At 48.5% G+C, this 70,358-nt stretch overlaps 4 protein-coding genes across 7 annotated transcripts; 1 reads left to right on the top strand and 3 right to left on the bottom strand.

The window, feature by feature from the left end:
• Positions 1 to 1,658: 1,658 nt before the first annotated feature.
• On the bottom strand, positions 1,659 to 10,268 carry LOC122374672. The gene is made up of 3 exons (XM_043353559.1): positions 10,107 to 10,268; positions 3,332 to 3,464; positions 1,659 to 2,930 (listed from the first exon to the last, which is right to left on the bottom strand). The coding sequence occupies exons 1-3, from the start codon at positions 10,177 to 10,179 to the stop codon at positions 2,102 to 2,104; spliced, it is 1,035 nt and encodes a 344-aa protein (XP_043209494.1). The 5' UTR covers positions 10,180 to 10,268; the 3' UTR covers positions 1,659 to 2,101.
• A 3,044-nt stretch (positions 10,269 to 13,312) lies between these two features.
• On the bottom strand, positions 13,313 to 23,414 carry LOC122374671 (annexin A3-like). The gene is made up of 10 exons (XM_043353558.1): positions 23,136 to 23,414; positions 22,187 to 22,610; positions 21,633 to 21,779; positions 20,160 to 20,227; positions 16,862 to 16,976; positions 16,242 to 16,452; positions 15,389 to 15,544; positions 14,785 to 14,958; positions 14,271 to 14,461; positions 13,313 to 13,651 (listed from the first exon to the last, which is right to left on the bottom strand). Exons 1-10 carry the CDS (start codon positions 23,297 to 23,299, stop codon positions 13,595 to 13,597), a joined length of 1,707 nt encoding a protein of 568 aa, XP_043209493.1. The 5' UTR covers positions 23,300 to 23,414; the 3' UTR covers positions 13,313 to 13,594.
• Positions 23,415 to 25,322: 1,908 nt separating this feature from the next.
• Positions 25,323 to 46,219, bottom strand: LOC122374670. Its single transcript, XM_043353556.1, has 7 exons — positions 45,931 to 46,219; positions 34,385 to 39,602; positions 31,500 to 33,910; positions 30,830 to 31,036; positions 29,608 to 29,945; positions 26,632 to 29,250; positions 25,323 to 26,052 (listed from the first exon to the last, which is right to left on the bottom strand). The coding sequence occupies exons 2-7, from the start codon at positions 39,563 to 39,565 to the stop codon at positions 25,973 to 25,975; spliced, it is 10,836 nt and encodes a 3,611-aa protein (XP_043209491.1). The 5' UTR covers positions 39,566 to 39,602; positions 45,931 to 46,219; the 3' UTR covers positions 25,323 to 25,972.
• A 294-nt stretch (positions 46,220 to 46,513) lies between these two features.
• Positions 46,514 to 67,987, top strand: LOC122374673 (protein FAM170B-like). Of its 4 annotated transcripts, none has more exons than XM_043353563.1 (3): positions 46,514 to 46,826; positions 63,442 to 63,604; positions 65,778 to 67,987. In XM_043353563.1, the coding sequence occupies exons 1-3, from the start codon at positions 46,742 to 46,744 to the stop codon at positions 66,001 to 66,003; spliced, it is 474 nt and encodes a 157-aa protein (XP_043209498.1). In that variant the 5' UTR covers positions 46,514 to 46,741; the 3' UTR covers positions 66,004 to 67,987. The 4 variants fall into 4 exon arrangements, with proteins under 4 accessions (XP_043209498.1, XP_043209496.1, XP_043209495.1 ...); XM_043353562.1 differs by lacking the exon at positions 46,514 to 46,826 and adding an exon at positions 54,965 to 55,079 and having other exon boundaries at positions 65,778 to 67,978; XM_043353561.1 differs by lacking the exons at positions 63,442 to 63,604; positions 65,778 to 67,987 and adding an exon at positions 52,926 to 54,005 and having other exon boundaries at positions 46,527 to 46,826.
• Positions 67,988 to 70,358: the final 2,371 nt, after the last annotated feature.

Raw genomic sequence — 70,358 nt, 5'->3', positions numbered from 1 at the left:
CTCCGACTCTGGCCTCCCCAGAACAGTGCACCATCGTGCTGCCACCTACCGAAGCTCCGTTCACTTTCACCGCCTAGCATCCATCAGAGGGCAAGGATGGGCGCTAGCATCGCTGGGGCCTGGGGAGGAACACTGCCTTCGTCTGGATATAGTGGCTGGGTGGTCGGCAGTGAAATGACGTTTTCCCTGTGAAACGTGATGTATCTCACAGGATTTCAAAATGATCTGTTATTTAACCCGCGCGGGGCTGGGGGGGGGGGGTAAATTTTACCCCCCCTCGCGAATTTTTGCGATATCTCAAAAACGGCGGCGCGCAGCGCCGCCAAACTTTCAGTACCTTTTCTTACATCAATTTGACACCTTCCCTGAAAATTTAAGCGAAATCCGTCGGTAAATTTTTGAGAAATTGACGTTTTAGTGACGTCATGTTCGCCATTTTCGCCTCAAAAACGGCAAAAGTTCAAACGCCGCTAACATCTTCATTTTTAAAGGAATCAAGACGTAACAAAAAAGGTTATACGTAATTTTACTTTGTCTATGAAATGGCTATCTCGGTTTTTTGAAAATTTTGGATTTTGGCCTAAATTTTTTCAAAAAACTGATTTTTTTGGGAAAATCATTATAAAATCCAAAATTTTGAGTCTATCAAAAAAACCGGAATATATGTCAGAGAAGTGGTCTATATGCACCTACATACCAAATTTTAGAAGAATCGGTTCAAACATGTGGGAGTTATTCAAAATTTTATCACGTCACGACACACAAAATTTTTGAAAAATGACTTTTTTGGAAGTTCTAGACCTCGTACGGAAACAAAAATAGCACCATTCGATTCGCCGTGAAAAACTGCATCAGATAGACACCTTTTTAGGCCTTAACAACCAACTTCAAAATTTGACCTCACTTGACCTGACCTTGACCTGACCTCGACCTGAAATTCATCCAGAGGTGGTCCATATCACTTATTGAGTGTGCCTATTGAATTCTATGAGTAAAATGACCCATAAAACATGTGTCGCACATGCCCTTTTCTATATTTTGTTTTTTGGTGACCTGACCTGACCTGACCTGACCTTGACCTTGACCTCTGAATGATATTGTATGCAACGAATATTGTCTTGGTAGCCTAAGAACACGTTTTGGGCGATCAGTCTCAGTCCATGACTCCATTCTTCGGCAACTACGGTGCAAGGCCGATACTGTAGGAACTTGCAATTTGTACCCTTGACCTGACCTTGACCTTGACCTCAAACTTAAAATTAAGTACATGTTTTTAGTAGTTCGTGATGAGAGCTTTCGATTGGCGTTTGAATTTTCCAAATCGGACCATTAGTTTGGGAGATAACAGGGGGGGTAAAATTTACCCCCCCCCCCCAGCCCCGCGCGTTCGGCTGGAGACCCCAGCCCCGCGCGGGTTAACAACCAGCAGGTCACAAGGCAGGTATATGACCCATACATAGTTACTTTCCTGCAGTCTAGCCAATAGTACATAAAAAGAGAAGCTAATTTCCTGGATAATTCCTCCAGCTTTCAAAGAAAATTGCAGAATGCAGATGTCTTCAACCAATTCATTTACCTACAGCTGGTTGTGTTTCAATGTTTAAGCAAAAATAATCACTTTTGCGCTTCACGAAAAGGCTCAGAAGAAAACAAGAACATAAAGAGGCCTCTTATTTCCGTACACTACAGTCAATAGAAACACCACGAAACACCTGTTAGAAGCTTTTCACAATATCACAGCTGACAGCACCCAAAAATACTATCAGAAAAGTTACAACCAGTGTAGGCTGTATCGGGAGTAACAAGAACGCGTCCAATGATACCAGGATGTAACGATGAAGATCAACATCAAAGGATCTTATCGTCCACTCGGCCTTCACGGTATTGAACCCAAAAGGGGCAGTAATACTTTCAAATACTGATAAGCAGAAAATGTTCAGAAAACCAAACCACTGCAGTGGTTCGGTAACTTGTCTTGTACTTGTCAGTGCATTGACAAGTTACTTCGCCTGGTTAGAATCATTGCCAGATGCCATTCGACATCTCTGCATACTTTCTCCTCATGTCGTTCACAAATACTGTTCAACGATGACATTTACATTCAAAAAATGCTGCCGAGCAGACTGGCGATGAAGCCTGCAGTGGCTGGGGCGACCGTCGTCGTGATGATTGAGGCTCCGTTCGGCGTCTGACGACCAAGAGCGATATCATACGACTTGAGGACAGCACAGGCGAAAGGCTTCTCCCTATTGAAACAGGCGTAGTACTCGGCAATGCTGCCAGGATTTCCTTCCCGGCAGAAGTCGACAAAGGCCCTGTCGACGACTTTGAATCGTTCCGGACCGATGGCGTTTCGGGTTGCCTCGTTGATCAGATCATAGTTGATCTCTCCGTTGGGTTGGACCTCTCCTGTAGCTTCGGCGTAGCAGAGGGACGTTTCGTTCAGCCTATCCAGCTGCTCCATGGTCTTCCTGTTGTTCTCCAGGGTGACATCGGGGATCTCCTGGCCTTGACTGAAGAGCATGTAATAGTGCGCTGCGCCCTGTAGGAAAGACATGTCCAGTTTCTTGTCTCTCGCACATACTTCCCATTTCATCCCCAATTCGTCGGCATACTTGAGACCAACGTTAAAGCAGGGCCCTTCAGCCAAATCGGCGACGGCTTCCACAAGTTCTTTGGCATTCTCTGGGTCAACGACCTCCACATAGGTCGTCATGTTCTTCCGGTTACATTCAGAAAGAAGCAGCTGGTGCCAGCAGGCCAGCACGAAGGCCCCTTCCTTGTCCGCCGGCACCTGGTCCAGAACCATCGAGTAGCACCTGGTCAGACTGCCCTTCTGTCTCGTCGTCCATTCTTTATCCTTGCTCAGCTTGTCAACGTAGGTCTCGCCAGCAGCTTGGTCGTAGCCTTGATCACTGGATATTTCGTAACTGGAACAAAACATTTCACATTAGCGGGCGTTGGTGGATAGAAAATATCAATCACGTATTTCATAAACTAGCTAATATTACCTTAGATCGTTGTAGGTAGTTTGAACAGCGGTAAAAGGCGAAAGCAGATCCTCCCCTCTACATCATTTCCACTCAACCACAAAAAAAAAACTAAAGATGAGTCCGTGCGTACCCGACTATAAATCTGATGATCGATATCTTCGGGGCCCTCTGGAGACTGGAAAGCTGGTTATTGATATACATGCATGATAACTATTAAAGTGGAGTATCGTTATGAGTAACGTTAAGCGGTGAGAACGGATAACCCCTAGACATTTGAGCTGTCCCTCCTCCCACCTTTCACAATCATTCCCGACTAGCAGATCCCGACCCGGCCTCACCTTGAGGCGATACAGAGGAGTTCGGCAGTGTGATCATTATGATCGTGACAGTCGAGGCTGGTGAGAGAGACGATATCAGACGGTACACATCTGCCTCCCAGGAGACGCGAGAACTGGTCCTCCACAACAGAACCTGTGGGCGAAATCAAAACTCAGTAAATCATCTAGGAAATAGTCACAGACAGAACTCAGAGAATCGAGGAAATGTAACGTTCACGAATTTGGATGCGATGTCATAGCTACACATTACTCCATTTTTCCATTACCATTTTTCATATGCCACCAACCCTGTTTTTGGTAGAACCGACGGTTGCCTGTGGCAGCTGCTGTAGTGGTGACTCATGCAGGGTTCGATCGAACAATACAGAGATAAGATAGGTCCATGACTGGCAATCTCTTTTGTCTGGCAGCCGTCCAACAGGGGAGTGACGTGCATGGGCGTAGGAAGGGCAGGAGCCAGGGATGGATGGAAGCACTGCAGAACATTTATCTTCTAATAGCTAAAGCTAACAGTAAACGGAGCTAGCGATGAAGAAACAGTTGCTACACATGCTTATTACGGAGCGAGCGAAGCGAGCGTAGTCTTTCCTTAGATTAACGGAAATTTCTGAGTATGAGCGGCCGGCCGTGCGGACGCTTTTGCGAGGCTTATATCTCAGCAACCACTTGGCCGATTTACATGCGGTAATTTTTGTAGGGTAGCTTCATTCCTTCTACCAAGTATTGGACTATTCCCGATGCATGTGGGTGACCCCTTATGCACGTGCCACGTGCAAAACGAAGAAGTGTTCGTTTTGTAATTGTTGCAATATCTCGGTAACTACTTGGCCGATTCAGTGGCGGCGCCACGAATTTTCGCCAGTGGGGGCAAGCATGAGGTGACCCGATTGTTGTCTGATACGCCGATCTGCAAAATCCATGAGCACCTTGCCCCTAGATGTTGCCATTCAAAACTATTATGGATTCAGGTTTCATGCATACGTATTGAGCTTAAAGGTAGTGTGCCAGCTTTCCTGGACCGTAGGAGTTAATGGCCCAGATAAGGAGAACCGGATTTTTAGAACTTATCCATACCTTCAAAACTCATGGAAACGTCTAAAATTCTTCAAATTTTGAGTACCCCAGTGCGAAATTCGCCCCGACGGGTTGTCGGTCGTACCCCAACCACATTTCACACCACTATGAAAAATAAATGCACACACTGAAATCGCTATTACCGATATGCTCATCCAATCAAGTTTCGATAAACCCGTTCATCATCATCTCCTGCGGTTTAGAACACGCCTGTTAGGTGGTGCGGTAGACCGCGCCCAAAGCCAGGGCCCCGGTAACGTGAGGTAGCCGAGTCGGGGCAGCGTGCGCTGACCCAAGCCGGGGCCGCGCGTCCTCCCGGTGTCATGTGATAGCCCGGGGCTGCCCGCGGGGATGCGGTAGACCGCGCCCAAAGCTGCGGCCCCGGCTTGGGTCAGCGCACGCTGCCCCGACTCGGCTACCTCACGTTACCGGGGCCCTGGCTTTGGGCGCGGCTTCTGCTCATACTTTGTGGTGCGGTGGTGGTGCGTCGGGCCGCGCGCTCTGACTTCGGCCAAGAAAAATGCGTCAGCTGATCATTGTCATTTCTGCCACTTGCGTGTGGTGAAATGGGGTCATAACAAGAGACGGCTTTTTCATATCAATTATTTTACATAAAATCATATTTCAAACCATAAATAATGTTCGACAGCCAAATAAAAGAAACAATACCAATACAGGCTTACAGTTTAAGGCTCGACATTGTGTTGTCTACGATAAGACAGCTGATAACTCATTCCCGTACGTCGTAACTCTATAATGACCTTTGCTTATTGTCACATGTGCGCCGCATTCGCGATTGTTGCCGACGTCTGTTTGCAGGTCAGCCCACTACAGTTGTTATACATATCGAAAAACCGATAAACTTTTAGGCGAAAAGGCACTATTCCAGGCCCATTTTTGATTTTTTTTGCGATATTAGGTAAAAACAGAAACTTCTTATCCTAGGAAAAATAAAATGGGAAATCTTTCAAAGGTGGCACACTACCTTTAACCCTCGCGGGCCCGGAAGGGGAGGGGGCGTTTTTCGCCTCCCCTGGCGAATGACTGTGTTCGCAGTTATTTGCGATACCTCACGAACGCTTAGGGATAGAAAGACGAAACTTGCTGCACCTTATCCCCCATTAATTTGACATCTTTTGAAGCAAAAAATTTGGACCCAGCCTGCTTGATAACGTCTAAGGGCCGATTTTTCTAGACTCCTGCACGGCAAACTTCGGGGCCACAGACGTGAACTTCAACCAGCTGCCAAAAATAGAGTTTTAGAGATAGAGACAAATTACGAGCACGGTTGGGTAGCATTTGACATAGAAAAAAATACTTAAGTAACTTTGGTGACCTGAGGTCAGAGGTCAGGTCAACGACCGCGAGCAGGGGCTTAGTTTTTTTCGCAAATAACTTCAACAAAAAAGGTCCTACAGCTACGGCAGTGGTACTTGCGCATTTGTCTCGTCAAGACACGTCGAATGGCTTACATATTGTTTGGAAAAAGTCAAGTTTTATGTTGACCTCATGTGACCTCGAATGACCTTTGGTTGACTTTGACACATTAAATGCCGTTTGTGATTATTTCGTAGCCGCTGATCACGATTCTGGCATCCATTTTGTTCTAAGCATTCATTTAGAGCCTCAGGATGGCAAAACATGTCTATGCCTGACTTGAATAAGTGAAATAGCCTCTAGCAAGGATACTCTCTTGTGACTTTGACCTTGTAGCAGCCTTGTATCGTAAGCTAAAGCACAAATAGGGGTCCGCTAAGCTTCAAAACATTTCAAAACATCTTGGAATTTAGTATATAAGATATAAGAAAAAGTGCAAATTTGTGGTCAATTTTGAGCATGACCGTTACCTTGAATTTGAATGTTACCTATGGGCTATGCACATCATCGGAATAGCCAGAATCTCTTCTTTCGTTTGCTAACATCCATTTTAACCGGTTTTATGCACCCTGCCGTCCTCTGGAACATGTACTTTGAGACCACTACAAAAGTGCCGGTTTTTACCTTTGACCTTGAAAATTGACCTGAGGTCAAAGAATTTAGGTGCTTTAGAATCTTCTCGTAGATACCTTTCGTTTGGTACCATTTTTGTTTCCGTAGCTGTCTTATTTACCGAGTTAGACAGGTGGGTGGGGGGCTACCCCCGGGCTGCGGTGGTTGGAATTACCTCCCGGGACCGGCCGGGTTAAAGTCGCGAGCAAATAAAACTATAAAATTAGATTATGAGACACAAACCTGTGAAAACGTTATGTTGTTCGTTGAGATGTAAAATGATGTATTCCTCAAAAGAATAGTCAGTACCTAGTTCTCTGTTTTTCCCGTAGTACTTATATTTGCGATTCTCTCACACACGATTGGTAGGGGAAGTTGGGGGAACGCCGAATACTTTTTTTCTGACGCCCGTAGCACGCAAGGTAGACAACATAAGCTATTCTTGTTGGCGTCATTCGAGAGGCCAGTCTTTTGCCTTTCAAACATACCAGGCGCATTTGATGAATTCGCATACCGTTAAGCGCACAAACTAAAAATATCAAAGAAGTGACTTTTTCGGCGTTGCCCCGGACTGCGGGGAAAGCCGAAAATGGGAGAAATGATCTACGGGAATGCCGAAATTGATGTTTTGCTATTTTATCTCAAATTTTATCCAGAATTCGTCAAAGCTGACACGCGTTTTAAGAGCTTGAGGACGCTTGGTGCACACTGGAAGTTATAATTGTGTGATATAATAAGAAAAGGCCAGGTAAATCATTCCTTATCGTAACAGGCCGTTGTGTCGGTTAAAAGTGTAATTTGTGTGACTAAAAATACGCGTTGCTATTCTACAGCGGTAAAGTTCACGTAGCATGCTTTAACGCGCCGCGTAATTGCACGTTTTCGGCATTACCCCAGCCACCCACACTATCATTTGCCGGCCCATAACTTTTCAACGTGCTGTATAAATTTCAAATAGGCAGCACACTTATGCAAAGACGTGCTGAAGATTACTTGACCGAATTGGCCAGACAAACGGTAGCATAATGAGTAGGAAATGCAGCTTCGAAGACGCATGTAGTACAAAGGAAACGTACCTTGAAAACGCTCTTGGCGCCCTCACAGCCGAAGTAACTATTCCGAATGACGACTGGTAACAAACATGCGATAATTGGTAGTCAGTTAAGCTTCAGATCATCACTGACAGGTGGCATCCATGTCGTACGGTTTTCGAAATATCTCGAATTTCGGCTTTGCCCCAATCCCGGCATTGCCCCAACTTCCCCTATACCAGAAAAAGCTCCATTAGGGCGACCCACATACATTTCCAGATAACTCGGATATACATATTTATCACATTGTTGCATACCTCCCTGAGCTCAGTCTCAGTCTAAGGGTTCCCAAAAGAAGGTGATCTCTTCTCTGGCCGACTTTTGATAAACTGCCTCTCAACGCTCTCAACCTCCTCGAGGTCAAGCCAGTGGCGCGGGAACTTCTTGCAGACTGGGGGGGGGGGGGGCTAAACCATAATGGAAATCAACCTAGGGTACCCCCAAATCTAGTTTTCTCACCGGTTTTAGGCCAATTATTTTTCAGACCTTGGCCTTTTCAACAACAACAACAAAAAAATACGTAAATATTTTCAAAAAGTGAGGTATTCCGTCTCAGCTGAGTGAAGAAATTACCGTTTTGGCAACCTGGAGTAAAGGTTTTAATCTGCCAAATGAGTTGCCGAGCCAGTGAAATAGGTGGATTTTTCACTTACATGCTTTCTTCCTTTGCGACCCACAACCCCTAATTTGGGGAGGACAAGCTGCCCAACGGTTCCTGGCCTCATGAAACGTTGTGGGGCACCGCCCCCACGGCCGCAGAGTTGTGGAGGCAAGCTTCCCCCACTGCCCCCTCCCCCAGTTCCCGCGCCTATGTATGAATCTATGAAATTATGTTGGTAGATTTCCGATTTCGATTCCTCCAGCTGGGGGGGCTCAAATACATTACGAGCCCCCCCCCCCCCAGCCGAAAAGCTGGGGGGCTCAGCCCCCGCTAGCCCCCCCGGTTCCCGCGCCACTGGGTCAAGCTCGCGCGAGGGCAGCCTTCTGGTGAATGAAAATGAGTAGGAGAATGAGTGGGAGTAGGCGATATGCGACAGACGGTCTGAAAACGAACGTTCTGCTGATGCATTTGATACGGGGACCGTCAAAAACAGGCGTACTTTTATAACCGCCTATCATGAATGTTGCACCGGTCTTCTGTTCCCTTTTCAACATCAGCCTAATTTTGTGGGGGCAAAAACATAGTCTTGCCCCCACGGCCTCCTGCCAGTGGGGGCAGTCTGCCCCCACTGCCCCCACGGTGGCGCCGCCCTTGGGCCGATTGCGCTGAAAGTTGGCATGTAGGTAGGCACCCACTAGGCACTGCATATCCATGTGCCAGAGTTGGGGTGCTGCTGCACGTGCGCACGTGCAGGGGTCGTTTCCAGATCTCGAGAACGGCTGATCCGATTGCGCTCAAATTTGGTACACGGTTACGGACCAGTTAGTAGGGTGCCGTGCACAAGTCAGTTGGGACCCATTTTGCACGTGCGCACGTGCAGGGTGTCGCTCCCAGATCTCGAGAACGGCTGGGCCGATTGTGCTCAAATTTGGCACATCGCTAGAGACCGGTTAGTAGGGTGCCGTGCACAAGTCAGCTGGAGGTACCCCCTCGAAATTTCGCACGTGCAAGGCTCACCCTCTCGCTCGCTCCGTTACTCGCCCCAAAAGGCGTTATACTGGTGGGTAGAGGTGAACACTGTACAGTCCTCAGCAGTCTGCGTGGTAGGTATTCTTTTTTCGACAAAACCAGTAATAACTCAAAGACTAATGTTGTCAGTCGGTCGGAACTCACTGAAAACAGAGGCGCCATGCTCTACTCCTTCGATTGGGTATATCACTAAGCAAAGTATATGCCTTGTGTGGGAACAAAATGCAAAAGTTTGTTTTTGGGGCAAATATAAACTTTTGGGTTTTGTTGCCAAACTGGGTGGCAAATGAATGCGATGGTAATGCCAATCTAAGGTGCGGAGTCTCGCGCATCTTGCTGTTATGATTTCCGAGCGACCGATAGCATAGTATCCGCGTTATTCTCGGTTTTGTCGAAGAAAGAATACCTACCACGCAGTTTGCAGAGGGCCTGTACATATAGAGCTAATTAATTATTCACCCTGAGTATCACTGCCCTCCAAAAAACAAATTGTCTATTTCGATTCGCTCTGTTTAGTGCTTGAGTTCGAGTTGTACTTCTACCTGTTGATGGCCCAGCTCTGTTTAGTCTGTACCCCGGCGACTATTTCTGTCCTGTGCTGAGGAGCCCGAGCCGACTGTCCCGGGAAGTCGGAAAAGGACGTCGAGATAAAGGACGTCGGAAAGGACGCCCAACTCAGCCGCAAACGGCGGGTCTCAACTCTCGTAGCATACCTATGACTTGGAGCGAAGGACGCTTCCACTTAGACACGAGATAAGGGACAAGAGATGGCGATTATATGAAGCGAACATTTACCGTAAATATGTTGCTATACGATGAGAACTGATTTTATTTTCAGGACATTGAAACGATGAGAGGCATTCCATGGAATAATTATGAGCGCGTATGAATATATTTAGGTACTTTGGCCTCACACTGCTACATTTACATACTAAACAACGACCTAAACCAACCCCCCAAATTCTCAGCACAGCTCAGAAAACCAGCTCACCTGTTCCAATTTGAACCACAGCTGCAACCACCACTGCAACGAGCAGAAAGCCCAATCCGCCGCCTCTGTTCATAGCTTCGTCTGTTAGCACGACCGGTGAGTAGCCTACCTACAACCGACGAGACTGGCGACCGACTGTGACCCCTCCAGCGAGCCGCCCCGTTGCCTACGTCATCCTCCCATCTGCAGCGGTGTGGAGGCGGGGAGGGGCGGGGCTGACCTTGGGCGACCTGGAAAACACATCGGCAATGGCGATGCCAGCGCACAGGGGAAGGGAGGTCGCTTCCGTATGTTGAATACCGGTGAGGTGGCTACGTTCATTATGAAAAGACTTGCTAGGATTTAGCCGGATAACTGCAGAGTGAAACTTAGGCGTGGTTTACATTGGTAATGATATTTAACTCAAGAAGGGAGAAATCATTAAAGGGACCCTCCCACCTTAACATTAGATTTGAGTTGAGATAGCCAAAATGGGGTCCCTGGCTCACAATTACCGGTTTCGGCACTCACAACATCGAGAAATGCCTTAAATCGGAAATATTGAATTTCAAAATTGCAGCATTTTGATTCAGAGGGGCTAATGCTTAGGAATACCCCTCTGAATGTGTGACGTCAGCGCAAATATCTAACGATTTTTAAATGTTTGACTAAAACGTTTTGTAGCACGCGGTGGTATATGCTATTTGCGCGCAACATCTGCCGCAAACGCCGCACTTCTAAAATAAAGTCGCTAGAAACAGCGGAGATCCCAAAAATGTAAACAAAAGTAAAAGTCTAATATCTTGAAAACCGGTGAATATTTTTCGGTGAAATTTGGTAGATATTTGTTTTCGCTCTTTCTGAACCGAGCGACATCACTTTCATGCCAATTCATAAACTTTTTTGAAGGTGGGAGGGTCCCTTTAAGCATCTCCTACTTGTTCCTCGTGATGCCTTTGTCGTGAAAACGTGACCTCCAAACAATGAGCATGTGCTTATTGTGCAAGACATTCGATGTGTTTGTAGAACGTAAAACGTCTGTATGGAACAAGCATTGCACATGGTCATTGGTCGGCTTGCAATGCCACACTTCTATTAAATATTAAATAAGCATATCCCAGGAATGCACCCAATTCTCATTACTTCCGGGTCCAGCATGAGAAAGGAATGGAAATTGAGGCGATATAGGCATAACCCAAATAATAAACGGTTCGACGCTCAGCTACCAAAGTTTATTTTTCAATTGTAAAGACAGCTTCCATTTCGTCACCTCACGATGTTCAAAAGAAGTTCCCAGACACTAGTTAAACGAAAGTTACTTCCTCTTAAACAATTCATGCGTATCTAATTGTAAGCCAACTTTTTATCCATAAGATAACAATACTTTTTATCCAACCGACTACCTACACCGAAAACTGCAACAATAGACCTTGCCGTAAACTGATTTAATTTACACCTCGTTTGCGACTTCAATCACACTCTTCCCAGAACTGCTGTCTTTTTCAGTACACTCACGCTCCCCATGTTATGCTTAGAACAGTGATTTAGCATTTGTTTTACAAGGAAGAGTGACGAAGTTCTATCTCCATCGAAATCAGCCAGTCACGATGCGGCCATCTACCATAATGACGAGGCTGAATGGGTCGAACTCCTCGCATGAATAATTCAAGGTACCTATCACGTTGTGGCTTGTGACGTTAGCGATTTCAGACGCAGCTATACTGAGTTCAGCCTTCATTATTAATTCATAAATGAGCGCGAACGCGAAACAGCTTGGAGATATGGTGTTTTATCACTCAATATATGCGGCTGAGACTTCGTGCCAAGCTCTTGATGTTGAGTATCTCGCTTTGGAATTGCTTTAGTATATCAGAACTTATCTTCTTTCCATTGCCCAATTATACCTTTTTGCTGGCCTCGTGGCTGCATTCGATTTACCGGAGCTATTAAAGTAAAATCATATGTAAACTATGTGATATTTACCACATGCCAGGCCAGTAGCTACATATTTGATAATTGATACGATGACATTGTGGACGCTTTAAAGGTAGTGTGCCAGCTTTCCTGGACCGTATGGAGTTAATGGCCCAGATAAGGAGAACCGGATTTTTAGAACTTATCCATACCTTCAAAACTCATGGAAACGTCTTAAATTCTTCAAATTTTGAGTACCCCAGTGCGAAATTCGCCCCGACGGGTTGTCGGTCGTACCCCAACCACATTTCACAACACTATGAACAATAAATGCACACACTGAAATCGCTATTACCGATATACTCATCCAATCAAGTTTCGATAAACCCGTTCATCATCATCTCCTGCGGTTTCGAACACGCCTGTTAGGTGGTGCGGCAGACCGCGCCCAAAGCCAGGGCCCCGGTAACGTGAGGTAGCCGAGTCGGGGCAGCGTGCGCTGACCCAAGCCGGGGCCGCGCGTCCTCCCGGTGTCATGTGATAGCCCGGGGCTGCCCGCGGGGATGCGGTAGACCGCGCCCAAAGCTGCGGCCCCGGCTTGGGTCAGCGCACGCTGCCCCGACTCGGCTACCTCACGTTACCGGGGCCCTGGCTTTGGGCGCGGCTTCTGCTCATACTTTGTGGTGCGGTGGTGGTGCGTCGGGCCGCGCGCTCTGACTTCGGCCAAGAAAAATGCGTCAGCTGATCATTGTCATTTCTGCCACTTGCGTGTGGTGAAATGGGGTCATAACTTAAGAGACGGCTTTTTCATATCAATTATTTTACATAAAATCATATTTCAAACCATGAATAATGTTCGACAGCCAAATAAAAGAAACAATACCAATACAGGCTTACAGTTTAAGGCTCGACATTGTGTTGTCTACGATTAGACAGCTGATAACTCATTCCCGTACGTCGTAACTCTATAATGACCTTTGCTTATTGTCACATGTGCGCCGCATTCGCGATTGTTGCCGACGCCTGTTTGCAGCTCAGCCCACTACAGTTGTTATACTTATCGAAAAACCGATAAACTTTTAGGCGAAAAAGGCACTATTCCAGGCCCATTTTTTATTTTCTTTGCGATATTAGGTAAAAACAGAAGCTTCTTATCCTAGGAAAAATAAAATGGGAAATCTTTCAAAGGTGGCACACTACCTTTAAATTGTTTGTTACAGCATAACTCCAGACCAATTGCGCGTCAAGCAAGAGACTTCCTATCAAGTCGTCGGCGATCTCTAAAGATATCACCAGAGAATTGATACGAACCATAATGTGAAACTTTTTTATTTCAACTTTCTGTCGTTGTACATAACATCCATTTCACACACAAAAAGGACATTTGTAATGCCAACAGTATGGGCGCGCGAGAAAACTGGCCATTCTCATCCGCCAATTGCAGACACTAATCATTGCAGTACACTACCAAAACATGCTGTCACTTTCAACACGCAGCACCGCAAAGGCCGACCGAGCTTGGCCACGGGTCCAAGTACTGAGCCTTGAGCGACCCTCGGCGAAAAGATGTGGTGTTTAGGTGTGCGTCGACTCTCTCAATTTCCGCCCAGGAGACGGGACAGCGCTGTGTCATAGTCACCAGTGGATTTCAGCTGAAAATGAGAGAAGGGTTATTAATTTATCAACTTAGCTTTGCGGCTAGTGAGGATGGGTACGTACATATAGAAAAAGCGTAGTGTTGTTCCATTCTCCTATCATACGTAATAAAGCGAGAGTTACATACATAACAGAAATGGGCGCAGGGGACAGACTATTAGCTTAGGTGTTCAGTGAACAACAGTGAACACTGTTCACTGTTCGTGTGAGATATGAAAATGTCCTCTCAATGACTTCATCATTATTATCAAACCATGGCAACATTACGGCTATGTGTCTAATGTCTTGACTATCTCGAATCTTGATCCATAGGAATCGTGGATTATTCTCATCCCACTGCATATCCAGCGAACAAAGACCCTCTATTTGTCCACCCCTCCTTCTCTCTCCGTCCCTCTCATCTTCCCGGCTGTCACCATCTCTCTTTCTCCATCACTTTCACTCTCCCCTTTCTTATTCCTTATTTCTCTCTTTCCCGCTCGGCGGCCCTCTCCATTCTGTCCACCTCTATCCTGCCCATTCTCTCTCTCTCCCTCCCTCTCTCTCTCTCTCTCTCTCTTCCTCTTTCCCTGTCCACTCCCTTTCCTTCTCCTCTCCCTCTCCCTCTAGCCTCACCTGAACATCGTCGATCAACTTCCTGCCGTACAGAGTGAAGTACTCTTCGGAAATAGTTCCCAGATCGATTTCAGCACGAGACACAATCAGACGGATGAGCGAGGAGTCGTCCTTGGAGAGCGGTCCGCGGCCCCAGAGAGCATCGTGCAGACGTAGAGCCAGGAACCGCGGCAGGTTGCGGGTCACCTCGACTGGAAAAAACGGGTTGGGTAAGGAGGTTAGAGTTAGGGTAGTACATATCTTAGAAAACTAGGCACAAGTGCGCATGCTTAGCAGCACATGAGTACAACACGAAGCGACATGATTATGCTCACATGAGCTTGGTCATTTATGATCAAGGCAGACTAAGCTCCTGAGTCCTTACTTAGCTTCGATGAGTCCAGCCCCAGGGTCTTACTTCAGTGCAATCTCACTTACGCTCTGACGATTGTGCATGGTGTTTTACCAATGACCCAAAGATGGCCTCTCGCTGCAAGAGACCAGTCTTCTCACGAAACCCATAGTGTCTTCTCACCAATGGCCAGCGTAGCGTCCTCCACATGTCGGCTGAACTCATCCTCCAGCGCCTCGGCGAAGGACTCGCGGGCCAGCTGCTCGTACTCGGAGAAAATCAGGGCCAGCTGGGCATAGTTCTCGTGTGTCAGGTAATACTTGAACGTCTCCTCCTCGGTGCCGAGACGACCCTCGCCTGCGGTGACAGAAACACGCTGCTGGTTAACCAGTTAGGTCTCCCGGCCTAGGAGCCGAACCATGCTATAACATAGTAACATACATATAAAAACATACATAGTAACATACATATATTATAGTAACAACTTACAGTTTTGATTAAAAGCTGCAGTTAGTTGCACACTTCTTAAGGACTAGATCGAGGTCAGCGCTTCTAAACATCTTAAAATTATGTAAGCATGACGTCCTAACTTTACCAGCCATGAAACCAGCCTGGTAGAACAACCGCCTAACCATTTGGTATGAGCGCCAACATCAACCAGACATGTTAAGTTATCGACCTCTCCACTAGCCCGCTTGGTACAAATACGACCCCTACACTAACCATCTTGGTACTTATGTGACCCCTATACTAGCCAGCCTGGTATAATTACCACCCCTATACTAACCGGCCTGGTAGAGGGCAGCAGCCTGCTCGGCGGCCAGAGTCTTGCTGACGCGGAAGCTGTTGTCGCGGGATCCGTTCACCAGAGCCACGAGGATGTCCTCAAGGTCCCCGCTGAAGTCGTCCTTGATGTCAGCGATCAGGTCCGGGTTTCCAGACACTGGCGGGGAGAAAATTCACGTTACACCCAGTTCTGGTAAAGAGAAACAGGCGTGGAATTGTAATGCCTGGCAAAATGCGACTAGCCGGTATCGAAGTTAAGAAATAACGCCATATATTGGACACTGCATTGGTTGTTATTCAGTTCGTTATCTGTAATCGCCTTCCTAGTTTTTTTTCTTTACATCTGTCTCTGTCTGTGTTTTTTATCTTTGTTTCTGCTTTTTCTCTCGCTCTCTGCCTTTTTCTCTCAACCTCACTCTCCTCTTCTTTCCTTCCCTTTTCTCTCCTCTCCTCTCCTCTCCTCTCCTCTCCTCTCCTCTCCTCTCCTCTCCTCTCCTCCCACCCCCGCCAATCTCCTCCCCAGTCCATGTAAACTGAGCTCGTCTTCATGAGATGATGTTTTTCGTACTCCAGCGTAGATGGGTAGCCATACGGCTTCCACGATTGACAGTGATGACATCCGTCATCTTTTGCAAACTCGTTAAAGATTTTGGGCTGTACGGGGACTCGAACCCCGGGCCTTTGGATTAGCGCTCCAATGCTCTACCTCTGAGCTATACAGACCAAGTACTTTAACGAGCTTTCTGCCAAGTTTTATGCGGATCATTCTTGGAGTACGAAAAACATCATCTCACGCTCTCAGTCCCAGCGGATAAAAATTACACCTAAGAGCTCGTCTTCACGTGCATACTCACGTCTGCTGTAGTGTCGGCGGATGATCTGAATCTCCTCGCTGGTGCTGCTGATCAGAGTCTCCAGCACGGTGTCCTCGTCCGTTCCCGCGCGGTGCATGGCGTCACGCAGCTCCTCGGCGAGGTACTCGTAGTAGCCGGCGTTACGTACCAACGCTACCATCAGGTCGTCAAAGTGGCCGCGAGTTGTCGACGAGATGGCATCGGCCAGGTTCTGAAACGGGCGTGATAAGTCAGTCTGGGGTCAGGCGGGATGTTTGAGTGATGTATTACGAAGTGAAAACATATGTAACAGCTGTTTGTGCTTTGTACTGGATGCTAATGATCTCTATTTAAACTTACTCTGAACATCGACTGTATGCCGATGCAAAGGAAAGATATTATGCCCTATTCTCTCTAGAGAAAACATGCGATCAGGAAATCGAGATCACACCATTTGCTTCCTCTGATTTTGGGTAGAAGACAAGAAAGATGGGAAGTTATACTATTATGCATTTTACCGCTAAACCGGTTCAAAAATAACCAAAGAAAGATGCTATTTCGTAATCAAAGCGCAGGATCTAGGACACTTCTTCGATTCTCGTCCTAGGCGTCTACCGCGAGTTAGAAGACCATTTTCTCACCCGGCCGGACTTCCGGTAGTAGGCCTGCGCGATGAGGTAGCGCTGCTCGAAGGTGCGTCGGGTCAGAATGTCGATCAGGACCGAATCGGTGGCGTCCCAGCGGCCGATCGCCTTGCTGAAACGGAAATGAGATGTTAGCTTACTACTGAAAACTTGGTATTTGGGTAGGTCGTTTGATGCAATTACCTGTTTTTACTTGATGCTACTACCGGATATTCTCGTATATTCATTTTTCATTATCTTATTTACACGCAAAACAAAATAATAAATGCATTTCGAAGTAGCAGCGTTCACGTTTATACTATCGTCTATCTTCACGTCTGTTTTCTGTCCCATATCACCAGTAAAACAGGCACTGGGCGTCCCGCTGGAATTTGTACTCGGTTTGTAAAAGGTCCTCGCGTTTACCATTTGACAATCTACTGCGTCGGACACACTCATATATACCGGGTGGCCCAGAAAAAACGTTCCCAATTTTAAATCAATATTTCTCAGAAAGTGATAAAGATACAAGATTGAAACTTCCAATAGTCAATGCGGCATATATTTTCAGTAAATGGTATGATATTTATGTTATTCGGTTAATTACTTTTTAACCGGTTTGTGTTTCTAGCATGCCATGTAAAAATCACTTTTTTGTTCAGATGTTTACTAAAAATGCCAGTGAACGGGCCACTTCCATCTCGGCACCACGGCCTGTAGCCATGACTGCTACTGGCACTAGTCTCATTGATGGTTCAGGCCTCAGGGTGACACATTCCCTCTAGCTTTTTTCCTTATTCGGTCGATTTACTATTTGATCTTGAAAGGAGGGCGATCAGCTGTAACCCATGCACCGTGCCACTCCTTTTGCTCGAAACAGAACTTGTTTTGAAACGAATGGCATCCATTAACACAATTTTGGCTTAGTATTTGGATATTTGGTACATAAGTGGGACAGAAATATTAACCCTATTCCTGGCGGGGGGGGGGGGCCTCAGGAGCCCCCCCCCTGAGGTTTTTTGGTTATATCTCCCAAACGCGTTGAGCTAGGAAGCTCAAATTTTCTGACTTTTCCTAAAAGGCTTCTACGCAACATGTCTGAAAATTTTGAGTTGATCTGACCTCAGGTCAGGTCACCAGAGGCGGTTTGGTGACGCTACCTCAGAAAAGTTTGCAATCACGCCAGAGCTAGAGTTTTTGACCGATCAATTTCTTCTCTTCAGGGTTTAGTTAGGGTACCAGTATGTGCAATTTGTATATCTCGGAATTTTGATATCGGTGACCTAAGGTCAGGTCAATTTCGCGACCTCCCCATTATAAGTCAATGGGGGAAAAATCAACTCCCTGTTTTTACCACTAAAACGGGTCGGAATGGCCCCATATAGCATACATGACTTCATATACGATCAACCTTCACTACCTTGAGGTCTGTTTTGCTGTTGGGCAGCTGTGAGGTCATGTGACGTCATCAAAGGTCACCAAAGGTTTTTGGCCAATAACTCCGTACAGGAACAAGATACAGACGCGTGGATGGTCTCATTGTGTTCAGCTCGTCAAGACGCATCGAATGATATACATGATGACCTCGAGGTCACGTGACCTGAGGTCAACCTTTGACCTTGACCTTTCGAGGTCAACATATATATCATTCGATGCGGATTGACGAGAGGATCACGATGATGCCCTTAGTTTGTTCCTATCTTGACTAATTCGAAAGTTATTCGAGAAAAACTCTCTCCATATCTAGTGCCGCCATTTTGACTTTTTCGACCCCTGTGACGTCATCTTTGACCTGACCTGAAAATGACCTTTGTAAAAATTGTAGATCTTGGCCGTGCGTATCCGATGCCGTTTACCGCTTGTCGCTATCTTGCTTCGTTCTCGAGATCTCAGGGGGGGGCCGAATCGGCCCCCCCCCCGCCAGTTTCTTGTCCCGGCGGAGCCCGCCAGGAATAGGGTTAAAAATAACAACACACGTGCTGGTATCATTCCCGTGTTCTATTTTTTCTATTTTTTCTAACATGGTACGTCTAAGCCAATCATTACTACCGTTCAACAACGGCAAAAAAAGCAAAAATGTCTTACTTAATTCAACATAAGATTGCTGGCTTGAAAATGATGGTACAGTGTTATAATTTGGCATACCAATGCGCAAAGAAGTGACGCAAACTTGATGAAAATTTTGGCTCGTTATTCGCACTAGAATTTGAGATATAGGCCTCCAAAGTTCGGAACGTTTTTTTTGGGCCACCCGGTACTTGTATACGCAAAGCCCGACCGAGAGGGGGATCAGGACAGATGGCGGGGGGTGATGGCGAGAAGATAGAGAACATAAGGCAGAGAGCAAATAATGGAGGACAGAAGGTGGGTGACAAAAGAGAGTGGAAGATAATGATGGAGGACGTAAAGCGGAGGGCACAGGTCGGTTTGGAGGGCAGATAACAGATGATAGAGGGCGTTGCCGGGTGCCTGTCACCCATCTTCACTACCACACTCAGTGGCAGATCTATCAGCCTGAATAAACAGCTTCCAGCCCTCAGACTCGGCAGGTCCCGTGGGATTCGGAGAGCCCACAAGAGCGCTGGATTCTCCAGATCCCGGCGGTTCAAACAAACATGATGAGTGATAACACCAGACTTCACCGCTCGCCGCGAAGACACGGTCTAACGTCTCGAAAGACGGGTCACGCCAACATTTTCAGAAGTGATTTGTTCTCACATAATTCCTGACACATTTAGTTCTAAATGTACCGTCGCTTGACGCTGAAATGTCAAGGCCGAATGTCTCCCTAGAATTGTCTTAAAATATCTAATGTATGCTTAAAATAATATGACAATTTTTAAATTATCAAAGCATCGAGTGTCATAGCATGGTTTTGCAACAAGTTAGCTATGCTTCTACATGAAATAAAATACTTGATTCTTGTCTTCTTGAGTTGGAGATAAGCAGACTTATGTAACTAAACATAAATAATCCTTCCAGTGCATGGCCGTCTACAGTTACACGGCTTGCGTTTACGCTCATCCCCAAATCGCCATGGCCGATTTTTTTTTTTTTTTTGCTCAAGGCGAAATCGGTTGCCTAAATCCGGTGACCAATATTCAGGCAGCGCTAATTTTCACAGAAATAACCAAACAAAAAAGGTACCGTTGAATAAATCCAAATATGTTTTAGAATGCAAGCAAGTAAAAGGTAGATATTCAATGTCTAAGCATTCCACGACGAGCAATAAAAGGTCGAATCCCGACCGGCGGCACGTTTATCTGATGATTGCATATGTTTGTTTCTCAAAGTGATATGCCAGAGTATATCTTACTTGAGCTCGTCCGCATCCAGATCAGGGTCGAAGTTTTTGGCGGGCAGCAGGGTCGGTCTGCCGGTGATCTGAAACAGACCGAGGGAGACATTCAGTCAACAACGCAACCTTGGGATTATAACACACTGGCACAGACGGAGGAACAGATATACAAAGATTGACACACACTCGGATTTATACACTCGTGTATATGTAAACTGTTTATACACATACAATGACACAGGCCAAGACAGGACCAAGCGCAGGCACGCACGCATTTACACCGATAAACGCGTGCCCACACACAGAAAAATATTAACACCGTTAGCGGTGTAATTGCACAGTACATATCTGAGCACTTGAGGAAAATTAATTTAGTCCCTTCCCCGCTTAAATTACTCGCGCTTCTAAATGAACACCAGGAAGAAGGTAATAGAACACTGTTAGGAGGGTTGGGTGTTTTGCTACATGTAGTAAAACACCCAACCCTCCTAACAGTGTTCTATTACCTTCTTCCTGGTGTTCATTTAGAAGCGCGAGTAATTTAAGCGGGGAAGGGACTAAATTAACTTTCCTCAAGTGCTCAGATATGTACTGTGCAATTACACCGCTAACGGTGTCAATATTTTTCTGTGTGCACGACACCAACAGACGCAGGAAAAAGATCGAGAAAAAATAATCCGTCTGCCTACAGATGACCTAACGTCCGTTATGAAAAGTCAAACAACTGTGATACCGTCATCGCATTTCGATAGCGTTGGCAACGCAACGACATTCTTACCCCCAAGCGAAAATATCAATGGCCACCATTGACCAAGGACCCTGCATTTTATTACTGAAGCTTCGGGAACCACACCTCAGTAATAAAGTGGCAAATGCTGACTCATTATTTTTACATCTCATTAGCTCCCTGGCAACAGCAGTAGGATGTTTGCATTCACGCTGCACCCTAGTCAAGTTAACCTTGGAAAACCCAGCTACGTTTGAACGCTGGCGCACATTGACTGAATTTGAATTCAAACTGCGAATGTTAGTTTAGCACACGAAGATGACTTCACGTTTATAATATCCGGAGTTCATGGCTGCAACGTGAGCTGTGGGTTCATTTCATGGCCAAGGCCAGATGGGCGCAAATTATTCGTGATTTTACCGGTTCAGCATGCATTCGGCGTACTTTACAATGCCTGGATTTTTTTGTCGAATTACTTGACTTTTGGCTCAAGAAAAGAAAATAATAATTGTTTCTTTATTGATAAACATCTAAGCCGACATCATACGGTCACATGACTGACGTTTATTTATCCATAAACTGAACCGAACTACCCGTACTTAGATAAATAACGTAAAAGAAGCACAAGTTAAAAATATGCCGGCAAAAAAATATTGACACTAATCGCTAACAATACCTTTACCTGATTTTCTGTCCATTCAGTGACAACAAATCAATATTCTAAGCACATTAGTCTCCTCTATGCACTTGTAAAACCCTCGTACCTGCCGCGACCTCACGCAGGCCACGCTGAGTGGGTACGACTTGCAGAACTTCCACAGGTCATAGTCGGGCCGTTCCGTGTCGGGTACAATACCACCGGCTCCAGTGCCCGATCCGCCCGTGGGGACCTGCGGGTTACTGCAGCAGACCTGGAGATAACGTCAAAAGAACGGGAAGTCAGTGCGGGAAATGGGCAAATGCGGAGGTCGAAGAGGGATCCCGAGGCTGACATAATGGCGGTTAGACATTATGTTGCTATTATTTAAATTATTTAAATGCCAATCTTTCCATCAATACCATCCATCAAAATCCATGTATAACGGCTATGCAATTTACTATTAACGACACCCATGTAGAAATTTACCCAAAACAAATAATTTTTTGATTGGCCGAAAATAAATCGGTATGTCAACAAAGGGAACTGCAAATTCTGGTAATGCTGGAAACATCAGAAACTGAGCCCCGGGTTACCTACATCGTAGGGGATCCCTGAGGCCTGAGCCAGAGGATATCAGTGTATACTCATTCATTACTCATGGATTAGGAAGCCACTTACCTCATCGGACCGACAGGCGACCTGGCCGAGCCTCAGAGGCTGGACATCCCTCTCGCTGCAGTACTGACGACTCGTGCAGTTGCACGCAGGAACCAGAGGCGCGGTCGGCTCAGCCGAGCGCGGCAGAGAACAACACTGCTCATTATCATTATTGCAACGACCAGTGGAGGAAACCTGACGTAGGTCGACCTGGTTGGCAATCTCCTTCGACAGAACTCCTCCGTCGCATAGGTAGAAAGCGACGCAAACGCACTCTCCAGCCCCGACGGAAGGCTTGGAGCCGCCGCTGAAGAGCTCGCTGATGCCGTCCTTGATGGTTGTCATCACACTCTTGTCCACGCCTGGCTTGGCCTCGATCTTCTTGATGGTCTGTTCGTCGTTACAGCAGATGTTGAAATCGGTGCACTTGTCACGAGGGCCGAACCTGGGTGAGATGAGGGGAGCGGGAGACATTGGTTACTACTTATTTGATGAGGACATGATAAAGCAGATAGACACAAACTGTTGGCAGGGCGAGTGCGACAAAATAAATCGATGACACCGGATCAGAGAGACGCAATACGGGACAAGAACGACGCAAATTGTTCGAGGGATGGGAGAGACGGGAACATGCATCGGTCGCAGAATGAGACGGACACAGGCCGATCAGGGTCGTCGTGGACCGTGGTACCTATTTGCATTTGTCAGTTTGATATTCTCAAAATGCACCATGAAAATTGAGCGGATTAAAAAACCTAGATTGAGCAATGAGGATTTCAGTGAACATTCAATAATCGATAAAAGTGTCTCATGAACTTGGAACTCATAACCGATAAGGCTAAGCACTCAGTCGTCAGTCGTTACGGGTTGAGTAGCCCCAACGCTCGTTAGTCATTACCTGGGGTTGTACGGTCGGGTTAGTCATTTGTCGTTACCTGGGAAAGAGCAGTCAATCGGGAGTGCCGTTTACCTGGGGTTAAGCAGACCGGCGCCATCGGTGATGAGCTGGCCATCCTCGCAGTTATAGAAGGGCACGCAGAGGCAGGTATTGTTGAGAGCCGGCACTCCACGAGGCACGCGGCCGGCCGAAGCCAGGCAGAGAAGCGCCGCGAACAGCAGCAGCGGACGATACATGGTGGAGACGGGCAGCCGCCGGCCGACGCCAGTTTATATACCAGTGGGGGAGGGGGGGGGAGGGGCATGCCAGCCGCCGGGCACAGCGACGGCGGTGGGAGGGGGGGGGGGGACACTACGGGCGAGACGTCGGACCAGCGCTGTGTAGGTACTGTGTGCTGTGTACACATTACACAATACATGCAGTGAACCGGCCAAGCATGATTTCAATTTACAATTAAAATCAGTGACTTGAACTTCTTTTTTCTAATTCTTCGACTAAAGCTGTTTTTACTTTCTTGTACCTTTTTCATAAGCAACTGCCTTCGTACAATTGAATTAGTTCCTCTCCTTGCCCGCTCCTTCTGAATTTACTATTTAGGCAGATATATCGGGATTTCCCCGCTTTTCAACTCATCCGACAAAAAAAAAAAAAAAAAACAATGCTCATGCGTATCGCCTTTCGGAAGTCTGTTTGCCGTTTTTGCTTGTCTCTGGTCTCTCCCCGATCGTAGACTTTTTGTCATCGAAGAAAAAACTGACTCAAAGCTAAGTAGGCGGTCGGGGGCGGAACGAAGTGGGTGTCCCCGTGGCTTATACCCGTCGCCGGGGGGCGCCGACCACCCTGTCGGCGATGGACCCCCGCCCACCCATCTCCTTCTCCGCTGGGCGGGGCTGCTAGTGGACCCCACACTGACTCCTGAGCAGCCTGCTCTGTGTCACTCGGCGGCGCACAAGGCGCCGAGGGATCCGCTGAGTCATCAGTGGCTACAACGGTCAGGCCGAATCGCTTGAGCAGCTGCACGAGCCGTGCTACACTCATCTGGAAGGTGGCGGAAGAGTTTATTGCATCCTAGGCATACGAGGTCTTCGAGTGACTTTGGCATTTCCACCTCCCGGGTCTCTTTGAGCGACATGTTTCTGGCAGCCTTGATGGAGTAAATAATTTGAAGTTCGAGGAGCGAGAATCCGGCGAAGCCGAATGATTGGTCTGAACACTCTGACCCGCAGTTGGAGCGGAGAAACGGAAGTTAGGAACAGCATCCATGAGAAGGGATTCGTCTGCGCCAGCTCAGTCGCTGAGCCTTGTAGCCACTGGCTACAAGGTTCTAGTTCTAGGCCTTGTAGGCACTGGCACTAGAATGCCTAGGCCCTAGGACGACCGTGACCGATCTGACTGTTCGAAATTAGCGGCACCCTCCGAAGGGGAGCAGGAATGTCTCGTCAACCCGATGAGTTGAATACCGGCTCCTCCCGTAACGCCTTGCGGAGTCACCACCAGGGGCAGCGGCGGATCAGCCCCACCGCCGGAAGGCGAGGACAAATGCCCAAAGTCCGCCAAAGAGACGTTTCCATCGCCGCCTCCAGCACGACTGAGAATGGCTCCCAGTAAAAAACGACGCAACACTGAGCGTCCTTAAGTTCCAGAACGCCTGACCAAAGAGGCGTGTTGCCCAGCCACCGCGTCTGGCTCCGCATGGTGGGGAGCTCAACCTCCAGGATCCAGTCGTCCTGCGGTATTGGTGGTTCGCCTAGCCTAGCGAAAATGCTCTTGGATAACAAAAGAACAACGAAAACCAACAAAAGTATCGCCTGTTCATCCGTAATCCGATTAGGTCGCCATCGACCACATGGCAAGCCGGGGCCAAGGGGGAACGACTCTTCTTGCTGGCCGAGACCGGGGCCGCCGCGAGGCTGAGGGCCGACTTTCGAAACATCTCAAGCGATAGCCAACCCCCTGCGGGACCAGTCCTGCAGACCATCCAATGATCCATCCATCCAATGATCGGCTCTTTTCAGACACACTTTCGCAAACACGCAGCAGTGGGGATCCTTACAAGTACCAGAATCCTGGCGAAGAAAACAACGTCCGAAACTATTCCTTTTCCAGCTTTTCGTGGCACCTCTGCCGATTACCGCACTGTCGCCAGGCTCCGGTGCGATCATTGCGGACCTTCGGAGCAGACGAAACAGTTGTCAATACCGGCAACGATAGCGACACCTATAGCGGCAATACCGAACTGTCAGCACAAACCGAAGACGGTTAAAAACAAGTGCACTGTGTGTATTATCGCTACAGCGAAACGACAGTGAGCGCCGCTATACAACAGCAGTGATCAGCGCAGACAGACAGGTAGTTCCATAATGAAATACTGCTCAGTTTCACCAAATGCATCTCGACCGCAGGACACAAAAATAGCATACGAATGGGAGGCTGCACGGTCGCCAGCGACACTGCTTAAACGACTACAAGAAGCCGCCTAACGTGGCGGCGCACGACTAATGCATAGGTCTACAGCCTCGTCACAGTCACACGCGCAAATTACCCCCAGCCCCTCCCTCCCTCCCCACCCCGACCTCACACCCACTGATTTCAGTGATACAGGTCAACGTTAGTCTACACTCTGCGTCGAGCGCAAACTTTTGTACAGGCTCCAGTACGGCAGCTTTCTTTATGTAAGACGTCTCAAACGTCACCCTCCAAGGGCCAGTAGTATATGACAACAGTATCTGCGAGATAGTAGTGTCTCTGGCCTCCATCTCACTCGGCTAGAAGTGCCTGACGCTAGATCCACCGGCCAGTAGTCCATGCCGGCGAGTTTTCTGGCGTCAGTCTTCTTGCCAGCGGCTCTGACGACGTTATCGGAAGCGCAAGGTCTGCGCCTCCGTCAGCTGCTCTTTGATGCAGTGGGCCTAGATTGCCTCACCGCCTATACAAAGTCCGTCCAGCTGGGGGTCCGGGTGAACTAGTACCAGCGAACTGTCCAGGACACCTGCGAAAAGCATCAGCACGTCAGTCGAAAAATCCAGCAAAAATTTATTGGACGAAGGAGGGAAAGCTGCACTACTCACATTTATGGCCTGCGGGTATTCATAGAACATTCTGGCGAATACCTACCGACGAATCTGTAGCTTACAGCGTTGAGTTCGAACCCTATGCAGATGTTGGGTTCATAATTACGTATCAACGTCGGGTAGATTATCATTAGTTTTACTTTACACCGAGAACGGCGTACTCCAGAAACGTGTCGATTGTCAACGAATGACCTGCTGGAGACAGACCTGAAAGAAAAACAGACAGACAAGCATACCAACTCCCGCAAATACGTATCAATGAAAGTCCAAACGATTTAAGAAAGAAAAACGAGACAACAGTTCGACTTATTTTCAAAAAGCAGATAAATAGCTGACCCACGCAAAAGTCCAATCGCTCTTCCAACAGACAGACAATGGACCGTTTCACAAACCAAAGTACATACAAATCAGACAAACCAACTGGCCAACCGACACATAAGACACTATATCCCACAACCCAAGTCCCTCACCACACAATCCCAGTTCTTTGAACTCACCTGGATCACCACCGGCCGCCGCGTCCAGTCCGAACTGCGCTCCGCCGGCCGACCAGTCCGCCTTCACGGGACTCCTCTCAACAAACTGTCCATTGACGTCAAAATAGCCGACATCAGCGTCCAGATCTGCTCCAGCCAGCGGGTCCACCAGCGAACTGAGATCCAGGGTGACCTCTTCGGGCTCTTCCACTTCCTCAGGTACAGGCTCCGGCTCGGGTTCAGGTTTCGGCTTTGGCTTTCTTCCACGCTTCTTGCCCGGCGGGGGCGTTTTGCCAGGAGGCAGACTGGCCGCCGGTGTTTTAGCGGCAGAAGGCGAAGAGACAGGAGTCGATCCATCAGGTAGGCGAATTTTCGGCGGCCGACCACGTCGCCTTTTCACAGGCACGTCGGGTGCGGGTGTCGTGGGGGTTGGCGGCGGGACGGTTACGACCACAGTCTTGACGGGAGCCGGAGCTGGCGGTGGAGGCGTCGGTTCAGGAGCGGGAACCGAACGGGCCGGAACCAGCTGACCAGATTCGTCGATTATCACCGGCCCATCTTCGATGACCACATCCGCACTTTCGTCCAGAATCATCATCGGTGGGTCAGGAGACGGTGCCTTTGGTGCTGGCTTGTTGAACGGCTTACCCACCGTCCGGATGATGATTTTACGTTTTGTGGCTTGACCAGCCTGCGAGCTATCCAGATCGAGTCTGCGAGCGGTCGAGCCAACGCTTGCTGACGCTGGTGTGCTGCCGTCTTTCCTGATCGGAGACACGAAAACGATCGGTTTCCGCTTGCTCGGAGGCTCGAAGGTGATGGGGCGTGGAGAATCGGGCTCCGCCGCCGCCGGGCGAGGCGCTGGTTTGGACGCTGCTGGCTGCGAGGCCGGGGATGGCTTAGACGGACGACTGGCAGCTGGCGAAGGGTCCACGCCGTCGTCGGTTGGATGGCTCGCCATCAAAGATAGCGGGGTCTCTCCCCAGAGTAAAGTCTCGCCGTCGAGGAAACGTTTCGGCACCTTGCGTTGACGTTTCCCGACCGCTGAGTCAGGTGTTGGGGTCTGGGGTTCGTCAGCTCCGGACGGTCGACGTCGCTTGGAAAGCGGTACATCGTCGTCCAGCGGTAGGGAAAGACGAGCTGGTTTGGGTCGGTTTACCGCCGCAGGAGATGCGGCTAGAGCGGCCAGCCTTGCCTCCTGAAGAGCCCGCTTCTCTGGAGATTTTGGAGGCCGACCTCTGCCACGTTTTATCACCACCACGGGCTGTTGGACTGTCACCGAGGCGGCTGAAGGCGTCGGGATCGAGTCGGGCACGGGTTTGTCTTTCAGTGGAGGCGTCGCAACATCCTTGGTTTTAACTGTGTCACTTTCTTTGTTACTCGTGTCCTTCGCCGGACCTTTCTCGCCCACTGCTTCCTTCTCCGTCTTCCCTGAGACTTCGGGCTTCTTTGAGACCTTTCGTTCAATCTCAACTTTCTTTGAAACTTCTTTCCTCTCGAGTTCCTTATCAGCCTTCTTGCTATTCTCGAGGTCTACTGAAACTCTCCTTTCGCTCAGAACTTCTCTTGAAGCTCTTCTTTTGCCTCTGACCTCCTCCGGAACCACTTTCTCATTATCCTCTGAAGCCTTCCTTTTCTTTCCCGCTTCCGCTGAGGGCTTCCTGTCCTTATCATCTTTGGTAGAATCATCTCCTTTGCTTTCAGCGCCCTCTGAAGATACTTTCTCACTTTCAACGCTTCTTGAGATCCTCCTTTCGTTCCTCGCGTCAATCGAAGCTCGCCTTTCTCTCTCGCTGTCTCTTCTGGTTCGCCTCTTGGTCTCGGATCCCGTTGCAGCGGTAGAATCAGTTTCCGACTTTTCTTGGTCCCCGTCTTTCTCCACCACCTTCTCCTTTTCCACCCTTTCAACGTTCCCTGAGATTCTTCTCTTGTCTGCCTCTTTTGAGGTCCTAGATTCACTCTCAGATACCCTTCTACTCGATCTCCTATCTCTATTGTCTTTATCATTCGCACTTTCTCCAGTTATTGTCTCAACCCTTTCTTCCACGTCTGCTCGCTTCGACACACTCGCTTCCTCAGGATCTTTCGAGACAGTCTCAGCAGTCTCTCCCGAGTCAGTCTCATCCTCTCCCTCGTCAGTGTCCCCATCTACAGCTCCATCATCCACCGGCTCCGCGCCAACCCCAGCAGCTGCCTCCTCTTCATCTAACAGCCTCAGCTCTTCATCCAGCTTCCTCAGTCGTTCTGTCTCGCTATCAATGATCTCCTTTTCAACCGGTACCGGTGGCGGTCGGCTGCACTCTGTCGAGCTTCGCCGCTCCGGTCTGCCTTTCTCGCTGTCTTCAGAAGCGGAAGCCGAAGGCGGTGTCACCTTCGGCACTTTCTGTGGCGGCGGTGGTGGCGGTGGCGAAGGGGCCCGGCCCAGCCGAGCGCCGCCGCTGCTGCCACGCCTGACAAACTCGTCAATGCGCCGCTGACCGCCCCTGGAACTGCCTGAGAGGGCGCGCGAGACGCTGAGGTTTGGACGATATCGGCCCTTGGTGGCGCTAGTGGCACTAGCGCTTGTGCTAGCGCTCGTCTTGGTGCTGACTGATGGCGAAGGAGTTGCTGGGATCCCGGGAGGTGGTCTGTCGTCCACACCTGTGGGAAGAAACAACCGGATCAGTCGGACGCAGTACAGATGGACGGTGAGTCGCAGTCCATCTGGAGATTTCCAGAGCGCACATGGAGAAATCATACAAAGCAAAGAGGAAGAACATTCGGCTGCAACTAGACGAGTCTGGACAAATTTAATTTTACCAAATTAAATACCATGCTGTTGATGCAAGTCATTGGGTAGGCATTCTCACACTTGGCTAGATCATATAATAAAGCACCACTAACGTGCTAACCGAGCTTTACGAGTATACGTGCCTCTAACTTTCGACCCAATAACTCAGTTCAAGCTAAAGATGATAAGCCCAAGGCATATAACGCCGACAACCCAGAAGTACGTACCGGCTGCTGGCGGAGTATCAGCGAGCGACTCTTGCACCGCCTTTTTCGTGGCCAGCTTCGGTGACACCAGCCACTGCTTGAACAGCGCATTGGCACGTGCTTTGGTTGAGCGTCGCGATCGAGTTTCATCAGCAGACGGCGACGGCTCGACTGATTCCGTGGAGGCAGCGCTTGGCGTAGCTGTAGGCGTGGCAGCACGCGTAGCAGCGGTGGCGGGTGAGGCAGTGGCAGGTGAGGAGGTCGAAGACATCAGATCTGTGCGCACTCGGAGTTTTGAGGCGCTCTTCTCTGCCTTGCCTTGTCGAGCTGCGGCCATGGAATCCAGCGTTTGCTGTCCTCTGTGACAGAGCGAGAATGGATCAGATGAAATGCATTAATGACACTGGCATTGATATGGCGATAATGATGAAGCTCTAGTGTTCTAAAATAGGATTTTGGTTGGGTGTGCCGATGAAGAAAAAAAAATCCTAGGATGAGAAAAAAAGGAAATAAATAACCGAAGTATATTTGCAAAATGGTGTAATGCCAATTTGTATGCCAACTGATAAACCAGGATTTCATGTCAGAATCTTGACAGGGCCTGTGAAACACAAGGATGTGGCCGTGGGTGCATCAACTGTCAAATGACATGTAAACTGGCTGTTGGAAATACATGAAACTGTTTTCAGAGATGAAGTAAAGTCGGTCATTCATATCTTAGGGATGAAAATATTTTCCCCATTAGGTGTGATTTGCCACCAAAAAGTCTGAAAAATGGAACACTCAGAAGCTCTGATACCAACACGAGAGGGGGGCACTGACACTGAAACTGACACGGTCTGTGCAAATTAGACACTGACATGGTGTCGCACGGTAAAAGACGATTCAGACAATGATACGTTATGAGGAGCTCAGAAAGCAGCATCTTACGGCAGAGAAACGAGCTGATTGGCACATATTAGGACAATTATTATAAAGAGTCTAACTGCACCGTAGAACTAGATCATATGCTATATGAATGTGAATTAAGACGGGCTGCAAATTCATGTACTCATCGAGCGCAGCCATTCACGGAACCGAGCCAAACAATTCATTCCAAAAACTAAGTTCCCGGTAGAAGACGGATAGACAAGCCTCGAATCACACCAAAAGACCACAGCCAATGTCACCTCTCAAAACCGACAGTCAAAAAAACAGACAGCACAGACCCCCTAGGACACACCAAATTGCAACCGATGCTTACATTTTTGGCGGGCGCCCTTTCCGCTGCTGTCCTGCCGGCGTTGCGGCTGCCGCCGCCGGGGCGAGGCCAGGGGCGGGAGCCACGGGGCTGAACTCGGCTATGATCCGCCGGCGCTCCTCCTCCGCTACCGTGTCCCAGCGACGCTGGAAGGCCGCCAGCGTGTCGGTACACTCGAGGTTGCCCTCGGGCTCCCAGGTGTTCCATGCGCTGTGAATGGACGGTGCGGGCGAAGGTAAATTCCGCTGTTCTTACAACTGAGGGGTCACACTTCCAAGTGAGTCGTGTTAAAAGTTCGATGGCAGGCTAGCTTCAGAAGTCCGCGAAATCAGCAAGTAGTATTCTCGACAGTAAACATCGCGTCAACACTCCATATAGCACCCGAGAACTTGAATGGCCATCGTAGGAAATGAATATTCAAAGCCAGTTACGTTGCTGTTTAAAAAGACCTTTAAGGGTCGAGAAGTGAAGAGGCTTTTAAACTGTCCTCGCCTGCAGCTTGGTACACAAATACAAAAGTTGGGTGGCACCATCTGTAACTCTTGACTAAGTATCTCAGTGGAATGCAGGCTATGAAATAACAAGAGCTCACATTGAAGAACTACATTTACGTTAAATCCAATTGGAACCATAACCTCGGCAGTGAACAGTGTGCATGACTATTCATACTCACTCGGTGTAGCCCTTCCATCTGATGAGGTATTCTGGCTGGCCGCCCTCAGTCGCCGCCTCTCGCCTCGCCAGAATTGTATCCACTTCGAAGAACGCCTGCTGCTTTCCGTCTTTCTCCAGTATCCAGGTACCATTTCGGTTGTCCCAGATGTGACCAGGCGGTGGCTCTGCTGCTACAGGTAGAGGGAGTACCTCTCGTGTACGTCGTCGTCGTGCGCTCTCCGCGTCGTGTAGCACCACCTCGCCGAGTTTCAGCTCTAATTCGTCACAGACAGTGTGGAGAGCCTGAAGGAATGCGGCTTCGAATTCGGCAGTGGGCTTGCCTGGATCAGTACAGATTTGATCGCGCACTTCAGGCCAGCGACAGTACAAAGTCTCGAGACTGAGCCAGTCGGAGTCTGCCGGAGGCACAGACTGGCCCGACTTCTCGAGGAACTGTTCGAACATCCATCGCAGACTGTCGGTGTTGATATCCCAACCTTGGTCACACAGAGCCATCGCTGCATACATCACAGGAATCTCGTCCCGCACGGCGTGGAAGTGTGGCTCCGGCGCCGGTCGACGAAGGCAGTGCTTTTCCAACAGCTTCGCATCCAGCGACTCTGAACTCGCAACATCCTTGGCTTGTTCACCCAAAAGAAGCACGCGTTCCACTGCCTCACGAAGCGGCAGGCCGTCCTTACCGCTGCTGCCCGTCGCCACCGCACGGCTCACTTGGTAACCGGCGGGAGTGCGGGTCAACGTCAGTTTAGAGACGGCCGGCGTGATCAGATCGCGGCAGCGCAGCACCCGAAGTAGTTTTCCTGAGTAGACTCCGTGCGCTTCGGCTGCTTCCTCTCGCGATGAACCGGCCAGCACTGCACGTACCGCTGCCGCCATTTGCGGCTTCAGCCCGGCGAGTCGCTTCTCTTCGACAGTCGATGGGTTCGATCCCGATTTCGCCGGCTCAGTGCCCGCCGGTTGGCCAGCCTGTGGGTTCGTCTCTGGCTCTGTTTGAGGTTCAGTCTTTGCCGTCTTGGCGACCTCCTTAGCCCCCGAGCCAGTTTCTGATTCTTTGGACTGTTGTCGGCTGGCCTCCGGCCCACGCGTCGGTGTGTGGGACAACGTTCGACACCGCACACCCATTTTCAGCAAGTGTTGTCCGAGACTGGTGCGGTTTACATGATGCTTATAAGCAGCTTCGATACGCGACTCACCGGACAAGACAGCACGCACTGCGGCCTGCATGTTCGGTTTCAGCCTAAGCAGACTCGCTTCGTCCACACTTACTCCCGCACCTGCCGGGGATGGCGCCGGTGACGTCGGAGCCTGCGGTTGCGCCGGGGAGGCTGCTACTGATGTCGACTGTGGCGGTGGTACCTCGCTGGCAGCCTCGACCACCAAGGCACCTTTACTGTCGTAGCGCGCAGTCATGCTCTGGCACAGTGACTTCAGTTGACCAAATGGTACTCGGTGTAGCGTCGACGCAGCCTTCACACACATCTTCCCCAGGATTACTGAGCCGATGGCTTTCCGCATCACGTCCGAGATGCTACTCGGGTCGACGGCAGGCGAGGCTGGCTGTTCAGACGGAGGCGTCGCAGGCGGAGGACGGTCCGGTACAGTCGCCTTCGTTGATCGTAGTCTGGAACTTGACGGTAGCGGTTTGCCCTCCTGTTGCCGCTTCCAGTAATAGTAGAACGTAAAGTAGCTCATGCCGTACTTCTTGGCAATGGCAGCTCTGGATTCTTTACCCTTCCGAGCCTCGGCCAGCGCCGCACGAATGCGATCCAGGCGGGAATCGGCAGCAGTCTTCAACGGTAGCGTCTCACGGGTTGGCTGTCTCTTCTTTTTCTTGTTTATAATTAGATTGTAGAGGTATTTCACCGAGACACCATAGTGCGCTGCGGCCGCCGCACGGGACATCTTCCCAGAGGTCACCGCATTGATCGCTTCCCTCACTGGCTGGGATAATGACGCAGACCCATCCACGCGCAATTGAAACTCACTTGAACCTAGAACTCCAATCGGCGTGACCGCCCGCTTACGGAGGGTTTCGATGAGGTCCTTCCGTTCAACACGGTACTTCTTGGCCGCCAATGCTTTGGAATCGCCGCTGAGAACGGCCTTTACTGCCGCAAGCATGTTGGGCTCCAAGTTCGACAGGTCGAGGCTGTCCCCCATTGGCACTTCGTCATCAGACGCCTGCTGTTCGGTGTCACTATCATCGGAATCGTCTGCCGTTGCGGCAGAAGACGCATCTTCCATAGGCGCCTCTTGTGACGTCTCATCCGCCGTTCCGTCAGCTGAGTCGTCCTTCGAAGGCGCCGGCTCCGAGTCGCCACCGATGAAGCGACGCTTGCCGATGTGCTGACCGATGAGACCGGCCTGACGGAGACGTTTCAGGGTCTTCCAGAGTCCCATCGGTGTAACCTGGCGGCAAATGAGCAGTGGTTAGTGTTGTACCTTGAGTACTCTGGGCTGGCAGGTGAGTTGCGATTGCCATGGAGCACACATAGTCAGCTAGCCCGATAAAGGGGACAAGGCAAGTCGGAGGCCATTACAAAACACTTGCTGTTTGCTTGTGATTGGGGCTCTCCCGTACTCAAAATCATGCTATTTATGTACATTTGTATCGTCTCAATAATACATCACGGTTTTATCAGTTTATAAAAAATCATATAATGACAATTACAAAACAGGTCTACCCATAATTGGAACGATCAACCGGAGTGAAAAAGGAATTAATGACAAAAAAGACAAGCAAAAATGTATCTATAACCCTTTTGAATGTAAAGCCGAAGCCAGCACTCAAATCTTTTCCATCATCACCAGAAACACGGTAATAGGAATGCCCATCTACCCGTCACCACCCAGATGATCAGGGCTTCCGTAGCTGTCACTCACCTTGCACATGCTGACCGCCCACTGCTGGGTATGTCCCCTGAGGACCGCAGCCACCGCACGGCGCATCCCCAGGGTGTTCAACTTCTTCTTGATCACAGGCATGTTTCCGAGAGCTCGCGAAGCCTCCGCCAGCTCTTCGGGAGTCACTTTGAATCGGGCGGGCGCCTCTGACGGCAGACACACGCCTCGCTCAACGGCAAACGCCGCACGTGCCGCAGACTCTGCACGGGCACAAAGATCGGCTACAGCCGGCTCGGCTGGGGCTGCGGGCCGTTCGGGAGATGGCACCGCTACGTCGAGGTACCCTTCCAGGTGTTTGGGAGGTCGACGCTGTCGTCGTGAGCGGCCAGGGGTGTCGCCACTTGGCGTTCCGTCTGCTGGTGCAATGGCTGCTCCGGGATCGCCACTGTCGTCCTTCACTGCTGGTTCGTCCTTCTTTGATGCTGGTTTGTTTGCATCCGTTGCTGGTGCATCCTTAGTAGCTGACCCGCTTTCAGCTACTGGTTCATCCTTAGAACCTGATGGTCCATCCTTCACGGCTCCAGGACCGTCACCCCCAGGTCCATGGGCTAGAACGCTGGCCGCAAGGCTGTCCTTTCGACTTGATGTAGTTGTTGCTTTTTCGTCACCCGCCTCACGCCAAAGTCGACAGTACAGGGAAAACACAGCTGCCGGCGCGGTGCCTTTACGACTAGCCATCTGAAGGAGGCGGTTCACATGACGCTGAGGCAAAGCCAGCTGTGATTCAAGCTCCGCCTTACCGCTGACATCAGTCTCAGCACAATCCATCAGCTTCCGAATCAAGTGACGAAGTGCTGTCTTTGTCAAACGCTCGGGACGAGCCTCTGGTGCCCCTGCTGCTGCAGCTACCTCGCCAGTTGGCTTAGCTTGATCTCCCGCGCCTCCCGTAGCAGCCTGACGCTCTCGATGCTTCTTGATGTGATAGTTTAGGACGTTAACGCCAAGGTTACTCTGTCGAGCGATCTTCTTGACGCTGTGACCCTTGAGGACGAGCGCCACAGCCCGTGCGATGTTATCTTGATCTGTACGCGCGGAGGCCGTGCGCACATAAAGTTGGTAGATATCCTTATCACTACGACCGGCGGCGTACTCATCAGAGAATCGCGTCAGCCAGTTTCGGGTGATCTTATAGCGTCCCGTGATAGCAGTTGTACTCTGGCCTGCGCGCAGTTCGTCCAACACGACGCATACTTCTGCCTCAGAGAGTAGTCGAGATGCTGGGTCCCCGCTAGGCTGAGGCGAATCGGTCTCGGCACGGCGCCGAGGAGGGGAAATCATCGCAGTCTCTGGAAGCATGAGGGCCTCACCGAACGATGGGCGCGGCTTGGATGGTCGGGTGGAGGGTGGTCGTGAACGCTGGGCAGGCGCTGCGGCTGGTGTTTTCGTCTTCCCGGCGTCTCTTACCTGATAGAAGTCGCGCATTCGTTTCAGGAAACTAATGCGCTGATCCCTTGTCATCGTATCTCGCCGGCCACGCAGGTGTTTTCGACACACGTGAAACTTCTCAGCCGCCTTCTTGGAGCCCATGTGACCGATCAGCCACGCATACAGAGCTTCGTCATGCTTAGTGACAGGTAGCGGCTCTTCACTGCTTGTAGCGGTTGCGCCACTATCGGCAAACAGCGTAGCCTCTTCTTCTTTCGTGAGAGGCGCTGCCTCTTCTCCGCTGACACCATTTTTAGAAGGTTGTGTCTTGTCCTGTAAAGCTTCTGCGGGAGGCCCTTGCCCGCCATCATTTGCAGTTGATGCGACACTCTCACTCTCATTCTCTTTGCTCTCCTCGGGAGAGTCAGCGCTGGGTTCCGCTGGCGAGAGGTTATCCTCCAAAGCTTTATCTTTAGCCGCCTCTTCGCTCTCCACGGCTCCTTTAATCAACTTGCCAACTTCATCCGCATTGCTCTTGTGAGGAGACCCAGCGCTGGGTTTGGCTGGCGACTGGTTATCCTCCAAATTTCCATCCACATCCGCCTCTTCGTTCTCTACGACTTCTGCGGCCGACTTGTCAATTACGGCAACTGGCTCACTCTCTGCCTTCTCTTTGTCGGTTTTCGGGGAACTCATGGCTGGTACTGTGTTGCTAGTACCTCGGACATTGCTGTCAGCAACAGGCGTTTTCTTGGCGGCTTGATCGTCTTTGCTTTCAGGTTCCACAGGACGAGACTGCTGTAGTTCAGTCTGTCGAGACTGCTTTTCCTTTGCCAGCCTAAGACTTTCCCTTCTCTTCGTCTTCAGAATGAGCTCGTCCACACTTTCATGATCTCGATGCTTCTTGTGACGAGATCGTCCTTGTCTCTCCTTCTCATGTGATGAGCTTCGTCGTTTCTTTTTCTTCTTTTTCCTATCCTTCGAACGCCGCCGACTGCCATCTTCACGATCCGACGAGTGATGTTTCTTCTTTTTCTTCTTCTTTCTATCCTGTGACCGTCCATCTGACTCGTCGGAACGGTCTCGACGGCCGCTGCTTCGCTCTGATTCGGCTCGCTTTCGACTTCTCGTGGTTCTCCTCTCTGGCGTGCCACTTGCGTCAGATTGACTGCCAGTGGGGCTGGTTAAAGACCCATTGTCACCAGCGCCACCGACTGAGTCAGGACGGCTCCCGACAGACTCTGTCGGTTGCGGTGGACTTTCAGTGGACTTGGCCGACTCAACTGCTTGATGACCCTCGGCAGACTCACTAGTCTGTTCAGCCACCTGTGGATTCTCGCTGAGCTCAGTGCAAGCCTGCTGACTCTCGACGTCTTTGGCAGTAGCCTCGGGACTCTCAGTGGCCTCAGCAGTCGCGCGAGAGATTTCAGCAGGTTTAACAGGCTCCGTAGAATCTTGAGAACTCTCACCGGGCTCGGCAGGTGACGAAAGCTCCTCAGCAGGCTCATCAGCTGGAAGGAGTCCTTTAAAAGGTTCATCAGACGCTTGTCGGCTCTCAAGAGGCTCAGGAGACGCCCGTGGGCTCTCAAGAGGCTCAGCAGACGCCCGTGGGCTCTCATAAGGCTCAGGAGACGCTCGTGGGCTTTCTTTGGGCGCAGAAGATGCCCTCGAGCTGTCGACAAGCTCAGTGGGCGGTGATGGGCTTCCAATAGACCTTTGTAAGCTCTCTTGAGGCAGTGGTTTATCAGCAGATGAACTGTTATCAAATGGAGATGAGTGATGAGATGATTTCTCGGCAGGACGTGGACTAGCGACAGTTGCATTGTTCTCGGCAGCTGCCGACGAGCACTCAGGCGAGTTGTCAGCAGAAGATGTGCTTTCAACATGCGTTGGACTGTCAGCGCGTGTCGGACTCTCAGCAGACGCAGGACTCTCAACAGGCGACAGACTTTCCACCGGCGGCACAGGACTCCCAGCAGGCTGTAATGGACTCTCAGGTGCAGTGTCCTCGTGCTGATCGGTCTTACCATCGCCGGGCCCTGTCGTTTCGCCCACCCTCGGTTCAGTTGCGGACCCGCCTATCCGATCCTGCACCGGTGACGGACAGGGCGATGAGCTACCTGGTTGATCGTCCGACTGTCTCTTCCCACATTCAGCCTCTCGAGGGGTATCCGAGCCATCACTGACGCCCCAACCATGCACAGACCCACGGGCAACGAGGGCATCAAGCAGGGGCAGCGGCTCAACCCCTCCATCGGCCGGTGCGTCCGCCTCACACGCGAGCTTCACCTCCAATGGAAAACCGTGCCACGGTCCACCGCCCGAGTCATCACTGTCCGCATCCGAAAATGGTTGATCGGTATCTGTGGTGGCGGAATCGGGAAGGTAGCAGCTATCCGCGCCCGAAAATCGCCGACGGAACTGGAACCGGCTAGGTTCGCGACGGTAGCGCTTTGTTTGAGCCACGATCCACATTGGAGAGCAACCGACCTCAGCGGCTGCCTCTTCCGCGCTCGCTCGGCCGGCAAGAACGCTGACGATGGCGCGATCGTAGGCTTCTACCTCATCGAGAGACACTGCGAGTCGTCGGCTGATGAGTACCGCGAGATCCGGCCATGAGCTAGGGTACTCTTTCTTCTTTGGACGCTGAGCGCTACTGTTGGGCACAGCGGCAGCCGGTCGTACGCTAAGTGATGGTTGAGCGGAAGTTGATGAATCAGCAGCCAGCGGCTGAGCCCTGGAACGACGGGGCGTTCGGGGGCTGGCCGTGTCGGAGGAGCTCATGGACCTCGAGCTGCGGCGACTGGACGACCGAATTGGTTTGTCCTCCACAGGTGTGGGTGGGGGATTCTCGGCCGCCGACTTAGCCAACTGATTCTGCAGATACCTGTAACGCTCCACTCGACCATACAACGTGCTGCGCGGCATGCCATACTTCTTCGCCACAGAATGGACCGAAACACCCTCTTGCAACGCCTCAGTCAAAGCAGCCGCCTCACGTCGACGTCGTTCTTCATCGGCCGCCTCGGAATCAGGCGGTGGAGCACACGTGAGTCGTCGTAACCGCACCTCTTCAGCCACTTCAGCGGTGTCGGCCGCTTCGGCACTCTCCAGACATTCAACCGCGTCATGTGGGCCGTCATCGCTAGTAGACGGGCCGTCGCAGTCGGCAGACGAATCATCAATATTCCTCGACGAGCCACCATGGTCAGCAGACGAACCATCAATATTCTTCGTGATGTTGTCATGATCATCCGACGAGCCGTCACCTTGGTCCGTCGGGCCATCAGACTTCTCAGGCTCGCTGTCACCAGACGGGTCCTCACAATCTCTGGGCGAGTCGTCATTGTGGCCAGGGTTAGTAGGCGTGACGATATCCTGGTTCGACAGGTCCTTATCGTCTCCGGACGAGCCATCACAACTGTCTGACGGACCTTTATCGTCCCCGGTCGAGTTCACACATTCACCCGACGGATCGTCACACTTGTCCGACGGGTGGTCACGGTCTACGGTCGAACCATCACCGTGGTTAGACGGATCTTCCACGTCGCTTGGAAGACCGTCATCATTCGCTAACGTGCCATTACCGCGGTCTGAAGGACCATCACCGCTTTCTGATGGACCATCACCATGGTCTGACGGGCCATCATGGTCCGCAGGTGGTCCATCACGCTCCGCTTCAGCACCGTCATGGTTCACGGAAGGGTCCCCAACCGGACCATCAGAGCTATCAGCTGCCGGCTCCACAGGGTCCTCTTCCAGCTCCAAACGCAACTCTTCGCCGGAATCATCCATCGTGTGTTCCGTTAGAATGTGCGATGCAAGCGACAAACTGTAACAGACAAGAGATACATGTGTCAAAGGTAGAAACAGCACCAGGAGCTCATTTATAATTCTCCTGGTTGACCTGACATGACCCAGCCTGGCCTAAATGCATCGACATCATTTGTGATCAAAACTAATATGTGACGCGTGATTAGCAACAACCAAAAAAAAAAAAAAAACATGACCTCACTTTACGAAACTCTTGCAGGTCTCTTTTCCGGTTTTGGGTCATTGACCTGACATGGAAGGTCAACGCCTAAAAATTGGGTATCATCGGCTTCCTCTCGTCACGGACAGCACGCTAGTTTTCTCTGCAAATATCTAGCTCGATCAGGGGCTGAACGGCAAGGGATATTCCAAAGGAACCTCCCCCCCCCCCCCCCCACTTACGTTAGAAGCTGGCGAAACACCCATACGGGCGAGGGTTGATTGCTAAATACTGCAATCATGTTTTGCTTATTTAGAAGCCCACTAATGACTCGAACAAAAACTGCGGAGGGCAACAAAGCTTTAAGCACCTTAGTGTTTATCAAATTTACACCGACCCTGAAATTACATGACATTGGCTCGAACCAACCTTGACCTGCAGGCTGCGTGTGACCTCTTTCTGAACTCTAATGTCGACCGTGCCATTCCAGAATGGCGCCTCAACCTGTCAGGCAAATTATCCGTGTGCTTCCCGACTTCCAGTGATAACTTTCGACTTTCGGTTTGAGTTAAACGTGCCAACATGTGAAACAGCCTTCCTTCCATAGTTAGGCCTGAGAGGGCCCATTTCAAGCTTAAGAGGGCCCATTTCAGACGCTAGAAGGCCTGTCTGTGGCCTGGGGCCCCTTTCAAGCCGGAGGGGGAGGCCATTCAGGCCTAAAAGGGGCAATTTCAGACCTGAGAGGACCCAGCTGTGGTATGAGAGGGCCCATTTTCGACATGATAGAGGCCATTGCAGGTCTGAGAACGCCAATTTTATATTCGAGAGGGCCCACTTCAGGCCTAATGGGTCCATTGCAGGCTTGATAGGGTCCATTTCAGTCCCGAGAGGGCCTATTTCAGGCCTGAGAGGGCCCCTTTCAGGCATGTGAGGGCCCATTTTAGGCCTGAGAGGGCCCATGTCAGGCCCTAGAGGACCTGTTTGAGGTTTAAGAGTGTCCATTTTAGGCCTGACAGGGGCCATTGCAGGTCTCAGAGGGCCCAGTCAGGCCTGAGAAGGCTCATCCCAGGCATGAGAGGAGTGAGGACCATCCTATGTGTGGGAGGGTCCGTGCCTGGTCTGGGTCTGAAAGGGCGTATCACAATCCTGATTGCTAATACCATGCCCTGATATGGTCAGGTCAGATCTGATCTGACCTGATAAAATGAGACAAGTTTAGTTGAGATAAAATGAGACAAGTTTTTTTTAACTGACAAGTTTAAAATGAGACATTCATATTCAGTGATTATTTAAATTGCTTTGAGATTTTCCGAGAATTTCGGCATAACAGCAACTGTTCTCGTTGTTGGTAAGGGGGCCAATTTGGTTCAGGGGGCCCACTTTGCTATGGGGCCCATCGCGAACGTCTCTCATCCCCCTCGCCAGAGTTCTGGCTGCGCCCCTGGGCCTAAGATGGGTCTTCTCAGACCTGAAATGGACCCTCCTAGCCCGGAAATGGTCCCTCTCATGTCGCAACTGGGCCCTCTCAGGTCTGAAATGGCCCCTCGTAGACCTGAAATGGGTTCCTCTCAGGCCTGAAATGGGTCCTCTCAAGCTTGAAATGGGCCGGCCCCCTCAGGCCTGAAATGGGCCCTCTCAGGCCTGAAATGGGCCCTCTCAGGCCTGAGATGGGCCCTCTCATGCTCTGGAACGGGCCATCCTGGGCCTTGGATTGGTTCTTTCGGGCCTTGGCTATACCCTCTTAAATTTATAATGGGACTATAAATCCTAAAAGGGGCCTATCAGGCCGGATAACTGTTTTTCAGTCATATGACGGGCCTTACGAAACCTGACAAAATGATTTTTTGTTTATAAATAAATTGTTGTCAGGCTGCATAACTTTACAGTTCAAATCGACGATGGGCCCCTAGGATAAGAGACGGGGGTGAGATCTCACCCCTTTCACCTTCCCCTTCCCCCCCCCCCCTGGCTGCGCCACTGTTCCATAGATATGGCGTTTCTCTCATGAAACGATTCTCTCAAAGTGAGTGTCAATGTCATATGACACCCACCATGGATATTTAGGCCCAGAGTTCTTTTGACAAACAATTAGGAAAAGTAGCAGGCATAGTTAGATAGTTTGGGTAGAACTGGTAAGCTACAAGCAAGTAAATGGCTAAATATGATAAATTCCAAGCCTGTCATAAGGGGAAAGGGTTCAGCACAACATATTCAGGTCGCAAAATATGGCAATTCAGAAAAATATCAGCAGTGCTGGGTAGCCAAGCAAAGTGATTTTGGTAGCGCAGGTAAACACAATAGGTACAGTAGTCAGTACCTATATGTGTGTTGGCAGATCCAGAAACTTAGTATGAAAACTTGCATGGGGGAAGGTGGGTCATACTCCCTAGAAAGATCCTCTAATTTTGAAGAAAATGGATTATGTTTCCTGGTGTGTGTGATCGTAGGGTAGCCTGGGGCAAGACGCCCCAGATAATTTATTTTGCTACATAAATTTTGTCCCACATCACCTGAAAGGCCAAATTTGTGCTCAATGCGTTCTTTGGACATTTTACTTTAAATTGCACCCCTCAAATTGATTCACTTATGATCGGACTCCAAGCTAGGAAGTGATTTGTGAAGCAACTGCAAATGGGGCATTTTGCCCCAACCCCAGGCCAAAACGCCCCACGGCCTGGGGCAAGTAGCCCCATACCTTAGATTAAAGATTTAACATGGTAGTTGGCTAAATCCTATGTGAGAGGTCCGTTAGACCTCTGGAGGCACGGCACTGAAGTTAGCACATTCCATCCTGTCAGGTGCTCAGCATATGACACTGTTGTATGAGCAGGTTTTTCACCTACCTCATAAGACCAAATAATAAATTATTCCAATGCAAATGTTAACAAAATACTTCCTTTGCCATCCAGTTGCTGAGAAAAATACACATAAAGGCACAGAAACTTACTGTTCGCCAGCTACCGAACATTAGAAAGTGGGTAGCCCCAACAACACAAGAGGTAAAACGCCCCAGGGGCTTTTTGCCCCGCGACCTACTGGGGCGTTTTACCCCATCACGTAGTTCGGTCAGAGAACAACGCCTTGCACTCCAGTAAGACATAATTTAACACGAACCAACCCGGCATGATAAGCGTTAGACAATAGTTGTTCAAAATACATAAAAGTCGTTAACCTAATGTGGACCATAAAAGAACGCCATGATTCATAATCTGACAACAAAACATAAAAATCACTCAAAAAACACATTTTTGGCTATATCTCCCGAAAGAGTCATCACAATTTCTTTCCAGTCTGCTCATATAATGATCATATAGTGCACGTTTTATAGAAGAGATGATGTTTCCCCAGAACCCTGCCAGTTCCGAGAAACATCGGTGAGGCGTTTTACCTCGGCGGGGCGACTTGCCCCGGTCTACCCTAATTGTCACCCACACACTGTTTAGGGTTCATTTTCAGAAACCATAACAAAATGATGAATATGTCTGGAAACATGAATAAGAAAGATCAAAGTTTCCAATGGTTATTAAATTTTGTATCATTCATGTGGTATGGTTCACCAAAAATGCAATAATGTGCCTGTCTGAAATAACTTTGCTTTGTTTGCATAAAGTCTGGAAAATAGTTAACCAGTAAAAGTCCCATAACAGCCAATTTTCCCTTTTAACTTGGGGAATACTTAACGAATTGCGCTCTTTTGAATGGTGAGCTTTGTTTGATGTGGAACTGAGCAGCTTAGCTCTCACCAATTGCTGAAGGTCAAAGTGCATGTTGCATTTCCAAAAATTGAAACAGAGCATTTCCAGTTTTGGAATAATGGGTTTTCAGTATTTCCATTTTTTTAATAACATTCCATAAATGAAAACATTTTGACAAATGAACCATGGATACCACAGTGTGCCCAACTGAAATAATATTGTCATGTCAAATAACAACATGTATGACATCCCCTTCCCCAATGTACATCCTCACTAGCTCGATGAGTGCGAGAACCTCAGGCTCTCATTAGATAGCAGGCCTTCTTTACCCATACACCTTGAAGATAAGGTAGGTAAGGTATGTCATAATTGTGAAGCTATGTTCCCTACCCTGGTCGATAAAACATAGGTAGGTACCACTACACATGCATCATGAAAAAGTTCATATATTGCTGTTACGTGATCCCTGGCCAGTGGCCTGGGATTTATCCCGCGCACCGTCGGGGGGGGGGGCGGATATCCGCCCCCCCTGAGGTTTTTCGCGAATAGCGGGAAAACCGCGGCGCGTAGCGCCGCGAAATTTGGTATGACTATAACCTCATCAATTTTACACATGGTGTGCAAGTTTGAACCTCCTACCTTTTAAGGTCAGGTCACCAGGTCACTTTGAATGACCCAACCTCAAGTCACTTTTTTGCAACTTTGTCACCGTGCCAGAGCTACAGTAGATGTCGGAGGCCTTTGAAAGTCGCAGGATATTATTAGGTTATTAGTACCTACAATTTGTATATCTCGGAATTTTGATATCGGTGACCTAAGGTCAGGTCAATTTCGCGACCTCCCCATTATAAGTCAATGGGGGAAAAATCAACTCCCTGTTTTTACCACTAAAACGGGTCGGAATGGCCCCATTACCATACATGACTTCATATACGATCAACCTTCACTACCTTGAGGTCTGTTTTGCTGTTGGGCAGCTGTGAGGTCATGTGACGTCATCAAAGGTCACCAAAGGTTTTTGGCCAATAACTCCGTACAGGAACAAGATACAGACGCGTGGATGGTCTCATTGTGTTCAGCTCGTCAAGACGCATCGAATGATATACATGATGACCTCGAGGTCACGTGACCTGAGGTCAACCTTTGACCTTGACCTTTCGAGGTCAACATATATATCATTCGATGCGGATTGACGAGAGGATCACGATGATGCCCTTAGTTTGTTCCTATCTTGACTAATTCGAAAGTTATTCGAGAAAAACTCTCCATATCTAGCACCGCCATTTTGACTTTTTCGACCCCTGTGACGTTATCTTTGACCTGACCTGAAAATGACCTTGGTAAAAATTGTAGATCTTGGCCGTGCGTATCCGATGCCGTTTACCGCTTGTCGCTATCTTGCTTCGTTTTCGAGATCTCAGGGGGGGCGGTCATCCGCCCCCCCCCCCCGTCGGTGCGAAGTTGGCGCAGACCCCCGTCGGTGCGCGGGTTATTCTCCCATTTTTTATCAGTGCTTTTTTCAATATTTTTTAGTATAGACATTTTTGTCCGGACAATTTTTGTCCATATATTGTTTGTGCATTTTTTTCATCCAGACATCTTTTGTCTACATTTTTTGGGGGGAAATACTACCCTGGATATTTCTTTGTCCAAACCCGTAAAAAATGAAGAATAGTTTAAAGAGAAACATTAGGTGGGATGGAGAATACACAAAGAGCAGAATGGTTACAACATAACCAAACCTTCCCCACTGATTTTTGCCTACTGAGGGATAGAGAAAAGGCTTCTTGCATGAATAGACTGCAATCAAAGGTAAGTTACATATTTTAGGTTATGCGCATTGAGCTTCAGGCAGAAGGCCCAATTACCATTGCCTGTAATCTTTCCTAAGGCATTGCCTGCGGCACTGCACTGCTTTGCCCACAGTATTATTATGATGTCATTTGCCTCCCAAGTCACAGTTAGATAGCATTGTAGTACATCTTCACTCAACCTTGAAGTTATAACAGTGGTTATACAGTGAGTGCACACACAAAATTTATTACATTAAAAAACTTGGGATGAAAACATGTACAGACAGAAAAATATATAGACCATTTCTGGATGAAAAAAAATGCAGACAGAAAATGTGCAGATGAAAAAATGTGATGAAAAAAGTTAATGGAAATCTGCAAACAATAAGGATATAATTAAGCCTGGCGTCCAAGTCCCAGGAAGATGCCAGATACCGTTGTAGGTTTGTAGGGTAGGTTGTAGGTTTATAGTTTTTGTACATTGTAGGTTTGTAGGTTAGGTTAGGTTAGGTTAGGTTAGGTTAGGTCAGGTCAGGTTAGGTTTGTTTTGGTCTATATATCTTCGTTGTCACAATCTGGCATCTTCCTGGGACGACAGGCTTACTAATAGCCGAAAAGTGTCTGACGAAATTTTGTCCAGACACTAATTGGCAATGTCACTTTTAAAAACTTATTTTAAAATATCAAATGTGAGCTCACCTTATCCCTGTTGATTCCGTTTCTCGTAAAACACGACAATTATGGCTTTCCCAGGTAGTCTGAGGCGCCCATTAAAACACGCCATTTGCTTAAGATTATCAACGCAGGCATGCCTCCGTACAACGGGAAAATGATCAACGCAGTTTGTGGATAATCAGATGGCAATAAAATGGCAAAAGGACGTTCACGTAGGCGTGAAACGTTTTCCACTTCAATATCCAACAAACACAAGCTCGGACACGCATAAGTGAAATGGCTGGCGGATTAGAGAGAGTAGCAAGTACCTATAACGAATGAGTACGAGTAGCTTCTTTTACACTCAATTCTCATTTTTCATGCTTTTTCTTTGCTCTATAAGCTGTTTTTCATTTTAAATTTTACTAAAAAAATTATTATTTTATCTAAGCTCTTAAGCAGCTTGTTATATGAAATAGAACTTTAAAATATTTCTTATCGGTGGTATTTAAATGAGTATCAAGTACCTCTTAATGTGAGCTCTTACATCTCTATATAACGCGCGTAATAATTTTCGCGTTTGTGGCGCGCTTGTTACATTTTTAGCTTGACTACAATAAGCACATGTGTTTATTTACATTAGTGGAACCCAGTGGAACCCCAAATCAAATTGAAATACCGCGCTCTCCGTGTATCCATAATCCAGGGGTTATTATATATGCGTTATCCTAAATGTACTGTCTAGCAACTAGCGAGCGTTCATTAGATGGATCCAGTCAAGGCGATAAATATCGATCCAGTGACTTGAAGGCTGAAGCACAGTCCACGGAGGCCGGGGATGTGATCTGATGCAATAATGGATGGGATGCCGTCATGCCATCGCAAAACTAAAGCCCTCGTGTTTCGTACTTCCAGAATGCATGTAACTGCTCCAATTGCAGGTGAGTCATTGTGCCAATCGCTTGAGACTGGTGACGGTCGATTGAGCACGGAACAGTGTCCTGAGGTTCCTCGTAGACCTCTGAAGTTGAATGAGTGAGACGGACGTCTCTCGTCAGTCGTCGGATATCGTCAAATAGATGATCCGATCTGGCCCTAGATGACTATTGACTTCAGAGGCCCAGCCCAAATTCGGGGGCCTCCCGTCTCAGCTAATCCCTGAAGGTTGAGGTCCCAAACTGAAGTTGACAGGCGGCGGAAACCGGGGCACCGTGCCCCCCTTTGATTTACGCATTTTAACATTAGCTCTATGGGCGTTGCATGGAAAGAATTGGAGCAAAAGTCGGCAGTGCTCCCCCTTAATTGAAGGTGTTCCGCCGCCAAAGTTGACGGATATGTAAGTGCCCTTACCGATATTGATATCTGAGGGCCCCTTCTGTCCTCCGAGAGACACTACTGACATCTGAGGCCCAGTCGGCTTTTGAGGGCCCCTGCCGACCTCAGAGCGTCTCTACTGGCCTCTGAGGACCTGGACCCCTACCTGCCTCTGAAGGCGCCCACCAATTTCTGAGTCCCTAACGGCTCCTGAGAGCTTCTGCCGGTCTTCGAGGACCCTTCCGGCCTTTCAGGGCCCTTCCCGGTCTTTGATGACCCCTGCCAACTTCATAACACCCCTACTGGCCTCTGAGGGCCCCTACCGGCCTTTGAGAGCCCATAGCAGCTTTTGAGGTCGCCTACCTACCCTACCTTTCAGAGTCTCTACTCTACGGCCCTTGCCGACCTCTGAGGACGCCTGCTGACTTCTGAGGCCCTGACGACTTCTGAGGCCCCCTAGCGGCCTCTGAGGGGGCCTATCGACCTCTGGCTGGGGCCCTAAACGGTCTCTGAGTACCTGTAACAGCCTCGGAGGGCCCACGCTGGCCTTTGAAGACCCCTATCAGTCGCTAAGCTTATAAGAACCCATACCGGCCTCTGAGGGCCCCTATCATGTTCAAAGGGTCCCTATCGGGCCTCTGAAGAGTGAAGGTCTCGCCTCTCTTGCCACTCGCTCGTCTGCGCTGAAGCGCATGCCACATGCTAGTCATCAGCGACCAGGCAGCCTGTTCGCTGACCAATCATCCACGCGAATGATTTATTGGGCCTCTCGCTTACGGTGAGCCTAGAGGCGCTAATTTCGGCCAACCAGCCGGCTCGCAATTGTCAGTCACTCACATTTATGTTCAGTTCGGCCGACTAGCTCTGAAGTCTGAACGCTGACTTGAAACCTGCACGGCTGACGGCACACAACAGAGCTCTTATATTAGGGAATAGCTACGTGGCCCTAGCCATTCGGCGGCACACCACACCGTTTGACCCTCAGATTTCAACAAAGGTAACGGCCCCAAATTGGTGTATTTGTATTTCGGATCGACTCAGCTTTGGTCGATCCGAGGCGTCCCCAATCCGGGCTAAATCAGTGCTGAATCTAGGCGTACTAACTACTATGGGCTGTCTTCACGGACACTTTCCCGAGATCATATGTCCAGACTCAGCGTATTTTCAATACGGAAACCAATGGCGTCATAACACATAGATCGTAAGTCGTCGTAACTCGCAGTTATCTTTGAAATCCGGTGACCTCACAAATCCGACGCCTGTATCCGTGCCCATGTTTCATTCCATGAAAATGTGGCGTTTTTAAGTCAAATAAGAGCTCATCGACAGGGGATCGTTGAATCACTCTGACCGTCCGCGCTATGACTTATGACAATGGGCTTGGCCGCCTGGCACTGTCCATTTGGCTGAGCTGGACCAGGGTATATTGAGTGAAATCTGGACCGCCTTTCGACTTCGTCTGGCTTCAGTAAAAAATATTTAGATGACTGTACGAGACCCTGTGTATCGTGAAAGGCTCAGTGCAAAGTTGATTGGTAACGTGATAAAGTTTACAGTCTTCTTGAGAATTATGAATCCAACCTCCCTTCGTAATTTCCTGACTGATTCAAACGGCATTCATACCGAGTTAAGGAATCAAAGAAGTCAATGGAATGACTCGGACAAGGAATGTTATCTGATGACGTCATAGAGCATATGCATTTCGCCGGAAGGCGGGATACTTCAGATGCCGGGACGCCAGTAAGCCCTTCATGCCTCAGCGCTGAATACCCTTCCGTCGTTAACATATTCATGACTTCTCGGGTCAGGTCCTTGGACTAACTTCCGAGAACTTGACCGGCCTCTTATGATGGCACTAGGAGCAGGATCGAGGACTTGATTAGCATTTTGTAAGACGGCAGGACCAGGAACTAAGGGATGTTTTGTTCCACATATGATATGCATGCTGCACGGTGCACACATTATCAGCCGTCGCTGTTACAGAGGTCAGATATGTAACCATTGTCGTCCCTCATCAGCACTCGGGTACGGCGCTGTTTCCGGGTACATGATTTGGTTCCCAGCTCCCCTCGGGTGCCTCGCCAGCACCCCTCCAAACCCCTAACAGTCCGCGGAACCTCTCAACAGGAATAAGAAGCCAAAGATAATCAACTAGCACTTTCCAGCACCTCTTAAGCATTAACACTTTTCAGCTCCCCTGAAAACCTCTTAATTTCTCTCGAAACCCATCGACAGTTTCAGCCCTTCTCAGCACCTAACTGGTCTCTGAGAACCCCTCAACATCTCAAAGGCTCTTCAATACCTCTCTTAGCACCCAGCCGCACCTCTCACTCATCATCTCTTCTCCAGCACCCCTCAGCACCCATCTTTACCTGCCATTTGATACTCCTCAGTACCGTTCAGCACTCGAAGCACCCCTCCAATACCCTCTCAGCACCCCTTAGCACCCCTACGCACCCCTCATCACCCAAACAACACCCCTCAGCGCCCCTTCCTCTGACGCACTGATGCCGCCCGGGTGACCTCCGCCGCCCTGGCGGGAAATCCCGCGTGCCTCCCGTGCCCACGTGACTCAGGTGAGGTGAAGTGAGGTGAGTCCGCCGCCGCCGGCGGCGAGGCGATGACGCAGTACACAGCAGTACCGGGGCGGCCGCACAGTTCGCCAGGCTCTCCGGAACGGTCGAGTCGAGTCTCAGCAGTAGCGGCCGTAGCAGGGCATCCACAGTTGGTTGGAGTATACCAAGGTGGTGTCTTAGGACCTGCGGTATTTGCCATTTGGATTGACGCCGGAGTGAGATCATACGCCTGAGCGGCCGAGTCCGGTTGTGACGAGCGGAGGCAAGGTCAAACGATTCGCGTCGGACAATAACGCTATACCCAAGGCCGAGCGGTAGACGGCAGGGTGTTAAGAGGAAGTCGCAGAGCTGGTGGAGGTCTTCACTGTCTGATCGTCAAGCTCTCTGCACTGATCCAGGTGAGACAAGCGCTATTTTGTTGAACTGTTTGGCATCGGTGTGCTTTTGATCGATTGCAAGTTAGCAGATTTATCTTGAATGGTGTGATAATGAGTCACCTTGATCCCTCTTAGCAGTGCAGCCAGCAAGGTAGGTATTGCATATGATCTTTTCACGGCTGCAAACTAAAATCAGTTTTAGGAGTGTATCGTCACTTTGTAAGTGAGGAATAACGTAGCCAATACGGGCTGAACATGAACGAAGCCGTAGCTCGTAAAATTTCACAACAGGGTAGATATTTTTTATTTGTTAGGTAATTGCCGTACCAGAACTGAATAATGTGTTTTTGCAACATGTGTTCAGTGAGCAACAAATGTTGACATTGATTGAAAGCTAGACGGACCATGATTTGTTAGGACAAATTCATACTGGTTAGGTATTTTCGCGTTCTTTGTAGCCAACAGTCGTAGAAGTTGTGCTTCGTTTGCATGGGAAGAAGTGTTGCACTGCAGTCGTAAAAATTCCTCATGGTTAATGTATGACTGCGCAGCTGATTTCTCTATTGGCTGGGCCTGACCCCGAAGTCTCTGGAGTGCAATGTTCGATTTAGTTAGCATTAGTTGCTTTGGCCACAGCGAACAGCTGCAAGCGTTTGCCGCGCCACAGTCGCAGTGCAGATTGCAGAACGGTTTGCCTTTTGATGAGGGCGGGTAGTTTATTGCATAGTCCGATGCTATGAGAATTTGATGTCATTGCCGAGCGAAGAAGCTTGTTGGGAATTGCACAGAGAAAGACATATAGGAACAAACCCGAGGATTTTTTAAATTGAAGGTTTTTTAGGAGCATGCTCCCTACCGCAGCGTTCAATAACACCAGGAAATATCATTAGAATATGTGATCGTTTCCTCGGAAAATGACGAAATGAATGAAAAGGATTATTTATTGATGAACTGATGATATTTCGGTCGCAGACCTTCGTCGAAATCGAATTCGTTGAGTCGTACAGGGCAAGGTCTTTGTACAAAGTTAAGTGTTTTGCCTTGTACTTCCATTTAGACGAAGGTCTGCGACCGAAATATCAATTCATCAATAGATAATCATTTTCATTCATTTCGTCATGTTCCGAGGAGAAGGTTATATATTCTAGTGATATTTCCTACATTTATCATACTCCTCACAGCAGCGCTGAACGGTTCAATAACACCTTTTGAATCTGGCAGCAAACCGTGGCAGGGTCCCTGAGCTCCGTTTGGCCAAATAACGGCTCGGCCACAGAGTTGAGTGTGTTAGCGTCACCATGACATTGTAAAAACAATGAATAGGAAGCGTCAAGCGACGCATTTGCCTTGTATCAGCTACCTACTGACCGTTTCCCATCCCTGATTGCTATTGTAAGAACAATTAGGCGGACAAACCAATTATGGCATGCCTTTATAGCTGAGTAGCTACTGGAAACAACAAATCCTTCTCTTAAAAATATAAACAGAGATTAGTTATACTCTTCGTGCAGTCTTAGTTCAGGCTAAAAGGCTTATCTGGGGTAAAGATTTTAGACGCATCCAATTTTCCCGGGTACAGACGACATCATGGGTGGAGGCATGGGTGGAGCTTTCCAGGGAAGTTGGTGGGGCAAAAAGTCGTCAAACCCACAATGTCCGATTATGAAATTGAAGAAAATGCCACATTGAATCAATTCCTATCATTACAGATATAATATTTCGCATTAAACAGACATTCCAAAGCTCTTCAATGCGAAAAATATTAATTTCCAAAGCAACAAAGTCTTAGAAATCAGCTAAAGTTGGTGGGGCAAAACGCTTATTGGTGGGGAAAAATACCAACTTGGCGAGGCAGCCGCCCTACCAACTGCAAGGAAGCTCCGCCCCTGGACGACTCTGATTTATGGTCAGATGTTGCTGGGGCTATACATTACCTACTGCCCCACAGGCCACAATGTTTGCCAATTGCCTTCCCCCCCCCCAAAAAAAAAGTTCTCATTGTCACCCAGGCTTCTAAAATAAGTGCGAGCCCGCCAACCCAAGTGGAGTACCGTCAGTAAAGATATGCACCGAAGCGGTTAAGAAGGTGCAAAAGTTCGCGTTCTGAAGCCCCGAAATCGCTCAAGTAACGCATGTGAACAGTTACCAATGTGCAAAGTCCGGTTTAGGCGACCCACTTCTTCCCTCCATAGTTTTCCGTAAATCAATAGGTACAGCGCTGGGTGCGTACGTGACTTCCACTTTTCCCTGAAATATTAGTCTCAACGGTCAGTAGCCTTCAATTACGCAGTGACTGTTGAAAGTCACTGCATGTGGGGCAAATACGTGCAAGTGGAGTGGCTTTACCAACTCTAGGAGCACGCACGTACCCTCCCACATCCGTTGGCACACAAAGTTCGGACCGCCTCCCTGCCGCTGTTCCGGATATGTATCCGTATAGAAGTCAGTCAAAGGTCGCTCACGTACTGATGGACTAGATAGGATAACCTCACGCGTAACCGACACGGGAAAGCCTGGTCTGGGAATCACCTGGTCTGTGATGATCTGGGTCTTTCTGAAATTTGACCTTTGTTTTTTATAAACACGCTTCACTCTGAACGGCAAATCAGCTGGTTGGAAGTTCACGTGTCTCCCTCTTAAATAAATATATTTGTAGCCTCATGCGTACATAGGTGCTCATCGCTGTTCATTGTCGATATTCGCTGTTCACATGGCCATGTTTATAAACAGGTCTCCATCCGCCTGTCTAACTCTCACATATCCCTGTCGGCAGGTCGCCATGTCAGTGCAGGTGGTGATGCATCAGAGAAGCCGGCCCCTGATCCCGCTGGTGATGCTGATGCTGTCCCTGATGTACGTCCACTGCAGACCACAGTCCTCAGATAGCCATCCGGGAGGCTACCACAGCACGTTGTTGCAGTATCTCTCCGGCATTCAGCAGGAGCTACCGCCCGAGCGTCGTCCCAGCCCGCAGCAGCAGCAGGAGCTGGCACAGTTCCTGCTGAACCAGCAGGAGGAGCAAAGACAGCAAAATCTCAGACCGGAGCAGAACCGTGCTGGAAATCAGCAGATACAGCGGCAACAGCAACCTTTCAGACAACAACAGCAGTTCCAGCAGCAGCAGCCCTTCCGGCAACAGCAGTTTCAGCAGCAACCTCTCCAACAACAGCAGCTCCAGCAGCCTTTCCAGCAGCAGGGACGGCAGCAGCAGAGCCTGAGGCCAGCTCCCGTGGTTCCCGTTCGGGGCCGACCTGCCCAGTTCAGGCGCCGGCCGGGTGGAGCCATCATATTCCCCGGTCCGGCTTCATGAATTGGAGATGAAGCGTGGGTTTGAGTCGGGGAAAGCTTGAGGCTTCCCGAGTTTGAGTCAAAGCATCCCGAGTTGGGATCGGAGTAAGGCAGAGTGAAATGGTTTCTGGCGTAGTCTAGCATTGAGCACGACGAAGTCCAGGAAGTTTAGTCGACGGAGTAGAGAACGAAGTCCGCGGAAACCTGGGAAGAAACCCGACGTAGGTAGTCAGGAGCGAGGCATGCTCGAGTCTTGGGCGGAGCCTTACAGAGTCCATAAAAGTGGCAGAATGTGTCTTAGGCCAGTTGAGAGTTGCTGGGGGCATGCACCGGTGGAAGGAGGCCGCTAGAACTAGTGTGAGTTTTCTGGATTCCAACGCACTGGATTTGTTTGTATGTCAATGATACGGTCTTATGTCACGAATGTTTTCTTTTCAGTTGACTTCATGTCAACATGTGTTCGGTCGGACTTACCCTAACCCTTCCGTACCCGCTCAGTGCGTCTAAGTGTTCATGTGTTGATCCATCATGATCTTCTCAAATAAATGAACTTCCATGTGAAGAATGTCTTCTACCTAAATCATGATTTTTTTTCACAAATACATTGTTGGCTTCATAAAGATGGTAGGTACCTATTGTTTGTCTGCTGCGGAGTGCGGGATGCATGCTCCTCAAAGACCTTTTCAGATATTGGCAGGACTTCCAATTAAAATTTCTCTGATTTCGCTTCCTTTCTTTACTTGTCGATTTGGAACTTAGAATAATTGTAATATTCATAAACTTGCTTTGTCTTTTTTTGTTTTGTTTTTTGTTTTGTTTTTTTTTTCGGAAGATAACATACCATTGCATGTATCTGACGTTGAAGGAGGAAAAAGGCCCTAAACGTCTGCCCCTTGGATCCACCAATGCACTTATACCTACATTTCGTATGCCTCTGCCATGTGTTTCAGTACGCAGATATGTGTAACAATCTGCAATTTGTAAGTGTTGAGAATTAGGTAACCAGGTTTGATGCATTTTTTACTTTACGGATTGGGGAGTGTCAGGACTGACGAACTAGGTGTGCGTGTGGTTTTGTTATCAAATATTATACAAGTATCTCACAGTTTGAAGTGCTAATTTCACTCATTGTTGGGAGTGTTGTTTTCAGAATGTGTACGATTTTAAACGAAACAAGTTGTTTGAGTTTTTAACTCTCGGTTTCCATGTCTCACGTACGTAGTCTCGTCCTTCTCGAACTAAATAGCCTATAAGAAAAGTCATTGATTTTTTTTAGACTGGACATTGCAAGCTCTAATCCCTGTTTCACACATTCATCTCAATTTATATAAAATCCGCCCTCTCAGATAAGTCTGCCACCTTCCCCTCCCCCCTCCCACCCCCACTATACTCTGCCTCGTGCTCAACGCCAGCCACTCAGACGCGTCTTCGGTCGTTCGGCGCTCCTCATTGGTCGTCGCCAAACGCGAGCGCTCATAAAGGCACGCGAGCGCCGGCAACAGGCAGAGAGCGTCCGGACGGCAGCGTGCATTCAGTATGGCTCGGTTTGTGCTCCTATCACTGCTACTGCTGTCTGTTAGCTGCCTCTGCCGAGCAGAGATCTCATCCGGGGGAGACGACCTGCAGTCCATCAGATACGGTTAGTCGGAGTGTGGGGGTGCGAGATACAGGCAGATATTCGGATTTGAGGGTGTAAGATACGGTCAGATACTTGGTGGGGTGTCAGATACAGTCAGATGCCAGTGTAGGGCGTGAAATACGGTTGGATACTGGGTATGGAAGCGTGAGACATGGTCAGATACTAGGTGTGAGGGTGTGAGATACGGTCAGTTGCTAGGTGTGGTGGCGTAAGATACAATCAGATACAAGGTGTGGGTGTCAGATACAGTCAGATACCGATGTGGTGGCGTGAGATACGGTTGAATACTGGTTGTGGAAGCGTGAGACATGTTTAGATACTAAGTGTAAGGGTGTGAGATACGGTCAAATACTAGGTGTGGGGCGTGAGATACGGTCAGATATTCGAGTGTGTTGGGGTGAGATATGGGCTTGGGGGACGTGACATACGGTCAGATACTTGGTCAGAGGGCGTGGGATACAGTCAGATATGAGAAACCGGTGTCTGGGGAGCGTGAGATACGATAAGATACTAGATATGGGGGCGTGAGATACAATCAGATGTTAGATGTGGGGGCGTGATATATGGTCAGATAAGATACTGTGTGTCACAGTCAAATGTGGTCTGTCCGGTGTGGTGCCATAAGATGCCATCAAACAGATATCAGCCTGTGAGATTCAAGATAGAGGTTTGTTGCTGTAAGATACGGTGAGATACTTGGGTGTGGTGAGGTTAGATACGGTCAGATAAGATATATAGAATGGTTAGATGTATCTAGTCAATGAGATACGGCCAGTCGGATGTGGGATGTGAGATACGATCAGATATAATACGATTACAGTCAGTCAGATACGATCAGTCAGATGTGGAACGTAAGATGCATCCAGGTAAGATGCAGTGTGGTGTAGTCCATCAGATGCGGTCAGTCAAGTAAATTTCGATAAAGGAGCAACCAGCAACCACAATACGGTAGCTGATAGCCCCTTCCGCATCTGAGTTACATTTCGGCGATAGAGATGAAACAATGAAACATTCAGGCGTGGGTATGGGATTTATGGTCCAATAAGATATGACTTGGTAGGTACTATCAGGTGTCGTTAGATACAATGAGGTGTGGTGCCATTAGATACCTTTAGGAAATCATTTATGTTATCGAGAGAATCGCGGGAACGTCAGAATATTCTTTTTTTTTTTTTTTTGTCCGAGATTACGTATGTTGCCAACACAATTGATTAAAACGTTTAATGAATATCTGCTACGCTCACAACAGTTTCACATACATACGTTCAAATGTGCCCGACTGTTCCTTCTTCAAATGATTTATCTAGAATCACGATTGGCCGCCCGACAGACCGCTAAACAAGCCTCTTATTTAGTTACCAACCGCGTGTGAAATTGTTGCATGCAGTATGTGCAATTGCATCATGCGTCTATTGTGATCCATAAGGACAGCTACGCGAATTCGCCAAATGAAATGCGACGTCAACCTGATGCGACCTTGTCGCTGTTGTATTTTTGAGAATTGTTGAACGTGCACCTTGGAACAGCTATTATTCAACGCAGCCTTTTGCGTGTCTGGTGAGTATTTGGGAGATTCCCAGATAATGGATGTCTGGAAACTTTGCTCATTACTGGGTATTTGCGCCAAGGAATCGGTTACCATGGCACCAAAAATCATCACGAGGGCAGGGAGACGTTAATAATTATCTGAATGACGCTCGTCCCAGTTATAACAACAGGTACCTACCCAGAACAGATGCATATGACAAAAGGAGATCATTGATATCCGAATAAAACCAGATCAGACTACTCTCAAGATGGTACGGTAGACACCGGAACATTTATTGGCTTCTGGGAGGTTGAGGCGCGGGATGCTCCATGATAGCGTTAGACGTTAGGAGGAGACTAATGAACCGAAACCTGTCAGACTTGATAGCTTGCAGTCACTGGCCGGCCCCTTTAACCCCCCCCCCCCCCCGTGCCGCAATGGTGAGGGCGATGTTGACTGGACATCATTTCTGAACATTACGTCATTTTGTTGCTCCGAGAAACACGGTTCGCGGTGGCTGTTTTATGATAACTTGCGTGTGAAGTCACCGGCGCACTTTAGCGTTATCAATGCCCCGTGTCCAAAATGACAGCACGGTGCCTCCAAATGCGCCTGGCCAAGATTCAGATGCGTTAAAGCCACAAATGGAGTTTTGCGGTCGGTCGTGCAAATCACGCGATCAGGCGAGCAGGCACGAGCGAGCGGCCACCATGTCAGGCCAGGGTGCAACTGGGACTGACACGTGCCACAGTATCTGATTGTCACCCCTTCAGTGGGCTGGCTGGCCCACTTTAGGAATGGGACATTGCACTTTGGTAAACGGCGCATGGTTTGTTAGTGTTCCGGGTACTGCTTATAAGTGTTCAGTGTGCTGTTTGTCGGTTTCCAGTGGACCGTTTATCAGTATTTAGCTCACTGTTTGTCGACATTTAGTACACTGTCGATTAGTTTTCAGCACACTGACGACATCTAACGCACTGCTTTTCGGCATTCCACGCGCTGGTTGTTAATATCCAACTGCTCGATTGAGTCCGATACACTCCCCTTACACTCCCTTTATAGAGCTTACCTTCTAAGTTCTACCTTTGAGATAAAAAGTAGCACTGCTAGAAATGGCTTAGAAATACGAGTAATGTTCTGCGTGGTGTCACATGAATATCGAATTAGAGCAGTGATGAGTGGGCTAAACCCTAAATGTTTAGAACCATGCCGGCACCGAAGACAGAAACCGTCTGTCGATGATCAATAGGGCATCTAGCCTCCTTCGTAATTAGGTAAATTATGGAGCGGTTTCCGTGCTGGACTCGCTCGTTATTAGGTGGATTTAGGGACCACCTTCGCGCAAAATTCACGAGCACGTTCACAAGTGGGCATCAGCTTACTAAACGTGTTATTAGGTAGATTTGGAATGGCGAATCAGCTGGACGTTAAGTGCTAGTTGAGAGGCTCAGAAGTGAAAATAGAAATATGAATCTCACGACTCAACACGAACGTTCCAGAGTAGGGACTTGTGATGAGTTCACACACCGTTGATTTTAGATATATATGACGTGATCATATTTGGGACGTCGTCGACCCTATGTATATGATGTATATGATGCTGGAGGCTGCGTCAATCTTACGTGTTAGGCGCACTCATTTTCGGAGGCCGCAAAAAGCTCCGATACTGATTACGCATTTATACTGAGAGCTGGGAGCCGTTTCTAAAAAGGTGAGGTCAACTGGTCACATCAAGTAATCTCTGGTATTATTCAACGCCCCATGAAATATTTTAACTTTTTTTAAATGTTGTCCACTGTCATTGTCAGGGCTGCGGAGTCGATGGATTTTCGGCGACTCCGACTCCGACTCCGACTCCGGCTTTAAAAAACCAGCTCCGACTCCGACTCCGACTCCGGGCAGAATTGTCGACTCCGACCGACTCCAACTCCCGACTCCGACTCCGCAGATCTAGCAGGGCTGCGGAGTCGACAGATTTTCGGTGACTCCGACTCCGACTCCGGCTCGGGTTTCTAAAATCGACTCCGACTCCGACTCCGGTCACAACTGTTGACTCCGACCGACTCCGACTCCGACTCCGACTCCGACTCCGCATCCATGGTCATTGTCACAGCTTGCATGAGAGCAAGCGTTATGGCGAGAGCTGAGATGCCGCTATTCAGGTTACCTGGAACAGCGAACGCACTTTGCAGTTAACGGTCACGCTTTGTTAGCATATAATTATGACCAAAATAATCGATGTCCCGTAAGTGTGATTTGGCTCGGCGTGATTCGTGCAGCCCACTACGTTCTTGTCAGGAATGCGGCTGTTATGCGCTTTCAATAATAGGTAACGAGAAGTTGCGGTAAGTTGTCCATTTTACAAAAATACGGATATGTAGTGACCGGTTTGGTAATGTCACAGCGTGCTGAAATATTTGTGACGTCATCCAGGGTGCCAAACAAGGCAGAAATTACCATGTTGAGCGTTGTTCGGTCGCCGTTTCTGGTTGCGATGTTGCAGAGCTGCACGTGACGTTGATGAGTACCGTTGCTGGTGGTCTGACGAGGCATTTATATGTGTGTGTGAGCTATGTATTGGTGTCTGTAGGGAGACCGGTATAATGGCCAGCCCAGGTGCACTTTGTGATGTTGGGAAATGGGCATGACATTCCGTTGAAATGACCGAAAAAAGATGTTTGAAAAGAAAAGAAAAACTATAAAGCTGAGAGTAAAGTCGCGGCCAAAGTTATCTTTGGTGACTCGAAGTTGTAGATGTCATTATCCACCCGATGAAATTCTCAGAAAATACATTAATGAACCTGATTCGCAAAAACATCTACGAGAGTTACGTCATCGATGTAAAACTTCGTGCTTGACAGCAAACATCGGTGAAAACATCATATTAGACATTATTCGGTTTTCCTCATAACGTTTCAAAGAACTCTGAAATTATGCTGATACACCTCATACAATAAAACGTTGGATAACAATGGCGATGGTATGAACCTTGTTCACCCATAGCCAAAATAACTTTTTGACAAGGCTGCACCGTTGGCCCAACTATTTGTTGTCACGTGCGCTTTGCAGTCCATGTTTTAGCCCTCTCGCAACTTTTCCCCGGCTTGTCAAAGGCGGTGCGGGTAGGTCGCGACTCTGCTAATCCGATTATCTTCCTCACAGCGCACACAGAAAAATATTAACACCGTTAGCGGTGTAATTGCACAGTACATATCTGAGCACTTGCGGAAAGTTAATTTAGTCCCTTCCCCGCTTAAATTACTCGCGCTTCCAAATGAACACCAGGAAGAAGGTAATAGAACACTGTTAGGAGGGTTGGGTGTTTTGCTACATGTAGTAAAACACCCAACCCTCCTAACAGTGTTCTATTACCTTCTTCCTGGTGTTCATTTGGAAGCGCGAGTAATTTAAGCGGGGAAGGGACTAAATTAACTTTCCTCAAGTGCTCAGATAGGTATGTACTGTGCAATTACACCGCTAACGGTGTCAATATTTTTCTGTGTGCGGGGATACACCCGCCGTCGGTAGCTTGTGTACCTACAAGATTTAACCCGCTTGAGCCGCATGTGTTAGCTCCCCTTCTCTTACATTCTCTACGACATCCTGTTTGAGTCTACCTACCGGTACCAAACGCTCCCAAATACGGGCTACACACTAACAAACGGCCGAGCGACAAGTCGGAATTTCTGCGCCCATCTGTCCGAAAATCCCAGCAGTGGCTCGGGCTATAAATTAATACGATGGCGCCTCCCTGGCGGCGTACGAGCCCGCACGCTATGAGCACTGCGCCTTGCCGCTACGATCACCCCAACTGGTGTCGTTCGTATAGGCATTCCTGGCATGTTATATAGGAACGGCCTTGCGTGACTCCAGTGGCGACAGCCAGAGCACCCGCCATCGACAGTAGGGGAGCTTCGACGAACCGCTAATGTGGGCGCGATGGTGTCGATTCGGCGGTGTCCGCATCGCTGGCAACCAGTTATCGGATAGAGCTGTGTAAAAACGCACCCGAGCCGATACTACAGCGACCATCCCGGCAGGCGAGTGTTGCTTGTAACGGCGCTCCGCGCCACCTGCAGTCTGGACGCTCGGTAGATGTTCGCTTTCATGCTGTGCTGAGCCGATGGAATGACTCCTGGGAAACTATTGGCTGTTTGCAGCCAAATTCGGAAGCGCGTGCTAGGTACAAGCGGCTTTCGATCAACAATGGAGCTTGCTTGCTGCCAAAGCTGGCGAGTAGTTGAAACCATTACAACGACAGCTGTCAGCGTTTGTGTCGCAGTTGGGGCATTCCGGGACGTTCCAGCGGCTAAAGGAGATTGTAGGTAATCTATCACCCCCGCACGGCCCACAGACTGGACAATATCGCACTGTCCAGTGTATTAACTGCCGGATCTGGCAACCAGCTCCCGTCTTAGTTCTGACGTCACTGACGGATGCAGTCGAGACTGAAGAGGCGGGGATGCGGCAAAGAATGATGATCTGTGCTCTTCCCAGACAATGTGAGGCCTTATGTTAAGAAATTCAGAAATTATGTTAAGAAGTTATGAAATTATGTTAAGAAATTAGCCATTAAGGTATTGCCTATCATGTGAAACACATTGGAACTGATGCGTATCTTTGTGAATACCAGCGTTTTTGTTTATTCGGTACCTATTCCAAAAGAAAAAAATCATTTCTTTCTGAATATTTCAGGGATGCTAAGCCTGTCACACTTATTGAAACGTACTTGAATGAAAACTTAAATTGGATGCATTTCAGGTTACGGCCACATAACTTTATTTTATTTTCGCGATGTTAGATAAGATAAGAATGATAATAATTAACAGAAAAGCCTGTATTCCCTTTTGGTGACTGCAGATGTATTGTTGAGTTGTTCTGAAAACGAAGCCGGAGTTGAGCCCAGCTCCACAGCTAACGAAACTACTCCCTGGAACACAAGCCCGTTTCTTTCATCTTCATTATGTGACATAACCAACGCCATTCAACGATCTAACCATCCCCGCACGTATCATTTTACAGCTAACACAGATACCCGATTGTTACATATTGTTGGAAAAGCTGACGACTGAATGCGTAGTCTGTTCATCCCCGTAATGCAATCTGAGTCTTAACCTTGCCACTGATTAAATAGGATCGTTATATCACGCTTCGCCATTGTCCTATTAGTGCTTGGTCTCATGCTTCTTCTGTCTGGGGAAAGCCACGTCCAAAACGCGATATGGATGGCCAACGGGAGACGTGTAATGTAATGTGATGTGGTTTGTAGTAAATGAGACTTCTGCGTAATGGATTCCAGAGTCCAGACCTGTGGGATCTCTCTGTCTCTGTCTGTCTGTCTGTCTGTCTGTCTGCATGTCCGTCTGTCGGTCGGTCTGTCCGTCTGTCGGTCTGCATGTCCGTCTGTCGGTCGGTCTGTCCGTCTGTCGGTCTGTCTGTCTGTCTGTCTGTCTGTCTGTCTGTCTGTCTGTCTGTCTGTCCGTCTCTCTCTCTCTCTCTCTCTCTCTCTCTCTCTCTCTCTCTCTCTCTCTCTCTCTCTCTCTCTCTCTCTCTCTCTCTCTCTCTCTCTCTCTCTCTCTCTCTCTCTCTCTCTCTCTCTCTCTCTCTCTCTCTCTCTCTCTCTCTCTCTCTCTCGCTTCTCCTTCTCTTATTTTGGTCATCTACCTCACCAAAGCTGGCTTATTCTTATGTTCATTGTTCATGCATGTGACAGCTCAGTTGATCTCGCTGAATTTTTGCCTAACTGTGTGTCTATTTATTAGCCGGCTTGAAAGATGTCAAACTGGACCTTCGATTACGCTACTTCTAATACGATTTCACGCACTGTAGCGAATACCAAATTCACTTATGGCTGCTTAGTAATTCCTCTATGTAGATCATATTGTTGGATATCGTTTGGATGCTGAGCTTATGTCACTTTTTTGTCTTTTTCTATCACGTTGCTTGTGTCTGTAAACGGTCACAAATAGTAAACACGACCTAGTACCTACTAACTATAATGCATCTTTACGGGATCCTTCCATGGCACTTCACGACTCGCGATTTGTATGCTAGCAACACGTGCCATATAGATAGAGTGCTTGACGTGACAGTGAGTAGCGTGCTGTGTCTACACTAATTCAGCCGTACATTTTTATCACATATCATGCTCATTATCATAACTTAAAAACAAACAAACCAACTGTTGTGGACTGGCTGTGAATTGGAAGCTCGTAAGCTCAGCAATAAAATGCAGGGCCGACGTTCTCGACAGCAGCTTTGAGTCTTTGACTTAGGATGCGGTTGGGCAGCTCATGACTTGACGAAAAAAAAAAACGCCCGCAATCGCTTAGTTTCGCCAGCGCATGTTTTCTTCAAGACTCCCATTGTTTTGCCTCTCATTGCATAGTATCCATGATACACCCATGAGTGATTTATATTACGTTCGTACATATATTGACGATTCAGTTAGAAAACGGCCATGTACTTATGTATAAGCTAGATGTTATTTACCTCCATCCCGTCGTTTCCATCCTCAGGATACTTAAAAGTCAAATCCTTCTCAACGCCTCCACCCCCCTGTTCCGGGTTGGACGGTCACCTTTATCCCATTCGGGTAGCTCCACCCCAGGAGTAGCCGGGTGCGCTGACCCTTAGGGGGCTGGGTTGCCTGTCCAGTGTCCACCTGATGGGCTCAGCCCCGACGGAGCACCAGGATGCCCATCCAGACCAATGTCTCCCCCTAAATCTTATCATCCTTCCGGCTCTGAAATAGTCTCGCTAGACAGAAAGAGCCTAACCCAACAAAACAAAACAAAGATGTTATTTATGACGCTTTATCCTCTTATCTTGCAGTGATCCGGCGGCGACTGCCCAGTCACTCCTGTCTTCTGGGCAAGATCCTGCTGTTGGATGGCCAGTACTCGACGCTGGGTGAGGGGCCCGATGACATCGAGACCATGGAGTTCGGCTACGAACGAAACAGCGGAGAGTGGAGCAAGGCGGCGCCCTGCCACCTGTGAGTATATGTCTACGGGAATGTGGACAGTTTTGAAACTGCCTGGCCTGGCCCTGAATGGCTTGACAGTTTTCATGCGTTATCCGGGGGTGGTTGGGGGGGGGGGGGGAGGTGTTTAGCCGTCGTTGTGCAGGGCATGTGGTTAAGTAGAGATCATCTAAACTAATCGTTCATGTTCACGAGTCGACAAATAAATATCAAACTAATGGCTCATGACGGTTAAGCTTTCTATATAGTTGTCGACATTCACTTGAAATAAATGCATGCATGCAACATGTAAACAAATCTGATGAATGACGTTTTTCTCTGCCCGAAATTAACGCTTCATCACTTACCTTATTAGCTTAGAGCACGTCTCTATAAATGTACGTGCGCAACCGTAGGTACTAACACGTTTTTCTCTGTTGATAGATTCATCAATCAATTAGCAACGGTTTGTTGCGCCATTTCTGGCGTCTGCTCAATATATTTAATGGTTATTGGTTACCCTAGGCGGATCAAAGCGTCGTTTTAAAGTGATACTTCTTACGACACTTAATCCGCCTGTTTGGTCTACGAGATAACGAGCTCGTTTATCCGTGTGCTTGCAACAAGAACATCGGTTCCTGGTAACGTTTCAAACAGCCCGCACTGGTAACGTTTCCAACCCCCTTCAATGCCGTCTAATCCGCCCACGTCTGCGGCTGGTACGAGCTAGATTAGCTGGTCATTTCAAGAGCTTCAATCTGCCGCTTGACGCCCCCAGTGCGTTCTGGTCCGTTCAGATACTCTGAGGAAACTAGGCCAGACACTTGAACAGACTCTGGTACGACCGACACCTGGCGATGGGCCGCTTTGAACCGGAGGAATTCGTATCAGAGCCATCGGTGATATAGATTCGCATCGGTTTCAAAGCGGCTCGGTTTTACCAGCACCTGGGACGGAAACCCTCTGGGGCCAATTCACACCGATCGGATGTCGAATAGGTGTGAAAAAGGTGGCAAAGCTGCCCCCGTGCGGCAGGCGTGACACCTGGATATTGAGCCGTGAACAATGTATGGAATTACCACGTAAAAACAGCGTAACATGGTGACAGCGAGACTCGCCTTTATTTTTGATTGATAGTTTTCAAGTACCGATTTCCGTGGGCAGGTCCTAGTCCATACTGGCCGATTTGCAGTTTATGTACGGCAAGAAGGCAGTTTAAATGACACTGAAAATGGCCGAAAGATCCAACTATCTTGGCAGTGAGGGAGCGCACTTGTTCGATAATAAATGCCACGGATAGCCAGTTAAAACAAATTTCCGCGTTAAATGTCAATAACTTGCCCGATATAGCCTATGAGCAGTGGAAATCAAGTAAACGTTTGATATTTCGCACAGCTCTGGGACGAGCCGGGGGAAAAATCCAGCTCACGTAGCCTCTCTGCCTGTCGCAAAGTTTTCAGAAAATATCGTACTCGTCTATCTCTGCCTCCCTAGTGGGTACATCACTGTCTCATATGTGTTATCGTCCCTGTCATGCGACCATATCATTCTGTCAGAAGAGAAATCCACAGAGGAATGCCAAGTCCAAAACAGAATTCCTTTGGGATGCAGCGTCCACCATAAGTCATCTATGTAATTGTATTTAGAGCATTTTCCACGGGGACGTTGGACGTGGGCTGAACTTCGCCTTATAAAGCTGATTCATAAGTTGTGCTGGATCTTTATCTTATTTTCTGCCTAATATGATCTGGCTAGAACAATTACTGTTTTTTTCCAACTTGAAAACACGCCAAATAAAAAGCATAGATGTTTCATATATTGGCTTAAATCAGGCACTATCAAAATTGTTGGGAATCACAAGCCAAGGTCTTTAAAAAGACACATACCGAGAAGCTCTTGCTCAATTAGTGCAAAACAAATAGAATAGATATATGAGACGCATCAACCTTCCACCCTCAACCTATCGCTCAGTGAAAAAGCGATAGGTTTTGCACGGGTAAACCTTTGTCTGCTATCCCATAAAGTAGACTATCGTCGTGCTTGTCTATCTGTCCGTCTGTTTCGCCTGTCTGTCTGTCTGTCTGTCTGTCTCGTATGTCCGTCTACCTGCCTGTCTTGTTGTCCTGTCTGCCTTGTCTGTCGTGTCTATCTCGTCTTTCTGTCTTGTCTGGCTGCCCTCTGACAATCGTCCTCTCCTTTTCGACAGAATGTCTGTGGCGCACATCCGACAGCACGAATGGCTGAGCGGGTGGCTGGCCGAGCTCTTCCCGGGGCGACTTGTACGGCGCGTCTACCCTTCGCCGATCACCGGCCGCTCCTGGCCCAAGACGCGTCGTCAACTGGACCGCGCCGCACGTATTCATACAGCTAGTGGCGCGGCAGACGCGTATGTTGTCCTCTTCCTCAGTTCGGAAGAAGATCTTCAGAGCTAGAGGGTGCTGCAGGAGAGGAAGAGAGACACTGAGCTCTGGTGTGCTATGCAGAGCAGGCGCGGGGCTGACTGTTGAAACAGTCACCGGCTATTTATTTGAGATAACGGGTATTTGTGCATCAGGTGAAGACAAGATGATGTTCCAGAAACCCGTTCTAAGTGTTGCTGTTCATGGCGCGATCCTCAGAGTGGACTGGTGGTATCCTATATGTCGCAGTTATATGGAGAGAGTAGTGTAAGGGAGTTAATCGTTCCTGCCAATAGCGCATCTACTGTATAAATCGCCCCGACGGCCGAGGTAGATGTTACTTGACTTGCAATATTAGCATGGGGTGCTTCGTTTGTTAATTGATTTCAAATCTATTTCAAAATATCTGTCATGTTATCTGTGGTGAATTTCCAGATTCCTGATTACCAATTTCCCATAGAAAGTACAACATGTTGTCTTCAATAACACCCAGCTCAGTTCCTCTGAAGCCATTTAGCCCAAAGGCGTCAGACGCCTTTTGAGTCACAGCATAGAGATAAATTAAGTTGAAACATTCGTGAAAGACTGGCTCTTAGCGAAGTTTGTAAACGAGCCTTGACCTTTGCCCTAATCGCGAATCGTGATCCCATGGGACGGATTGTTTTGCTAACTTCTAAATGAGCAACGGCCATTCACTGGTCGTTATGCTCAGTTATTTCTGCTGCCTAAGTAATAGCAAAATGTTGTTTCGAATGGTTTTATTCAACCAGTAGCTATCTGTGGAGACTTTTGATAATATTTGCAGCAGCTTTTGATGATATGTCTTGCTGAGCTTGAACACCACAATAGAGAAGGGTTTACCCGACATGATGTGCCAAAAGGAACGGCTATATATATAATTATTTTATATTCCAATGAAGACTTCTGGCGGATCAATTGTATGCAGCGATCTTGCGGAGCACTGTGAATGTTGATCTGCATTACAATTGAGAGGTGCTGCCGCACGATTTCATTCCAAGACACTTCCATGCGACATTGGAGGCAATGAAGGCCGTGGTCCAACGTGGCATGTGACTCACGCCCTCATAGTCTGAAAAAACGGGTCATAAGCAAAAGTCGTCTACGAATAACGGCTGTTTTCAACTCACGTTGGGTGGCCAAGAGGGGAAATCCCTGCCATCTCAATCCTTATCTATTTCAGGCTAAGGAAGAATTACTCGCAAACTTGGTGAAACTTTCCCGCCATCACCGTCCGCTAACCAAATAGAGCCATCTGGAAGTATGTGCGTCCCACGCAAGGCACGGTATAGTGACTGATGACGCATTTGGCCAGCGGGGGACCCAACCTTTTGAAGAAGTCCGTCATCCCGGAGGGAGGAAGCATTACCACGAACGGAAACGAACGTGATCACTTAAATGGCAAAAGCTTCACCTTCTGAGGCCGTGTCGGTCGCATTTGTAAACTTCGATGCAAGGCATTGAAATGTGGCGTAAATACCATTGCCCGCACCGAGCCATGACATTTCAATGTAAAAAGTTTTATGTACTCAGAGTTCAGATCGAATTTGAAGGCAATGCAAATACGAATGTACGTTTTTTGATGCATGAAGTTAAGTGCCATCTTCTGTCAAAAGGGAAACTAAGAATCCTTTTCCTATCCACAGTCATCTTGAGGCGTTCCTATTCGTCATGTGTAGCAAGCACACTGCTGTTCTGTGAACGATGAGTAAACCTCTCCCACACCCGTGGTATCCTCTTTTAGGCCAGTGAGTTGGGCATGTAGCTCGACCTGGCACCGCTTCGCGAGCGAATCCTCTGTTTTGTTTACGTTTGTGCTTGTGTTCATGCCTCCGTGTTATAGCTGAACCATAGACTACTATATATCAGTAGTCTATGGCTGAACCCATGCGCCGTGCTGTAGGAGAGAGGCTAGATGCCGTTGCTAGTGTAAGAGTTCACATTGCGCCGGTGTCGTATATTAATGCGCTGATGTTGAATAAACCTCAGACTTCATCGACGTTGTTTGGAAACTGATGTGCCATCAGGTGGCATGTTATCGGAGAAATGAATTCGGGGTACTACAGGGAACAATCATGGGGCCCATACCTGATTTACGAGTATGTGCACAATGCTGCTGTGCACATAAATCACAAAAGCATTTCAACGTTCATGGCAAATTAAAGATTTTGCGACGGTAGATAACCATACACATAACAATATCTACACTACCCACATACACCCCCATTTTTTGCGGCACTAGCTCAAAACTTGGTAGTTATTTTCAAAAAGTCGCATTTTAAAAATGAAAGCGTTTGCCGGTTTATCAGATGTGCCATCAGTATCGTGATAAAAATAAAAGCTACACGTATCGTGTCGGTTGCACCTGGAAGGAATTCTTGTAATACGGATCAATACAAAACAGGTTACACGTCCATGGAGCTCCAAACAGCCGTTCATTCTTGTTTCATTTCATTGTTTCAAACACGCTTCAAAACTCCGAGACCACCGTTCGGTTTGTGTTTGTGCCCACGTGCGGTTCTTTTATTATTCGCTATGCCTGAAACTTAAAGTAATTTGTATATACACCACGAAGATATATTCCATTTTGGAGATACAGTTGGCGAACTTCTATAAGACAGCAGCGAATCTTAAGCAAGCTTTCGAGAGCCAAATTTCGATAAAATCGCATTGATGCAGCAACTAAAATAAAAAGCTGCTCAGGTAAATAATATCTGCCAGTGCCTATGTTTCGCCGGATAATGAAAACTGACGCCATTTGGGCTCAAACAAAAATCATGAAGGAAGTATAATACGAGCATCGTGTATCTCTATTCCCTTATTCAAGCCACGGGCGTCACCATTCACCACTGGTGGATCTAGCTGTCTTCAAAGAGAGGGGCCAAAGCCGGCCAAATGGTCAGGCCTCCGCGAAGGTTATCAATGACAAAATCTCCCGCTTTTGATATACTTGCACTAATTGGGATCGAAAGTGAAGATTTCTTGACTTATCTTACATGCATGTCGTCATTTTTTATGCATTGCGGTCCACAAGCTATCTTAAAGGGGCGGATTTGATTTAGAAAAGGTGGGGGCCAAATCATGTTTTGCCCTCCCCTAGCCCTGACTTTGGCCCAGTTGTCCCCCCCCCCCCCTTTGGATCCGCCAGTGGGCGTCACTTTACGAGATTTGTTGGTTGGCCTCCAATGGTTATTCTTGGGATACCTGAGCGCTATTCCTACCATGCAGCGGCTTAGGGCGAATGTTAAAATTCCAAAATATTGGTAAGCCTCGGGCTCTACCAAGCCTATACACAACGGCACCCATGAATCAAATTGTATACGCCCGCCAGAGCATAGGCACCGCAACAGAGACAGTGAAAGACTCGGCTGGCCCCGTGCTACTTTGAATTGGACTACAGTGGGGTCCATTTGGATTGTGAACTGTGGAATGGGTGCCCCGCCGGAAGGAAGGAGGTGGAACGAACTGAATTGGTAAATGCAGGACATATTCAATGTTCATATGTAGATATACTAAAAGCTCCGCCTCCGTAAGATCCATTGCAGTTCTTCGAAGTTCTGTTCAGTTTTGGAGAAGGAAATGCGCGTTTCTGAAAGCAAACTGTGGCACAGGTTTTATGCATACTTTTATTTCAGTTCAGGGAGTTATTCGGCCATATTTGTTGAAAGGAACCGTGTCCTGCAGCTCATTGTTGTGTTCCCATATCTGACATCGCTGAAGCCTTTGGCGTCCAACTTTTCCTATCGGAGGGGGCTATATTGAGCAAACGTACTACAGCGGGTTCAAATATAAATAGTTACTCGGCATTCGGCTCAGGAAGAGGGCGTTCGTAAAATTCTCCTTTGTGTCGGAATAATGAATAGAAATAGTCATTCGTTCCTCGGCTTCTACTGAATACCCAGCAGCATATACTTCCTTGCAAACAACATGAAAGTTGTTGAAACGCATTTTAAGAATCGATGTTAAAATGCTTGCACCTCTTTCAGCAATATGGCAATGTTGAACGTTCATCGAAACGCGGGCGAAATCGTAGCCAAACGATTCTAATTGAGCGACAAAATAATTAAATATCCTACATTAGCATGACAAAACAGTACTGTCTTTAAAATATATACCTTTTCTGGCCAAAGACTTGTGACTTGAGGCAAATATAACTTCAAGCACCCATTTTTTACAAAAAAAGGAAACACAGCATACATAAATGTGTGACGACTGTTCCATTGACTCTCACTTCGTAACGGCACTGACCAAAAGTCACGGTAATTGCACATTGAACAATGCTTACCTCGAACATATCATACCCTACAACTCACCGCATCCAGACCCGGTAGTAGTCAATCGAAATGGAATGGTCTACGTGGCGGTGTGTG

Source organism: Amphibalanus amphitrite, unplaced genomic scaffold (genome assembly GCF_019059575.1).
Source record: "Amphibalanus amphitrite isolate SeventyFive unplaced genomic scaffold, NRLGWU_Aamphi_draft 001692F_arrow, whole genome shotgun sequence".
NCBI lineage: Eukaryota > Metazoa > Arthropoda > Thecostraca > Balanomorpha > Balanidae > Amphibalanus > Amphibalanus amphitrite.
The sequence above is the reverse complement of the archived record's forward strand: the minus strand, read 5'-3'. Positions and strand labels throughout refer to the sequence as shown.

What these genes read in the sequence shown, in the direction of transcription:
- LOC122374672 (XM_043353559.1), bottom strand. Translation starts at nt 10,179, where the DNA reads ATGAACAGAGGCGGCGGATTGGGCTTTCTGCTCGTTGCAGTGGTGGTT. An exon ending in TGTGGTTCAAATTGGAACAG is followed by an intron (nt 3,465 to 10,106) that starts GTGAGCTGGTTT and finishes TTTCGCCCACAG; the next exon opens with GTTCTGTTGTGGAGGACCAG. An exon ending in CTCCTCTGTATCGCCTCAAG is followed by an intron (nt 2,931 to 3,331) that starts GTGAGGCCGGGT and finishes GTTTTGTTCCAG; the next exon opens with TTACGAAATATCCAGTGATC.
- LOC122374671 (XM_043353558.1), bottom strand. Translation starts at nt 23,299, where the DNA reads ATGTATCGTCCGCTGCTGCTGTTCGCGGCGCTTCTCTGCCTGGCTTCG. An exon ending in GCCGGTCTGCTTAACCCCAG is followed by an intron (nt 22,611 to 23,135) that starts GTAAACGGCACT and finishes CATCTCACCCAG; the next exon opens with GTTCGGCCCTCGTGACAAGT. An exon ending in CCGCCGACACTACAGCAGAC is followed by an intron (nt 15,545 to 16,241) that starts GTGAGTATGCAC and finishes TCTCCCCGCCAG; the next exon opens with TGTCTGGAAACCCGGACCTG.
- LOC122374670 (XM_043353556.1), bottom strand. Translation starts at nt 39,565, where the DNA reads ATGGATGATTCCGGCGAAGAGTTGCGTTTGGAGCTGGAAGAGGACCCT. An exon ending in AGATGGAAGGGCTACACCGA is followed by an intron (nt 31,037 to 31,499) that starts GTGAGTATGAAT and finishes GTCCATTCACAG; the next exon opens with CGCATGGAACACCTGGGAGC. An exon ending in TGATACTCCGCCAGCAGCCG is followed by an intron (nt 29,251 to 29,607) that starts GTACGTACTTCT and finishes TTCTTCCCACAG; the next exon opens with GTGTGGACGACAGACCACCT.
- LOC122374673 (XM_043353560.1), top strand. Translation starts at nt 52,932, where the DNA reads ATGTCAGTGCAGGTGGTGATGCATCAGAGAAGCCGGCCCCTGATCCCG.